Source organism: Mustelus asterias, chromosome 1, assembly GCF_964213995.1.
Source record: "Mustelus asterias chromosome 1, sMusAst1.hap1.1, whole genome shotgun sequence".
NCBI classification, from domain to species: domain Eukaryota; kingdom Metazoa; phylum Chordata; class Chondrichthyes; order Carcharhiniformes; family Triakidae; genus Mustelus; species Mustelus asterias.
The window spans coordinates 109,091,801-109,163,889 of NC_135801.1; positions in this window are offsets into that span (position 1 = coordinate 109,091,801).

Consider the following 72,089-nt stretch of genomic DNA (forward strand, 5'->3'; position numbering starts at 1 on the left):
TCGTGTCATCGGCAAACTTACCAACACATCCCTCCACTTCCTCATCCAGGTCATTTATGAAAATGACAAACAGCAAGGGTCCCAGAACAGATCCCTGGGGCACACCACTGGTGACCGACCTCCAATTAGAAAAAGACCCATCCATACACACTCTCTGCCTCCTTTGGGCAAGCCAGTTCTGGATGCACAGGGCAGCAGCCCCTTGGATCCCATGCCCTCTCACTTTTTCTAGAAGCCTTGCATGGGGGACCTTATCGGACGCCTTGCTAAAATCCATATAAACCACATCTACCGCTTTCCCTTCGTCAATGTGTTTAGTCACATTTTCGAAGAACTCCACAGGCTCGTAAGGCACGATCTGCCTTTGACAAAGCCATGCTGAGTATTCTTGAGCATACTAAACCTCTCTAAATGCTCATAAATCTTGTCCCTCAGGATCTTCTCCATCAGCTTACCAACCACTGAGGTTAGACTCACCGGTCGGTAATTTCCTGGGCTATCCCTATTCCCCTTCTTGAAAATAGGAACCACATCCACAATCCTCCAATCCTCCGGCACCTCTCCCGTCTCCATCGACGATGCAAAGATCATTGCCAGAGGCTCTGCAATCTCTTCCCTTGCCTCCCACAGTAACCTGGGGTACATCCCATCCGGACCCGGCGACTTTTGATTCGCTTTAGCTCAAAACACATTCTCAAAATGGTGGAAGTTACCAAAATATTTTTGAAGATGGAAAAGAAAGTGTCATAGCAATTTAATTGCCCATCGTGTCCGTAATATCTCAGAAAAACACTAGCAAATTAACTGAGCTTAGCAACTGAAAATTTGGGCATGCAGAACCCATTTTTCAGGCACAAAGTTACTTAGTGAGCTCTCACTATGGCGAGCACAAAGATTACTTTGTGAATACATATTCCGGTCTGTGCAAATGATCAAAATCCAACCTTCCAGACCATTAGTGTGCAGCAGGGATCTCTGTGAAGCTGACCGGGAGGAATATAACTACAGTTACTCCAGTCGTAGTCTTATTCCTTGTCTGAAATACTTTCATCCAAACCTGCAGCATGAAGATACCTCGGCTGGGATTCTCCCCAAAAGATTTTAAGTCACCAACCCACGTAAAAATGGGAGTAACTCCTGCCAATTTTTTGAGTGATTTTCAGAATGAATCTCCAACACTCTGTGCATCACAGAGTGCCTCAGTGGGATTCCCTCTGAAAATCAGGGGGCTGGTTCTATTCCTGCTGGGTGGGCTACTGCGCTGAGATCGACACATGCGCCATACCCCGCATTGCAGACCTCCCGATTGCTGGCCAGCCCTGCAACCCCCCATCAATGGCCTCGCTGATCCCCCCATCCCCAATTGCTGGCCTCCCAGACAGCCCCGGCCAGCCCTTATGTTCCCCTCCCTCCCCTTCAGCCAGCCCCGATCTCCCCGACCTCCCCAACCGGCAGCCCCAACCCCCCACCTGACAGCCTTGATCCTCCCCACGGCAGCCCCAACCCCCCACCATCCAGATGGCCAACCCCAATTACCCTCTTCCCTCCCTCTGCCTGTGATCCCAAATGCAGAGTGGCAGCAGGACCCTCCCACTCCCACCTATCATCCCCCCAATAGGCCCTACGCCCTCTGGCACCACCCTCTTGGCATTGCCCAATGCCCAGTGGACAGTATGAAGGTGCCCCTTGGGCGTTGCCAGTTTGCCCCTTCGGCAGTCCCAGGATGCCAGGTTGGCCTGCCCAAGGGGCACACCCCTTACCCCTGACTTCCTGGGGGGGCCACAATGGCCTCTTTCCTCCAGCGGGTTTGGCTGCCTGATCCCCATTCATGTGGAGCAGTTGTAAATCTTGCTGGAGTGAACCACTCCTGGCAGTGGGGCGGGGGGGGGGGGGGGGGGGGGGGGAAGAGTGGGGAAGACTGGGGAGAGACACTAGCGGGCCCGGAGACTTCAGTCCCAGGCCTGCTAATGATATGAAAATGAAATAAGATGATTTCCAACGCGGAGCTGATGACGCTGGAAATCTTCTGCTGGGTGACGCGTGGAGGCCCAGGCGCCTAGCGGGAAGCCTGCAAAATGGACTCCGCAGATGTCTCTCATCCCGCTGAGCTACTTGAGCAGCGCACCGGACTGGAAGAATCCACCCCCCCCCCCCCCCCCGACACCCTCCACCCCCCCTCCCCCTCTTCTTTAAGAGCTGTAGGCTGTCTTTAAGAAGTGCAGGACTGTTGTAAATTGTTCCAGCTAATACACCTCTGAGCCCCCTGCCAAGCATTGAGCCATTCTGCAGCATTCTCAATGCTAGGCTGCATGTTGCAATAGTGAGTAGGCAATAGAAAGTTAGCACACTGTCTGGCTCAATGGGATTGGACACGGGATAATTGCACATCACACCACCTCCATATCCATAATTTTCAAATAAGGCAATTTTAGCTTTCTCATACAGTATTAATTATTAGTTCTGACCTGCCACTTGTTCTATGATGTACCCTTTTGTTAAGTGGGGTTTTTTTGCATTGAAACATAAGAGGACCAGGCATTGCCAGTGTGCTTTGTCCTGGAGATAGACCAGTGACCCTCCAGCAGATGGTTGAGGAGGTTTCTGCGATTAATCAAGGCCTCAAGGAGAGTTTGGAGCAAGTATTGAGGCTCAATTACAAACACCAGGATCAATCTCTCACCACCTCCATGCAGTGTATTATATGTGTTTATACCACTGCAACCCTTATGTTACATGTCACAGCCGTCTTGGTGCTGATGAATCATAAGATTAACTATTTTTCTTGCTTTATGTTGCAGCACATGGACCACAGCAGCGTTGTGTGGAGGAGATATTGCAGCCTAGGACCATGCCATTCATAGTGACAACCCCAGACAAATTGTGTTTCTCCTGCATTGATTTTCAGTCAGGTAGGCAAGCAGATGTATGGAGGCACTTTACACTGCAATGGATGGGAAGACAATGACTCCCTCAATGCTCCAGATGAAATCTTTGTTGTTCACACAGTAAGCACATTGTAAAGTGGTGACAGGTGGTGATATACACCATCTGCATTTGTGCAGCATCGATATATATTTATATATCTTTATTTGTAGATCTTGCATGCAGGCTACGGATATGTTCCTTCTTTGTCCCCTACAGGTTCAATTGCAGAGTGGCTTGGTGATCACAAAGCAGCAATGGGCAAACGTCACAGGTCAATTTGTTCAAGCCCCTGCGTGCTGCTGAATACAGTAAACAAGGGTTTGAACATCAGCTGTCTGTTGATGTGCTCAGAGACAGTCCATATATAGAATCATAGAATCCCTACTGTGCAGGAGGAGGCCATTCGGCCCATCGAGTCTGCACCAACAACAAGTCTCCGTAACTCCACGTATTTATCCTGTTAGTCCCCCTGACGCTAAGGGCAATTCAGCATGGCCAATCAATCTAACCCACACATGTTTGGGCTGTGGGAGGAAACTGGAATACCCGGAGGAAATCCATGCTGACATGGGGGAAATGTGCAGACTCCACACAGACAGTCACCCAGGCCGGAATTGAACCTAGGTCCAAGGAACTGTGAGGCAGCAGTGCTAACCACTGTGCCACAATATAATCCTTGCTCTCACCTGGAAAGGTGAACACTTCCAAAGGTAGACTTTCAAAAGCCCTGTTTTAACTTAGATTGCATTCACTGTCGATATCCAACTGTTTTAGTGTCTCATTTCTCCCTCTGATGGATGTCTCTATCACAATTGTGATCTCATTCGTCAAGTTAACCATTTCAATGAGTCGATGCTCATGTTTTTCCTCTTTCCTCCCCATCCGCAACATGTTTCACTCATCAATTGAAGACAAAGGGGTTGAGTGAGTAAGAAGAGCTCGACAGCTAGGCAGACAGTTACACCAGAGAAGATGAGACATTTTAATAAAAAATCAAAATCAGCCTGAAATCAATTAGCAGTGTAGTGTAGTGATAATCGGCAGTTATTTGTGTTTCATAGAATCCCTACAGTGCAGAGGAGACCATTCAGCCCATTGAGCCTGCACCCACAACAACCCCACCCAGGCCCCAGCCCCGTAACCCCATGTATTTACCATGCCAATCCCCCTGATACTAAGGGGTAATTTAGCATAACCAACCTAACCTGCACACCTTTGGACTGTGGGAGGAAACCAGAGCATCCAGAGGAAACCCACGGAGACACAGGAAGAATGTGCAAACTTCACACAGTTTGTTCCTTTTTTCCCAGCAATAAAATTGGTACAGCTTTTACTGAAACTTTTATTCTGAGTTTCATTTCTCTGGCAGTCAATTCTGTAGAGTTGCCATTTTGTCACAATAAAATTTGCACAGATTTTATGCAAACTTTATCCCGAATATTAGGGCATTATCTCCAAATCTGAAAAATCAGACTTATTAATCTTGAACATCTTTTCCCACACAAATACATATTGGAGGCGTTCTGTGCAGTTCCTTTTCTTTAAACACGGGACTGGGAGCATTCTGGCCAAGTTTGCCGATGATACAAAGATAGGTGGAGGGGCAGGTAGTATTGAGGAGGTGGGGAGGCTGCAGAAAGATTTAGACAGTTTAGGAGAGTGGTCCAAGAAGTGGCTGATGAAATTCAACGTGGGCAAGTGCGAGGTCGTACACTTTGGAAAAAAGAATAGAGGCATGGACTATTTTCTAAACGGTGACAAAATTCATAATGCTAAAGTGCAAAGGGACTTGGGAGTCCTAGTCCAGGATTCTCTAAAGGTAAACTTGCAGGTTGAGTCCGTAATTAAGAAAGCAAATGTAATGCTGTCATTTATCTCAAGAGGCTTGGAATACAAAAGCAGGGATGTACTTCTGAGGCTTTATAAAGCACTGGTTCGGCCCCATTTGGAGTACTGTGAGCAATTTTGGGCCCCACACCTCAGGAAGGACATACTGGCACTGGAGCGGGTCCAGCGGAGATTCACACGGATGATCCCAGGAATGGTAGGCCTGACATACGATGAACGTCTGAGGATCGTGGGATTATATTCATTGGAGTTTAGGAGGTTGAGGGGAGATCTGATAGAAACTTACAAGATAATGAACGGCTTAGATAGGATGGACGTAGGGAAGTTGTTTCCATTAACAGGGGAGACTAGGACGCGGGGGCACAGCCTTAGAATAAAAGGGAGTCACTTTAGAACAGAGATGAGGAGAAATTTCTTCAGCCAGAGAGTGGTGGGTCTGTGGAATTCATTGCCACAGAGGGCTGTGGAGGCCGAGACGTTGAGCGTCTTCAAGACAGAAATTGATAAATTCTTGATTTCTCGAGGAATTAAGGGCTATGGGGAGAGAGCGGGTAAATGGAGTTGAAATCAACCATGATTGAATGGTGGAGTGGACTCGATGGGCCGAATGGCCTTACTTCCGCTCCTATGTCTTATGGTCTTATGGTCTTAACATGTTCGAAGTGCACCAGCAATAAAGACACTGGGTATACTGGAAAAATAACCAGTTTGACCAGTACTAGTAACATCACCAGTATTACTGGCAGTGCCTACTGGAACACCAGTTCTGAATTGTTCTTATTTCCCTGGTCAGAACTGAATCTAGCTGGTGCCAGCATCACATGTAATGCATAATGTAATGTGACTTCAGAAATCCTTTGTTCACAGTCAGTTCACTGGCCTTGAAGTTCATCAGCATTTGCACACAGAAAGATAGATCACCTGAATACAAACCAATTCCATGCTTTAAAGATTAAATGAGGAATTTTGGGGATAAGTGAGTCATGCGCATAGCTACAGAATTATTTAACAACTTCAATTAAACTCTCCATCTGAGAATGCCTCTGCCTGCTGACCAGGACAAGTGCAAGTATTCTGGGGATCTCTTAACACAGACCAAATTTTGAGGCACAGCAGACAAGGAAGTTACTTTCTTTCAATTTATTTGCTTTGTATTTTGTTTCTTTGAGAGGATTTTGTCAAATTAAAAAGCAAAAAGTTTTAAAAACATGGTACGCCCTTGTATGTATAAATGTGTTGAAATCCAGATGTACAGACTTAGAAGAAACATGTGGTTTGGGATAACTGTTTTTCTTGAGCTCTGTCTATGTACACTGATCTATACTTACTTTAAGTTTGGGCATAGTCAAATGTGTTTGGGAGAATCTTTTAGTGTGACTTGACATTGACAAATTGGACACAATATTGAGCACATTTTTGGTTTAACTTCTGGATTGTCCCAGGGAAGGAAACTCCAAGCCACTATATTTTACCTATACCTTGAACAACTGCATTTTTTGCTATTGCATCCTGTGCTGCTGTGTTACATTCACGTCTTAACTTGGTATTGATTTTTAAATCATATAACTTTTCCCGGCAATGTCAGAATCTTCCGAATAGTTGAGAAAGACATCAGGCTTTCAGTATGTAATGGAACCTACGAGGGAGAAAGCTATCCTAGATCTGGTCCTGTGTAATGAGACAGGAATAATTAATAATCTTACAGTTAGGGACCCTCTCGGAAGCAGCAATCACAGTATGTTTGAATTTAAAATACAAATGGAGCGCGAGAAGGTAAAATCCACGACCAGCGCCTTGTGCTTAAGCAAAGGAGACTACAATGGAATGAGAGCGGAGTTGGCTAAGGTAGACTGGGAGCAAAATCCTTATGGTGGGACAATTGGGGAACAGTGGAGGACTTTCAAAGCGATTTTTCACAGTGCTCAGCAAAAGTATATACCAGTGATAAGGAAAGACCGTAGAAAAATAGATAATCAGATATGGGTATCTAAGGAAATAAAGGGTATCAAATTGAAAGAAAATGCATACAAATTGGCAAAGATTAGTGGGAAACTAGAGGATTGGGAAATCTTTAAAAGTCAACAGAAAGCTACGAAAAAAGCTATAAAGAAAAGTAAGATAGATTATGAGAGTAAACTAGCTCAGAATATAAAAACAGATAGCAAAAGTTTCTACAAATATATAAAACAAAAAAACTAAAGTAAACATTGGTCCTTCAGAGAATGAGAAGGGGGATGTAATAACTGGAAATGAGGAAATGGTTGAGGCATTGAACAGGTATTTTGTGTCGGTTTTCACAGCAGAAAACACAAATAAAATGACAAAAATTGATGACAAGAAGGCAATGGCAGGTAAGGACCTAGAAACTATCATTATCATGAAAGAGGTAGTGTTGGGCAAGTTAATGGGGCTAAAAGTAGACAAGTCTCCTGGCCCTGATGAAATGCATCCCAGGGTACTAAAAGAGATGGCGGGGGAAATAGCAAATGCACTAGTGGTAATTTACCAAAATTTGCTGGACTCTGGGGTGGTTTCCGCAGATTGGAAAACAGCAAATGTGACGCCACTGTTCAAAAAAGGAGGTAGACAAAAGGTGGGTAACTATAGGCCGGTTAGCTTAACTTCTGTAGTAGGGAAAATGCTTGAATCTATCATCAAGGAAGAAATAGCGAGACATCTGGGTATAAATTGTCCCATTGGTAAGACACAGCATGGGTCCATGAAGGGCAGGTCATGTTTGACTAATTTGGTGGATGGAGCACAATGTTGGTAAATGTGAAGTCATCCATTTTGGTAGGAATAACAGCAAAATGGACTATTATTTAAATGTTGAAAAATTGCAACATGCTGCTGTGCAGAGGGACCTGGGTGTCCCTGTGCATGAATCGCAAAAAGTTGGTTTGCAGGTGCAGCAGGTAATTAAGAAGGCAAATGGAATTTTGTCCTTCATTGCTAGAGGGATGGAGTTTAAAAACAGTGAGGTTATTTTGCAGCTGTATAAGGTGCCGGTGAGGCCACACCTGGGTACAGTTTTGGTCTCCTAACTTGAGAAAGGATATACAGGCACTGGAGGGGGTACAGAGGAGATTCACTAAGTTGATTCTAGAGTTGAGAGGGTTGGCTTATGAGGAGAGACTGAGTAGGCTGGGGCTATACTCATTGGAATTCAGAAAAATGAAGGGAATTCTTATAGAAACAAGATTATGAAGGGAATAGATAAGATAGAAGCAGGGATGTTGCTACCACTGGCAGGTGAAACTAGAACTCGGGGGCATGGCCTCAAAATAAGGGGGAGCAGATTTAGGACTGAGTTGAGGAGGAACTTCTTCACCCAAAGGGTTGTGAATCTATTGAATTCCCTGCCCAGTGAAGCAGTTGAGGCTACCTCATTGAATGTTTTTAAGGCAAGGGTAGATAAATTTTGAACAGTAAAGGAATTAAGGGTTATAGTGAGCGGGCAGGAGCTGAGTCCACGAAAAGATCAGCCATGATCTTATTGAATGGCAGAGTAGGCTCGAAGGGCCAGATGGCCTACTCCTGCTCCTAGTTCTCATTTTCTACATACGTCTAGATGGTTGATGCCTCCCTTTCATATGTGGGAGATCTCCTCTTCCACCAAAGTTAGCTTGATGTTGCACTATGACAGTGGTAACATTTGGAAGGCCTAGTTAAACTGGATTTTCTCACATACTCAATTATTTTCACTAAAAAAGACACTCCATCAGATGAACACAATTGTTAACCAGCACACAGAGCTTTGGAAGCATTAAAGGATTATTATTATAATTATGGCGCATTATGGTTGGCCCTTAGTTCTGCCCTGCCACTGAGGAAATCGCAGCATGTTCAAAGCTGCACATTTCAACATTACCCATTACTACATTTATTCCTTTAGTAATTCATCATACGGTCTGTTTTAAATGCTTTAATGGCAGCTGGTGGAATTTCAACTCAACCAATGACTCGAGAATTCAAAGCTAATCTCAGAAATGGTGACTGAGACTATCAGACTGTTGTAAAAATCCATCTGCTTCACCAATGCTCTTTAGAAAAGGATATTTGCCACCCTTACCTGATCTGGCCTACATGTGACTGCAGACAATTATGTGGTTGGCTCTTAAGTGCCCTTTGAAATGGCTTCACAATCCACTCAATTATACCAAACCATCACAGAAAAGTCAAAAAGGAATAATATTGGACAGACAACCCAGCATTGGCCTAAGCACCAAAAACAACAATGACACCCTGTGCCCTTGTAAAGTTCTCCTTACTAACATCAGGAGAGCCTGTAATAAAATTGCAAGAGCTGTCCCATAGGTAGTCAAGTTATAGCCAGATGTTTTCTGTCAAATATGATTCAGTGAGAATGATTATGTCCTGGACACCACCACTGCCACCTCTGGATATATCTTGACCCACTGGCAGGTTAGACCCACCAGAAGTGATGGCAGTGATAGACACACAGGAGGAAGCTGCCTTTGGAGTTCTCAACATTGAGTCCAGATTTATTGAAATCTCATGACATCAGGTCATCGGCACGGAAACCTACTGATTACAAAATAACTTAACGTAAGAACTTAAGAACTAGAAACAGGAGCAGACAATTCAATCCCTCAAATCTGCTCCACCATTCAATATGATCACGGCTGATCTCATCTCGGTCTCATCTCCACCTTTCTGGTCGCTCCCCATAGCCTGTCATCCTGCTACTAAAAACCTATCCATCTCTCCTTTAAAATCATTCATTTTTCTGGCATCCACTGCACTTTGGGACAGAGAATTCCACAGATTAATGACCTTTTGTGTGAAGTAATTCCTCTTCATTTCTGCTTTAAATCTGATGTTAAAATAACTGGTCTGTGATTTCCTACTTTCTGCCTTTTTAAACAGGAGTGTTACACTAGCCTTTTCCAATCCACTGGAACCTTTCCAGAATCCAGGGAATTTTGGAATATTATAACCAATGCCTCCACTATTTCTGCTACCACTTCCTTTAAGACCCTGGGATGTGGATCATCAGGTGTTGGGGACTTGTCTGCCTTTAATCACAATAGCTTGCTCAGTACTTTTTTTCTAGTGATGGTAATTGTTTTAAATTCCTCCTTTTCAACAAACTCTGCGTTACCTGTTACTATGTGTACTATATGGAGGGTTTAGTGAAAATCAAGGTAAAATATTGATTTAGTGTCCTGCCATTTCCATGTTCCCCATTATTAACTTGCTACTCTCATCCTCTAGGGGACCAACATTGACTTTCGCTACCCTCTTCCTTTTTATATACTTATAGATATCTGTTTTTACATTTTGCCTTAGTTTTGTTTCATAACTTACCTTTGTTCTTTTTATTACTTTTCTAGTAACCCTCTGTTGGTCTTTAAAGATCTCCCAATCCTCTAGCCTGCCACTGACCTCTGCAATATGGTATGTCTTAGTTTTTGCCTTATGTTTTCTTTAACATTTTGCTTAGCCACTGATGCATTTCCCCCATCTTACAATCTTTCTTCCTCTCTGGAATATATTTTAATTGGGAGGAGTTGAATATTTCCTTAAATATCTGCCACTGCTCATCAACTGTTTTACCTTTCAATCTTTCTACTCAGTGCACTAAGGCTAAATCTGTTCCCATGCCTATGTAATTACAATAACACAAAAACACTAGCATGGGACTCACGTTTATTGCCCTCGAACTGAATATGAAATTCATGCATGTAATGATCACTCTTCCCTCGAAAATCCTTTACTACAAGATCATTAATTAATCTCATCACATAATACTAAATCTAAAACAGCCTGCTCCCTAGTTGGTTCGACAACATATTGTTCCAAGGAACAATCAAGAATACACTCTATGAACTATCCCTCAAGGCTACTCTTGCCAATTTGACCAATCCAGTCTAAATGCATATTAAAATCACCCATGATTTTTATCAGACTTTTCTTAAAAGCCTCCTGTATTTCTTGATTTATACTTTGTACTACTGTGGAACAAATATTAGGGGGACCTATACATCACTCCTACCAGGGATTTATTTCTCTTGCTACTTAAGAAGGCAAGAGATTAAGATTTATTCTCTTAAAGTCTCATACTTCCTCAACTTCCAAGCTCCACTCTCTGCAACTGGTACTTTGAGCTGATTAGCACTCTGGGCCTTGTTTTATACTTCTACCTCTCCTGTCTCTGGAACCAGTCTATTTAACCGACTGCCCCAATTAACTCCACTGGCTTCTCCCACTAGGAGAATTTGTTTGTTGATACTCTCCCTGGGCCTAAAAGATACTTAAATGTCTACCCTTCAATTACCAGCAATTCGTGCTATATTTTAAGAAGGCAAGAGATTAAGACTTATTTTCTTAAACTCCCATGCTTACCTCAATCCCAAGCTCCATTCTGTGCAGCTAATACCACCACCTACCAGTCTTCTTCAGCTGGTGAATCAGTATCCTTCATGTCAACACCACTTGGAAGAAGCACCAAGGGTGGAAAAGGTGCACAATGGATGATGTGTGGGAGACTCCAATGTCCATAAGAGTGACTCAGTATCACCACTACTGATTGAGCTGCCCAATTCCTGAAGGACATAATTGCTAGACTGGGTCTGCAGCAGGTGGTGAGAGGACAAACAAGAGGGTAAAATCTACTTGACCTCATCCTCATCAATCTACCTGTCGTAGATGAAACTGTCCATGACAATATTAGTAGGAATGATAACTTCACTGTCCTTGTGGAGACAAAGTCCCATTTTCACAATGAGGATTTCACCCATTGTGTTGTATAGTGGTGGTGCCACACTAAATGGAATAGATTCAGAACAGTTCTAGCAACTTAAAACTGGGCACCCATGGAGCGCCATGGGCCATCAGCAGCAATAGAATTGTATTCAAACACATCATAAGGTTAGAAGTCGGGACGTTCACTGATGATTGCACAATGTTCAGCACCATTTGTAACTCCACAGATACCATATGTAGCAAGACCTGGACAGCATTCATCCTTGGGTTATTAATAGGCAGGTAACATTCACAGAACGCAAGTGCCAGGCAATGACCATCTCCAAGAAGGCAGAATCTAATCACCATCATTGAATCCCCTGCTATCATCACCCTGAGGGTTACCATTCATCAGAAACTGAACTAGTCCAGCCATATTATGTTTACAAGAGTAGGTCAGAAGATAGGAATTCGATGGCAAGTAAATCACCTCCTGACTCCCCAAAACCTGCCCCCATTTACTAGGTGCAAGTCAGGGGTGTGATGGAATACTCCCCACTTCATCAAGCTCAACACTATTGACTGCAGGCAGTCCACTTGATTTGCATCCCATCCACCACCTTCAACATTCAATTCCGCCACACTGATGCACAGTGGCAGCATATAGAACAAAGAAAATTACAGCACAGGAACAGGCCCTTCGGCCCTCCAAGCCTGCACCGACCATGCTGCCCGACTTAACTAAAACCCCCTACCCTTCCGGGGACCATATCCCTCTATTCCCATCCTATTCATGTATTTGTCAAAATGCCTCTTAAAAGTCACTACCGTATCCGCATCCACTACCTCCCCCGGCAACGGGTTCCAGGCACCCACCACCCTCTGTGTAAAAACTTTGCCTCGTACATCTCCTTTAAACCTTGCCCCTCGCACCTAAAACCTGTGCCCCCTAGTAATTGACTCTTCCACCCTGGGAAAAAGCTTCTGACTATCCACTCTGTCCATGCCTCTCATAATCTTGTAGACTACTAACATGTCGCCCCTCAACCTCCATCATTCGAGTGAGAACAAACCAAGTTTCTCCAAACTCTCCTCACAGTTAATGCCCTCCATACCAGGCAACATCCTGATAAATCTTTTCTGTACCCTCTCCAAAGCCTCCTCATCCTTCTGGTAATGTGGCGACCAGAATTGAACACTATATTCCAAGTGCGGTCTAACTAAGGTTCTATAAAGCTGCAACATGACTTGCCAATTTTTAAACTCAATACCCCGGCCAATGAAGTCAAGCATGCCGTATGGCTTCTTGACTATCTTCTCCACCTGCATTGCCACTTTCAGTGACCTGTATACCCGTACACCCTTTGCCTAAAATTCTCTTAAGGGTTCTGCCATTTACTGTATATCTCCTATCTGTATTAGACCTTCCAAAATGCATTACCTCACATTTGTCCAGATTAAACTCCATCTGCCATCTCTCCGCCCAAGTCTCCAACTGATCTATATCCTGCTGTATCCTCTGATGGTCCTCATCGCTATCCGCAAATCCACCAACCATTGTGTCATCCGCAAACTTACAAATCAAACCAGTTACATTTCCTTCCAAATCATTTATATATATTACAAACAGCAAAGGTCCCAGCACTGATCCCTGAGGAACGCCACCTGTCACAGCCCTCCATTCAGAAACACACCCTTCCACTGCTACCCTCTGTCTTCTTTGACCGAGCCAGTTTTGTATCCACCTTGCCAGCTCACCTCTGATCCCATGCGACTTCACCTTCTGCACCAGTCTGCCATGAGGGACCTTGTCAAAGGCCTTACTGAAGTCCATGTAGACAACATCCACTGCCCTATCCTCATCATTCATCTTCGTCTCTTCCGCAAAAAACTAGATCAAGTTCGTGAGACACGACCTCCCCTTCACAAAACCTCTCACTAATACGTCCACTTATTTCCAAATGGGAATAAATCCTGTCTCGAAGAATCCTCTCCAATACTTTCTCTACCACTGATGTAAGGCTCACTGACCTGTAATTATCTGGATTATTCTTGCTACCCTTCTTAAACAAAGGAACAACATTGGTTATTGTCCAATCCTCTGGGACCTCCCCTGGAGCCAGAGAGGATACAAAGATTTCTCTCAAGGCCCCAGCAATTTCCTCCTTTCCTCTCTCAGTATTCTGAGGTATATCCCATCAGGCCCTGGGGACTTGTCTACTTTAATGTTTCTCAAGAACCCCAATACTTCCTCCTTTTTGATCTCAACATGACTCAAACTATCTACACACCCTTTCCCAGATTCATCATCCACCAAGTCCTTCTCTTTGGTGAATACTGATGCAAAGTACTCATTTAATACCTCGCCCATTTCCTCTGGCTCCACGCATAGATTCCCTCCCTTGTCCTTGAGTGGGCCAACCCTCTCCCTGGCTACCCTCTTGCTCTTTATATATGTACAAAAAGCCTTGGGATTTTCCTTAATCCTGCTGGCCAATGCTTTTTCGTGACCCCATTTAGCTCGCCTTACTCCTTGCTTAAGTTTCTTTCTACTTTCCTTGTATTCCACACTTGCTTCATGTGTTCCCAGCCTCCTTGCTTTGACAAATGCTTCCTTTTTCTCTTTGACTCGGCTCACAATATCTCTCGTTATCCAAGGTTCCCAAAACTTGCCATACTTATCCTTCATCCTTACAGGAATGTGCCGGTCCCAAATCCCTATCAACGTACACTTGAAAGCCTCTCACATGCCAGAAGTTGATTTGCCCTCAAATATCTGCCCCCAATCTACATTCTTCAGTTCCTGCCTAATATTGTTGTAATTAGCCTTCCCCCAATTTAACACCTTAACTTGAGGACTACACTGATCTTTATCGATCAGTACCTTAAAGCTTATTGAATTGTATGCATATCCAAGATACACTGCAGCGATTCACCAAGAGTCCTTTGACAGCACCCTCCAAACCTGTGACCACTATTGCCTCAAAGGCCAAGGGCTGCAGGTGCATGGAAACATTGCCAACTGCAAAGTTTCCCTCCAAACAACACACCCAACCTAACTTGGAACTGCATCTACAGCACATGGACTGCAGCGCACCGCCATCTTCCCAAGGACAATTAAAAATGAGCAATAAATTCTGTCCTTGCCAGCGATGCTCACATCCCATGAATGAATATAAAAAGCACAGAAGGAGAATTTATATATCTTTTAAGTCTGACAGTATAAACAGACTATCTGCAGAACTGAGTCATCAAAGTCACAAATCATTCTATCTTCCAAACACTAATTAGATACAGTTGATTACACCAACATATTACTGTACGATGCTTAATGTTCATTTGTGTCCACTAATTGATGTGTTGCCCTATTCATCATTACATAATCTGAATTGCAGAAACAACATCCCTGTAGGAGGAGATTTTTGTGAGACAGCATGTTAAGGTAAATTTGAAACTGCTGTTCTCCCTGTGAGGATTCTGAGTGGATCACACGGGAGAAATGGGTAAAACTCTAACCACAATTCTTTAATCCTACTATCTTGCCCGCAGGCATTAGAGAGGCATATAAAATGAAATACAGCATTGTATGGTACAGAAATAGCACTAAAGTTCGACGAAGGAAAAAGCATATAATTGCATAAGGATGCAAGGCAGGCCAGAAGATTTGACAGAAAATAAAAACAGCAAAGAATGACTAAAACATTAATAAGGTGGAAAACAAATCACACAACAAGAGAAAACTAGCTAGAAATATAAAGACAGATAGTAAGAGTTTCTATCGATACATTAAAAAGGAGAGAGTTAACAAGATAGAACCATAGAACCATAGAAAATTACAGCTCAGAAACAGGCCTTTTGGCCCTTCTTGTCTGTGCCGAACCATTTTTTGCCTAGTCCCACTGACCTGCACTTGGACCATATCCTTCCACACCCCTCTCATCCATGAACCTGTCTAAGTTTTCCTTAAATGTTAAAAGTGACCCCGCATTTACCACTTTATCCGGCAGCTCATTCCACACTCCCACCACTCTCTGCGTGAAGAAGCCCCCCCTAATATTCCTTTTAAACTTTTCTCCTTTCACCCTTAACCCATGCCCTCTGGTTTTTTTCTCCCCGAGCCTCAGCGGAAAAAGCCTGCTTGCATTCACTCTATCTATACCCATCAAAATCTTATACACCTCTATCAAATCTTCCCTCAATCTTCTATGCTCCAGGGAATAAAGTCCCAACCTATTCAATCTCTCTCTGTAACTCAGCTTCTCAAGTCCTGGCAACATCCTTGGGAACCTTCTCTGCACTCTTTCAACCTTATTTACATCTTTCCTGTAACTAGGTGACCAAAACTGTACACAATACTCCAAATTCGGCCTCACCAATGCCTTATATAACCTTACCATAACACTCCAACTTTTATACTCGATACTCCGATTTATAAAGGCCAATGTACCAAAGGCACTCTTTACGACCCTATCCACCTGTGACGTCACTTTTAGGGAATTCTGTACCTGTATTCCCAGATCCCTCTGTTCAACTGCACTCTTCAGAGTCCTACCATTTACCCTGTGCGTTCTACAGATGACTGTTGATCCGACAGAAAGTGTGCCTGGAAAAATAAAGGAGAATAAGGAGATGGCAGATGAACTGAACTGATATTTCGCATCAGTCTTCACTATAGAAGATACAAGTAACATCCCAGAAACAGCGTAAATCAGGAAATGGGATGGCTGGATGAACTCAAGAAAATTACAATCATCAGGAAAATAAGTGGCGTTGAGCAAACAGCTGAAGCTGCAGGCTGACAAGTCCTCGAGTCCTGATGGACTTCATCCTAAAATCCTAGCGTCTTGAAGGCAGTGGCGACTGTAAGATTTTGATAATTCTATTAATTTTTAGGTTCTGCACCATTCATGAATTTTATTCCATAGCCACTTTAAATGGTCAGTTGGAATTTTTGCTAGTTGGAATTATTTACAGGTAGGCTATTGTTTGTGAGAAACAAAACATTTTATTGTTTTAAGATTTAAGTTTCCTGGAGTTAACTCTGTTTGAAGAAATTGTTAAGAAATAGTTTGAACTTAGAATGACACTTTAGGATCAACAATTTAATTGATAAGTTGCATTTGTATTAGAAAGAAACCTTTATTTTCTGATATTATGGAATGAAAGGTTGTTAACAAGATGATGTGATTTTGTTTGTGACTGTTCTATATCTAAAGAAAATGTGTTACTTGTTTGCAACGGAATTTAAACTCGGAGGGGCCCAAGGGAATAAGGGATGAACATTTCAGGGTGATTTTCCCAGCTTGCTGAGCTACTTTTTAGCGCAGTGGGCCGGGAGAATCGCGCATCGGCCGATTTGCAGGATTCCCGCGAGTGTTCACACTGCGCTTGCGTCTCTCAGGCCCAGATTTCCGGCGGCATCTGCATGGCTAGCATGTAATAGTATTTAACTGAATTCTCCAGGCCCACGAGCATCTCCCACCCTGCCAGAGTGTTTCACTCCAGTAGGGATTACAATGGCACCCCATTTCCGGGGATCTATCGGGGAACAACCCCACTGGAGTGAAAGGGGTGGCCAACGGGCCCCCCTCCCCCCAGGGGATGGGTGGTGATGCCCCTGGGCATGGGCACCCTGGAAGTACCAGCCTGTGCCCCCGGCACTGCCCAAGGGGCAAAGTGCCCATGCCCAGGGGGCACCTTGGCACTGCCGACCGGGTATTGGGCAGTGCCAAGGGAGCAGTGCCTATTGGGGACGGGCATATGGGGGCAATCGGTGGGGGTGGGGGGCCCGCTGCCAATCTGCATTGGGATCTGGTCAGGGCTGGAGGGAGGCCAGCGATCGGGGTGGGCTGGGAGAGGGTGGTCTGCCCGGGGGTGGGGGGGGGGGGGTGGGGGGGAGTCTGAGGGGGCAATTGGTGGGGATGGAGGGTATCGTCACTGCTGGGTGGCAGCTGGAGATCGGGGTGGGCGTTCGGGGCTGGCCCATGAATGGACGGGGACCGCAATCAGGCTGCTGGAGGGGCGGGGGGCTGCAGGCTGACTGTGTGGGGCCACTGCGCATGCGCAGAAGCCCGCTGATCTCTGCCTCTCCAGGTCCTGAATAGGTCCTGCCCCCTGAAATTTAATGATATTCACGCTCGTGGCCTCTGCAGTGTACAGAGTGTGGGAGATTCTTCTCTGAACTCCCACTGAAAAATGACAACGTGATTTACTCCAGTTTTCACCCGAATTCGACACTTAGAATTTTTTTTGGGAGAATCACCCCTTTGTCTATATCTGTATGGCACTAGTTACAAAGATGGGGTGACGTGTGATGACTTGTAGCCTAAGCCAATGGCTGAAGTGAATTTGGACTATTCTGAAATAGGAGAGGAGAAATAATGAGAAACTGAAGGATAAAAGTCGGAAAATCATAATTCTTGATAGCACAGTGTTGCCATAGCTCTTGGGGTATGACTGTTCAACATCACTTCAAATATAGGCACAGTAAGAAGTCTCACAACACCAAGTTAAAGTCCAACAGGTTTATTTGGTAGCACAAGCTTTCGGAGTGCTGCTCCTTCATCAGGTGACGGGGCAGCACTCCGAAAGCTCGTGCTACCAAATAAACCTGTTGGACTTTAACTTGGTGTTGTGAGACTTCTTACTGCGCCCACCCCAGTCCAATACCGGCATCTCCACATCAAGGCTTCAAAGACAGAGAAGAGAAAGACATCGCCTATGCTGGCAGCACTTACGACCTCCGAGGATCTTGAGAAATGAGAAACTTTTATGTTGTTTCTGTACATGTAAAACCTTACTTAATAAATTCTACTTGATTCATAAACACGAATTATTCATACCCTGTAAGTGAAGCACAACCAAGAATACTAGTGTTATGAATTCTGACTTTTATATTTTTACTTAGAAGAGTTTTATATCTCAAAACCCTGAAATCTTACACTTGTGAGATAGATGATGTGTTGATTTAATTTTCCAAAATTCAGTAGATTCAGATAAGGTTCCATTAGATTGGAAAATAGGGAATATAGCTCCTTTATTCAAAAAGGGAAGGAGACAGAAAGTAGGAAATTACAGACCAGTTCACTTAGCATCTGCTACAGGGAAATGTTAGAAGCAATTATCACAGGGCACTTAGTCTGAGATGGCATGATGGAACAGTGCAAATCACATAGCAACTTGTGGTGATTTGCAATTCACAGGGGATTTCTTCCTCACCACAAGTTGCTAGGTGATTTGTGTATTACTGTGTATTTGTCCAGACACTATGGCAAGAATTTTACCACCCCGCCTGCCAGTGAATCAGAGCGGGCAAGGGGTGGACAATGGAAAGGCCCATTGACCTCGAGCAGGATTTTACGGTTTTGGGACAAGCGAGGTGGTAAAATCCTGTATTGTGAGTTTTTCAGCATTTCCAGCGCACAGTGTTTAACGGCTAAATGTGTCCGATGCTCAATAGTGTCTGCATGTGCGCTAAACTAAATTGGTTCTAGTATCAATAATATTTTTGCAGCAAATTAAAAGCCATAGAAACTTGTTGTGTTTGTCTCAGTCTATTCTGGGGGGAGCATCCACCTCTTTATGCTAAAATATAATGTAAATAGAAGAAATGATAAAGTAATTCAGTGTGGAATTTAACCTTCTTGGATCCTTCTCATGACTGGGGTAAAATCGACATTGAATCATTAAATGTACAGTGCCTGTTCGTAGAACACATTTAATTTTGGCGAGAATACAAATTAACAAAAACAAAATGAATGATCTTTGTAGCCAACGCAATCAGTTTTATGGTGACTAATTTCAGATTTAACCCTCATGCAATTGGTTGAATCTATCTTATCTATTGGGTAAGAATCCTGAATCCAAATAGTTTTGCATTAACACATTTGGTTATCATAGAAGATCATAGAAACCCTATTAGATTTATAAATCATATAAACTAAACTTGTATTCTTGTGGAACTAGTTTCTCTACATTTCAAAAGGAAGCAACTCTGATGCCATCTATAAATGTCAGTTTGTCTCACATCCTCAGTTTTTAAAACATTTTGGTTAGCTTAAAAGACATTTTTGCACCACTTATTTATGTGAGTCTTCTCCAAAGTTCTAACTTGACACTAAAGTGAAATATAGCTTTGAAGTCTGTTTGTTTATTGGTTCCAACCTATTTTATGACTTGTGAGCCTTAAAGTGTTTTTAACCAGTGACTCTGTTTATCTATAATGAAAAAAAAAAGCAGCCTGCAACTAATAACAGATTACATTAGTTTGAAAAGTCCTTTTGGCCTTCGCAATGCATGCTGATCAGATTCTTACAGTTTTCTCTACACCTGCATACAGCCGATAGCATTCTGTATTTCATTTAAACTATCCATGCTCCTGGGTTGGACTGTCTCCACAAATTTCAACCACAAATTTGACTTAAAAGTACGATTAAGTCAGTCAAAAATATCATAACTTCTTACAGCTGCTTTCCTGCAGCTTGTGGCTAGTTTAAGAGTTAACTGAACAGAAATCTAAAGGGAACTCACTGAACTCCCTTCAGTGGGACGTCTTATGTAGTTCGAGCACATGTTGGATAATAGATGGCCATTTTTTCTGGCATCAAGATTGTTCACCCTCTAAAATGAATAATTGCACACATCACCCTTCGAACTGCACTGTGGTTACAGAACTTATCTGTTGCCATCTCCCATAACATTAAGTAACTGAGTGCAGAATTCCTACCTTCATTCTGACAAGGTGAAGGCAGCAGATCTATTACATCAGCTGCCCGAATCCACCTGGGAGACACCCTACAAATGCTGGCCTTACCTTTAGGCTCGCAGCTGCAGAAACTTGTACACATTCACCATGAAAGGCAGAGGACTGGAGGGGACTCTCTGAATATTGGTGAGTTCATCAAGACCATGAAGCTGCTTGGAGACTTGTGCCTTACTTGTGGGAGATGGTGAAAACAGTGTTAACAGCAGGTTAATGGGTATACAATGTCAGACAGGCATGTCTATGTAGCACCACACACCTCACTCATTCTTAGTTTCCGTCCTTCTTTCCTGTAGATCCATCAGAGCAACAAGGAGTAAAACAGCTTTTCCAGCTTTTCATGCTTCATCTTACCTGCAATCCCCTCAGTCCACTCCCTGCTCTCTTGTGTCTTGCATTCTTTTTATTCCCTTCAGGGAGCGCAGAGAAGGTTCACCAGGTTGATACCAGAGATGAGGGGCGTAGATTATGAGGAGAGACTGAGCAGATTGGGTTTGTACTCGTTGGAATTTAGACGGCTGAGGGGGGATCTTATAGAGACCTATAAGATAATGAAGGGGCTGGATAGGGTAGAGGCGGAGAGATTCTTTCCACTTAGAAAGGAAACTAGAACTAGAGGGCACAGCCTCAAAATAAAGGGGGGTCAGTTTAGGATAGAGTTGAGGAGGAACTTCTTCTCTCAGAGGGTGGTGAATCTGGAATTCTCTGCCCACTGAAGTGGTGAAGGCTACCTCGTTGAATATGTTTAAATCACGGATAGATGGATTCCTGATTGGTAAGGGAATTAGGGGTTATAGGGATCAGGCGGGTAAGTGGAACTGATCCACTTCAGATCAGCCATGATCTTATTGAATGGCGGGGCAGGCTCGAGGGGCTAGATGGCCTACTCCTGCTCCTATTTCTTATGTTCTTATGTTCACTATGCCTCCTACATTATCACTTCAGCCATTTAATTAGCTCCTGGCTTTCATTTAAAAACTTTATACATCATTCTATTTTTTCTCACATACCTATGTGTACATTTGGTTTTTTTTGTGTGTGTACATACTGTTGATCCAGTGCAAACAATAAAACTATAACAAAACTTACTCCAACTTATAAATCAAAGCAAAGGTTTAATTAAGAAACTTCATTACTTCAAACTTGAGACCTCAGCCTGGGCCATTCCCAGTTCCCCATAATTCCCAACATGTTCTCATTTCTTAGAATCTTAGAATCTTAGAAACCCTACAGCACAGAGAGAGGCCATTCGGCCCATCGAGTCTGCACCGACCACAATCCCACCCAGGCCCTATCCCTATATCCCTACATATTTTACCCATTAATCCCTCTAACCTACACATCCCAGGACACTAAGGGCAATTTTAGCATGGCCAATCAACCTAACCCACACATCTTTGGACTGTGGGAGGAAACCGGAGCACCCGGAGGAAACCCACGCAGACACGAAGAGAATGTGCAAACTCCACACAGACAGTGACCCAAGCCGGGAATCGAACCCAGGTCCCTGGAGCTGTGAAGCAGCAGTGCTAACCACTGTGCTACCGTATTGCATCAGCTGGTCAGCTGATCAACACATCATTCTGTCATTGGTTACATGGTTTACTCGGTCAGCTGACCTTTAGACCCTTACAGCTTGTTTCCATTACAACACATTACAACAGATCCAATGTTATCACCAGTTACATTCTAACACACACAGTGTTGTGTGTGCCTATGAGTATCCTCCCCTTTTTAGTTCTGCTTCCTTTTGGATGCTGTTCATTTCTAACTTGATCAGGTTCTGGCAGAAGAGTCACACCTTTTTAAAAATGTAATTACACGATGTGGGCATCATTGGCTAGGCCAGCATTTATTGTTCATCCCTAGTTGCCCTTGAGAAGGCGATGGTGAGCTGCCTTCTTGAACCACTGTAGTTCACAGTGCTGTTAGGGAGAGAGTTCTAGGATTTTGACCCAGTGACAGTGAAGGAACAGGGATATATTTCCATGCCATGATGGTGAGTAACTTGGAAGAGCACTTCCAGATGGTGGTGTTCCCATGTGCCTGTTGCCTTTGTCCTTCTAGATGGTAGTGGTCGTGGGTTTGGAAGGTGAAGCAGCAACTTGTCTGTTTCTCACTCTACAAATGCTGACTGATCTGCTGGGTGTTTCCACCATTTTCTGTTTTTTTTTTCTCACCAATTATTTTGAGCTGATGACTTTAAAAATGAGAGTTTTAAACATGGAGATGAAATAAAAATTATGAATTTCTCTGCAAAATATAGAAGTCACATAATATATGCTTTGAACATGATCATGAAAATATATTCACACGTATAATTTGAATAACGATAGCAAACTGTTTCTAAAACATCAAAAAACAAAAACAGCAATAATATATTTCAAGTTAGATGGGCAACAAATGCTGGACTTGCCAGTGATGTCCACATTCCATGAGGAAATTCCAAAAAATGAAATGGGAAATGTTTTTGCTTCCAATTATTGCTACTTTCTGATGCTGGACTAACCTTTCTTTTATACTACACAAACTACTGTTATTTTGCACATACTCCTAATTCTGTATGGCACATCTCATTGGCGAACCAAGATTATATGTAGATAAATGTGCTTGAACTCAGGAATACTGCTCCGTAACTAGCTACTAACAGGTGCACATAAGCACCTCCGATTGATCGCCCAGCAATTTACTCCCGCTTCCAGTACATTAGACTACCGAGCAACCCATAATTGCCTTCTAATATAGGCTTAATAGCTTGTGTTGCTATGGCCACTAAAAGCTAAAAGTTATGAAGAAACTTGTGATGGTCATTTACTAAATCAATCTATCGTTTCTGGGAGTATTTTCAATATATATTAAGGAAACATGTTATATTAAAAAAACAGCAATGCCAGCAGATTTTCATTTCAGTATTCATTTGTCACCTGCTTGGCATAGTCAATAATGAGAATTTGGTATTATCCTGTTTATTTACCTTCCCAGTATATTTTTCACCATCTTGTGTAGCATGAAGACACATTTATTACCTGAAAAGAAGCCGCTGATCAACATGTATTGACAAATGCAACATAATATGATACTGAAAAGCAAACAAATGCAGAAGATTTTGGGGTTGATTTTCTTGACCCTTTCCCCCCCCCCCCAAGAGATTGCCCATTTAGGTTGTATTAGATTTAGAACCATTTCTCTACAACACAGAGTGGGAGGGGATTTCGCTTAGCTAGTCACTTTTTTTGCTAATGCTACAGTTGTGGAACAAGGGGCACCCAGAAAGCTAATAGTGGAGGTGTGATTGGATAATCCTTTCATATCTGGTGGGTGAGTGGGTGGGGCTGATAGCAAACTAATGAGATCCCCAACTGTAAGTAGAAAATATTTTAATACTCACTCACCCAGTTTGTCATCTGACCTTGGGGGCTTTCCTTTGGGTGGCACGGTGAGCACTGCTGCCGCACAGTGCCAGAAACCCAGGTTGGATTCCCAGCTTGGGTCACTGCCTATGCGGAGCCTATATGTTCACCCTGTATCTGCGTGGGATTCCTCCGCGTGCTCCGATTTACTCCCACAGTCCAAAAGATGTGCTGGTTAGGTGTAATGGCCATGCTAAGTTCTACCTTAGTGTACTTGGGCGGGGATCCTGGATTCAGGATTCAATCCTGGACCGGGGAGCGGCGCGGGCTTGGAGGGCCGAAGGGCCTGTTCCTGTGCTGTATTGTTCTTTGTTCTTTGTTCTCTTTGAACAGACGCGGGTGTGTGGCGACTCGGGGATTTTCACAGTAACTTCATTGCAGTGTTAATGTAAGCCGTCTTGTGACACAAATAAATAAACTTTAAACTCCAGCAGCAGCCAATGTACCATGTTCACTGGCAAAGAACACTATCATTTCAGGCCTGCAGCTCCTCCTGCTTGACAAGGCCTTGTTAAGACCATTACACCATAGGATATAGGAGCAGAATTAGACTATTTGGCCCTTCGAGTTTGCTCCGCCATTTGATATTGGCTGATATGTTTCTCAACCCCGTTCTCCCATCTTTCCTCTCTAACCTTTGATCCTCTTACCAATCAAGAACCTTCATAGAATAATAGAATCATAGAAACCGTACAGTGCAAAAGGAGGCCATTTGGCCCATTGAGTCTGCACCGACAACAATCCTACCCAGTCCCTATCCCCGTAATCCCACATATGTATCCCGCTAATCCCTCTAACCTACGCATCCTGGGACACTAAGGGGCAATTTAGCATGGCCAATGCACCTAATCCGCACCTGTTGGATCAAAGGCCTATGACAGACATACGTGGAGGCCTTATTAAAGGTTCTGGTCCAGAAGTCTCAGAGCTTGTTTTTCACAGCTTTAGTGCAGCACAGGAGAAGATCAAAAGATGGGTACGTCAACCCCTATTTTGTTTACTATGGCTTGAACAAATTCCATCTTGTACATCAAATCATCGTGATCTCTGTCAGCTTTGTGACAGATAAATTTTACCTCGCAAATCCTAATGGTGACATGTTATAATCCACTCACCTATGAAGCTGGAGTTTGTTGACTCTAATTACTCAAGAGACAGACATCTCCTGATTAAGCAATATTTTAAAATTAATTGTGCCAATGGGAATTTATATTATTTTCACCAACCACATGTAAGTTTGTCATTGATTTATGGCATGTTGTATTCTGAAACATAGCGTGACAGGTATATCATTAACTTTAAAAGTTTCATCGTGAATGTCATTATCAAGAAATAAATTGAGACATGTTTTCATTAAAAAGAGGAATCCAAGCTAAAAACAGGCTGGCAAATGTTGCTGAGAGATATGGATGCACAGATCAATTAAAAGAGGAATAAAAATGAAACCGGGGATTTATATGAAGACCCACGAGTTCAAAGAAAACACCAGGGAGCTTGATATTTTCTTGTGGTCTTCTGATGTAACTTCAGCAGAAGTTTGGAGATAACTCTCAAGGCAATGGCTGAGGTCCACAGTAACTCAGCTATGTTGGACCACCGCCATTTCCGTCACAGTTTTGCTGATCTCTCACATCAGAATAACTGTTGGATTTCCTGTGGGATCTTGGGGCCAATTCAACTGGAAGCTGGATTCTGGATAAAGGGTACTTTGAAGGTGCAATGTTAATTATCCGGATTAGTATAGCAGAAAATATTAAACATTGATTTCATGGTCATAGTAGATTCTCAGTAGGACTAAATGTTCTTCTATGAGCGGAGCAGTAAAAGAGAAGTGGCAGTGCGAGTTAGAATTCTAAAAATGAAGAGTAACTGGCTATTCAACAGTGGAGGGCATCACGTCAACCACCTTTTAGTGAAAGTAACGGGATAGCTGTCAGTATTGGGAGTGCTTGCCTATTTCCCAATTTCCTGGACTTAGGATACTGCAACTAACTGTTGAACTGTAAATGCTGTCTAGCTGGGATCAGTTAACTCAGCATGGCTCAGAAATTGAATCTACAGTCTTCTATCTGTATGGTTTATTGCTACACTGAGTGGTGACTTTACTCCTGAACTGTGGGGGAACTATTGCAAAATTTCTAAATGATGATTTGAATCTGGCAGTTTTATTGAACCCTTTCAGTATTGAATGTAAGAATAGGGTGAAAATTCAATTTGTTGTACATCATATTTTCAGTATCTCTTTTTCAGACTAAAGGATGGAAGAATTGAAGTATTGGGCTGCTCCACGATTTGCTGATGGATGACACATGTAATGGGCAGGAAACCTTGCCGATTTTTCTTTTCCTGTCATGAGATATAACAATAAACTATAACTGCAGGCGAAAGTGCCAAATATGCTAACGATGAATCATTGGATGTCAGTGGTGGTGGCATCCCTCCACTGTTGAAAGATGATGTTCACAAAGCAAACAATACATTTCAGATGAGCTGTCTTCATGTGGTGGCGCATCTTCGCTGATTGCTGATTCAGATTCTGCCACAAGTGCCACACATGAAGCCAGCAGATGTTGTTGCGGTTTGTTGTTTTCAGGATTGACATTTGTCGCCAAGCCATTGTAGCCACTGGTCATGATGATCATGCAGGCCTGCCACAGGAGGTGGCGCCATTTTCCTGTGTCATCAGCCAGTGACAACCTGGTCTGATCAATGTCTAGGGGCTCCATGTCATTCTTGCAAGCATCCTTAAAGCGGATCTTTGGGCATCCTATTGATCATCTGGCTCCGTCAACTTCAACACACATGAAAATCCTTGGGTATGTGGATATGCCCTATTGTACTGTAAGGTTTAGGATGATGACAGAAAAGGAAACTAGGCAATCCAGAGTAAAAATTATTAATTGGGGGAACGCTGACTTCACTGGGGCAAGAACCTAGCTGGGCTGGTTAAAATGGAATGAAAGCTTAGTGGAAAAAACTGTAGCTGAATAATTGGCTACATTCAAAACAGAAATGGTCCAGACACAGTCAAGGTATGTTCCACTTGAAAGGGAAAGGTGGGGTGAACAAATCGCAAGCTCCCAGGTTGAAAAAGGTGATGGAAATTAAGATAAGGAAGAAAAATTGTACTTATGACAAGGTGTCAGTTTGAGAAGCAAGAGGAATACTGAAGATTCCGAGGGGAGGTGAAAAAGCACCTTAACGAAGCAAAGAGGAGTTATGAGAAAAGATTGGCAGCCACCATAAAGGGGAATCCCAAAGTCTTCCAGAGGCGTATAAATGGTAAAAGGGGTGTAGGGTTAGGATAAGGGACCTAAAAGGGAATTTACACACGGAGGCGGGGACATGGCTGAAGTATTAAATGAATACTTTGCATTCATCTTTACAAAGAAGGTAGATGTTACCCTATGCATGGTGCCAGATGCAAAAATCCTGTCCTTAGAAGGGTTTAAGATTGATAAGAAGGAAAAAACTGTCAATACTCCAAAGTTGACACGGCACCAGGACCAGATGAGTTACATCCAAGGATATTGAAGGACATCAAAATGGAAACCACAGGGGCATTGGCCATAAATTTCCAGTCTTCTCTACACACAGGGAATTTCCAGAGGAATGGAGAATTGCAAATGTTAGACCCTTGTTCAAAAATGGTTGAAAGGTTAGGCCCAGAAATTACAGACCAGTCAGTTTAACATCAATGATGGGCAAGCTTCCAAGAAACAATTATCCAGGATAGAATTAACAATCACCTGGAAAATTGTGGGTTGATTTGATTTGTATTGGTGTTCCCCAGGGGTCGGCATTGGCATTCTTCCTTTTCCTGTTATATATTAATTACCCCAGTCCAACGCCGGCATCTCCACATCATATATTAATGATCCAGATCTTGGTGTGGAGGGGACAATTTCAAAGTTTGTGTATAACACAAGGCATCAAAATATTGTAAATTATGAAGAGGACAGTGCAGAATTTCAAAATAACATAGGCAAGTTGATGGATTTGCTGATACATAGCAGATAAAATTCAATGTGCAGAAATGTGAGGTGATACATTTTGTTAGAAAGAACATAGGTGGACAATATATAATAAGGGGTACAATTCTTAAAGGGATGCAGGAGCAGAGGGATCTGGGTGTGTATGTGCAGAGATCATTAAGGTAGCAGGACAAGTGGAGAGAGCAGTTAATAAAGCATACAGCATCCTGGGATTTATTAATAGGGGCATAGAGTACATGAGCAAGGAGATTTAGCTGAACTTGTGCAAGAGATTACTTAGACTGCAGTTGGAGTATTGTGGACAGTTCTGGGTGTCAAACAACAGCAAGGATGTGAACTCATTGGACGGAGTGCAGAACAAGTTTAAAGAATGGTTCCAGGGATGAGAAACTTCAGTCATGAGGACAGATTGGAGAAGTTGTGGCTGTTCTCCTTGGAGTAAAGAAAGCTATGAGGAGATTTGATAGCGATGTTGAAAATCATGAGGGGACCGGACAGAGTAAATTGGGCAAAACTGCACCTGCTCATGAAAGGATCAAGAGCAAGAGGGCAAAGATGAAAAGTGATTTGCAAATGTGAGAAAAAACTTGCACACAGCAAGTGGTTCAGGGCTGGAATGCACTGCCGGGAAGTGTGGTGGAGGCAGGCTCAACCGAGTCATTTAAAACGGCATTAGATTATTATTTCAATAGATATAATGTGTAGGGGTATGGGGAAAATGCTGGGGAATGGCACTAAAATCTTAATGCTTGTTTCGAGAGCTGGTGCAGACATGATGGGCCAAATGGCCTCCTTCTGCGCCATAACAATTCTGTGATTCTGTGAGTTTCTGAATGGGCAACTTGTTCAGCATCATCAGTGTAGAGGAGTTCCCTCGTCAGGATTTTGTCTTCGCTTTCAGTCTGGATAGATGGTAGAGTTCGCTGGCTGCCCTCGCTCCTTCCATATATGCAGCAAAGGCGAAGGTGAGAAACTTGGAGAAGAAGACACAAAACAGAGTGGGGGATGTGAGAATGGGGATTAGGTACGAGAATGCTGTCATCTCCAATAATTTCAGCCCCACCACTGGGCACAGCCACAGCAATAGGTGCCCCAATAATGGCCAGCGCCGTCTGCTTCATGAGGAATAGGACTTGCTGGCACACCTGCCCCAGTCAAGTTAACTCCTGTCTCCCGGGTTGTGCACCAACTTGTACTTTAAGAAAGAGGGAGGTGTGTCAATAATCTCTTCACCCGACCTGGGAGACTTGCAGAGGACGTGGTGCCCAACGGAAGCTTGCTAAACGGCCTCCGTTGATGAGAATCGCCCCCATAGTGTTTGCAAATGTGAGAAAAAACTTGCACACAGCGAGTGGTTCAGGGCTGGAATGCACTGCCGGGAAGTGTGGTGGAGGCAGGCTCAACCGAGTCATTTAAAACGGCATTAGATTATTATTTCAATAGATATAATGTGTAGGGGTATGGGGAAAATGCTGGGGAATGGCACTAAAATCTTAATGCTTGTTTCGAGAGCTGGTGCAGACATGATGGGCCAAATGGCCTCCTTCTGCGCCATAACAATTCTGTGATTCTGTGAGTTTCTGAATGGGCAACTTGTTCAGCATCATCAGTGTAGAGGAGTTCCCTCGTCAGGATTTTGTCTTCGCTTTCAGTCTGGATAGATGGTAGAGTTCGCTGGCTGCCCTCGCTCCTTCCATATATGCAGCAAAGGCGAAGGTGAGAACACTATGGGGGCGATTCTCATCAACGGAGGCCGTTTAGCAAGCTTCCGTTGGGCACCACGTCCTCTGCAAGTCTCCCAGGCAAAGATTTGTAGCATCATCAGCTTTGGGCCGAAAACCAGCTGATTTCAACATTTAAATTCGGATTTGAATGTCATTAGTGGGCCGGGGCCTGCTAGCATCTCACCCTCCTCCCACCCATCCCACCGCACCAGGAGTGGTTCACTTTAGCAGGGTTTACTCCTGCCACCCTCCCCCCCCACAAACGGGGAACAGGTGGCCGACCCTACTGGAGGGAAGACAGGCCATTGATGCCTCTCCAGGAGGTCTAGGGTAAGGGGGGTGCCCATTGGGCGGTGCCAGCCTGGCACCCTGGCACTGCTGAAGGGGCAAACTGGCACTGCCCACTCAGCACCTTGGCACTGCCCACCGGGCATCAGGCAGTGCCAAGGGGGTGGGGCTTATTGGGGGGCAGGGCCTGTTGGAGGGCAATCGGTGGGGGCGAGGGGTCCCACTGCCACTCTGTATAGGTATCAATGGCAGAGGGAGGGAGTACGGCGGTTGGGCTGGCCATCCGGGTGGTGTGGGGGGAGGAGGGGGGAGGCGGTTCTGGGCTGCTGGAGAGGAAGTGGGTCAGGACTGCCAGGGGGTGGAGGGGGACAGGGATGGGGGGCGTGGGTAGGAAGGAGAGGGTGATGGTCGGGGAGATTGGGGTGGATCGGTGGGGAAGGACATTGGTGCTGGCCCGGAGAGATCCAAGAGATCAGCGATCAAGGGGTTGAGGGGTCAGAGGGGCAGCAATGCAGGGTTGGGGGACAGGCCAGTGATCGAGCTGGCCAGCGATTGGGCATTTGGCAGTGCAGGGCTACTGTGCATGCATCGATCTTGACACTAACTGATCGGTGCATGCGCAGTGTCCACTCAGCGCTATGCTGCCGGCCTCTCCAGCGGGAATACGCCCCGCCCTCGGATTTTCAGCGTGAATCTCTCTGAGGCACTCTGCAGTGCACTGAGTGTGGGAAATTCATTTTGAAAATCCCGCTAAAAAAAACCCAGCAGGATTTACTCCAGTTTTTACACAAATTCAGCACTTAGAATCTTTTTGGGAGAATCGCCCCCTATATTTTGCACCCTATCCTTTCCTTTTTTCCTATGTACTTTATGAATGGTATGTTTTGCCTGTTTAGCACGCAAGAAGAAATACTTTTACTGTATCCTAATGCATGTGACAATAATAAATCAAATCAAAAAGCTTTGTACAATCTGTTTCCTGCACGACTTCCAACACCTGCTCATGTTGCAATGTACTTCATTTTTAAGAAGTGCAGTCCAGCTTTAAGCCATGTTGGCTAACTTTAAGTAGTGCTGGAAGGATTGGGTACCCTGCTGATATATGTAGTAAATGAACAGTGTAGTTCGCGTGGCTGCATCCAGAAATCATTATAATGAGCAGGCAGCATCAAGTTGGCATGCTTCCTACATTTCAATAATGGATACAGGACATTTGTGCATTATAATCCCCACACCTGTTTTCAAGGTCCATCCAATTTAACCCACTAAGTATTTTTCCACAGCTGATAAACTAACTTGCCTATAGTTATCCCATGCATATTAGCTCCTTTCTTGAACACAGATGCTATGTCAGTGACTCTCTAGTTCCAAACACCAAATTGAATATTTCTGCTGCAAAATTGTCAGCGGAACCTGTTATCTCCTCCCTGGCTTCTCACAGCAGGCTAGCAGGCATGTCAGCATTGTTCGGTGAGCTTTCAAAATCAATTCTTTTCTTACAATAAATTCTGCCACTTAATGCACATCTCCCTCTGCGTTTATGCTCTTATCATCATATGGAAAGACGTACTGGAGGTATTTATTTAACCTCTCTGCTACATGTTCATCCTTTAGCATTTAGCTGCTGCAACACCCCCTCCCCCATCCCGTTCCTTCGCCAACCTCACCCAATGCATCACTGAATTGTCCTACCTGCTCATTAAGTACCCCTAAACATTGTGTATGGTACATCTAAAGCCATACTATTTCCTTCAATATAATCGGTTTGCTTTCTATACTCAGTTATCTCCAATTCACCTTCCTACTCTACCCTAATACCCCATGAATTGATTTAGCATTGATAACCATAGCTTTATTATATATATAGCCATAGCTTTATCATATATACCTCCATTCTAAGTTGGTTTTAATCTATTTATCCTCTGAATTCTTCACTTTAGTGCATTCATTTTTGCCTTGCAAGAATATATTTAATTTGGTTATATCTGTGTTACATTGGAAGATTTCCCAGTGCTGCTTTGTTTGCCTGTTCTCTCACTTTTCCATGCAGTCAATGTGGTCCAGATGCCTGCTCACTGATTTTTGTTTTCCTTTTTGCAGCCCAGCATTGGTCCCCTTGATTCTTCATTATCCTATTCTATTCTATTCTTATATTGCGCCAAACTATTTGGTGGTCATTTATTCTTCTATTTCCACATCAGTTTTTTTTGTCCCACTTCATGTCCCAAAACTAAAATCAAGCAATTATTTCTCCTGTTGGACCAGAAATATATTTATCTTATCAGAAACAGTCCTGATTTAATTCTAAAAATCATTTTCTGCTTTTACCTTCATTCCAGTCTGCACAGGGGAGGTTCATAAATTTATAAGATATAGGAGCAGAATTAGGCCATTCGACCCATCGAGTCCGCTCTGCCATTCGGTCATGACTGATATGCTCCTCATACCCATTTTCCTGCCTTCTCCCCATAACCCTTCAACTCATTACCAATTAAAAATCTGTCTAATTCCTCCTTAAATTTACTCTCTGTCCCAGCATCCACCCCACTTCGGGGTAGTGAATTCTGCAGATTCACAACCCTTTGGGAGAATTAGATTCTCTTCAACTCTGTTTTAAATTTGCTACCCCTTACTCTAAGACTATGACCTCTTGTCCTAGAATGCCCCACAATGGGCAGCAATCCTGCCTCTCAGCCAGCAACTCTGGGTTTGAGTCCCACTCGAGGACGTGATGGCCATGTACAATGCGTTCATAACAAGGCCAAACAGGTTATCCACCTGCAAACCCTTCCACTATGCCAATGGCAGGAGACTGGGAGAGTCTCCTGGTCAGCCATATTTGATGCAAAGTGGAAACCCTCAATCTATAGTCTCTGGAGACAGGCTGGTGACCTATTCCAGGAAAATGTAGGTATGGACAGAGACATAGGCATGTACTTTGACTACCTCATGTGTTATTAGATACAGGAATTTCCTAAGGCCGGAATTCACTGGCTGTTCAGACCGGCGGCATTCTCTGGTCCACCCAGCTGTGCACCCCTGCTGTGGATTTCTTGTCGGTGGAGGGGATGGCTTCAATGGGAATTCCCATTGACAGCGGCAGGACCAGAGGATCCCGTAGCCAGCGAACAGCGCGCGGCCTCCCACCGCCGAGAAAAACGCTGAGGGGAGGTCAGAGAATCTCAGCCTAAGTTCATGTCTGCATTAGGATTATTATATAATGAGCTGGTGTGATTCTCCTGTTGTATTTCTCTAACTCTTCAGATCTTACAGTTTGATCTGTAATGCACACCAATACTCATATCACTTTCCTTCTTGTTTTATAACACCATCTATTTGGATTCTATCTAAACACCATTCTTACATTGCAGAGCAGTGACAAAATCCTTTGCAAACACTGCCACCGCACCACCTTTCCCATCCTTCCACTCATTATCTTACAATTGCTACCAATAGACTTCAATCTTCACATATCTTCTCACTTTTTTTGAATTGAAGTCCCAGTCACAAGAAAGCAGAGTTTTTTTTATATCACACTTAGTGGGCCTCGCTCATCCCAAAACCATAAAATCTCGCCCAAGGTCAATGGACATTTCCATTGTCTGCCCCTTGCCCGCTCCGATTCTGTGGCGGGCGGGGTGGTAAAATTCCAGCTATTGACTCTAAGCTGTTGTAAGTTTTTGCATTGCTGAGTTTTGCTGCAAAATCTTTCTGAAATCTAACTCAAGTGTACACAAGAACTGAATGCCACTGTACAGAAATAATGAACACTTTCAATTTCTTGAGAAAGGACACGTGTTGTTCCAAATATAATGGAGCTAAATAACAAACAAGATATCCTGTCTTCAGTTCTTTAACAAAGAAGAAAAGACAGCTTCCTGCATTTGTTTTCACATGACTGATTTTAGACAGCAATCCAAATTTACTTAGTCTACAATTACTGGAATATTTTTGGATAAAGACTGAGCAATTAGTAGTAATACCCACTAGCAATTAAAGCAATTTGGAACATTTGATGGATCATTCATTGCTTTACAATAATTCATGGGGATAGACATATTGGATTTTTGTGGTGCTAAATCTGAGGTTGTCATCTAAGCAGCCAATATTCCCTGCTTACAGAAACTAACTTTATTATATTTGACTACATCTTTTTCCCAATTTGCTCTGTTTTTCATTGCTTCTCCTGACAAGTTCTCCTTGAGATTGTTGGAGTTATTGCAATCTTGCCCAAAACACTGACCTCTAAACGGTTCTGGTATTAGTGTTCAACCATTCTCTATCAATCCTACTTGTGCAGTCACTGGTATTGAGTTGCTTTCAACTTTCTTCCTGGCTGCACTTGTCCATGAGATACAAATGGCCAACTCTTATAAAGGTAGCATCTGCTGACTAAATGAAACCATGGAGTCTCATACTGAGAAATATAGAACAGAGACGTTGCACATTTCATCGTTGTCCTGTGCCAATTTGACTGATTTGAGTTTGATCAGTGGGGGGGGGGGGGCATTTTACAATTGGCCTCAGTCTCGAGGGAAAAAATTGGGTTTATCATGATTCCCCAACTGATGCCTGTTGATTGAACTTGGATACAAATAATGATCAATTGTGTGAAGTTTTGGAAAAAAAACAACTGCCCATCGAATTTTACCACGCCAACGTAAATTACCTCCTCAGGATAGGAGAGGAAAGAAGGGGAGAAATTGTTTTTAAAAAAATGTACTGGAAATTAAGTTTGAGTAAGCTGGAAAACAGACTTCATCTCTCTGAGGTTCGTGTTCGCATTTACTCTGGACAGATTCCTTTTTCCTTTCGCTTGCGCTAGAGTCGGAGTATTCGCAAATGAACAAATGTTTGCAGGAGCTTTCTAATCTGCCTATTTCAGATGTTGCTAAGAAAAAATCCTTTGAATCCATCAAATGACTTTTGATTATTGATCAAAATCAACCGGTAATGGTGGAGCGACGTAAGGGTGAGATGTATAGGAGTCAGAAGATCGGGAGGCAAGGGAATAAAAGGATTTTAAACTCTATTCACTTGGAAATAGGGAGTCATTGTAAGATACAGCTAATGGATCAGTGGGAGTCAGTACGGGACAGGCTATGGGTGGTGAAGCTTTGAATGAATTGATGTTTATGGAGGGTGAAGAAGGACTTTGAAGAGATCAAGAAAGCTTGATGGGAAGAGGATTGATTTGTGTTGGGGATCAGAAATGCTGCTGACGGGCAAGTTAGCAATATTGGGAATGGATATAATATGGAGTTGAAATTCAACTTTATGTCAACTAGGTGTTTGGAGCTGGACAATTTCAAAGTAAAATCAGGCCACCTTTTTATATAAATGCAATGGAAATCTGGAACACTTTCCACTGGAGTTTAGAACAGTGAGGGGTGACCTGATTGCAGTATAAAAGATCCCGAATGTTCTTGACAAGGTGAATGCGGAAAGGATGTTTCCTCTTGCAGGTCAGTCCAGAAAGATTAGGGGTTGCCCTTTTAGACAGATGAGGAGAATTCTTTTTTTTCTCTGAGGGTTGTGCGACTTTGGAACTCTCTGCCTCAAAAGGTGGTGGAAGTGGGGTAATTGACTATCTTTAAGGCAGAGATAGATAGATTCTTTTTTGGCAAGGGAATCAAAGATTATCAGGGGTAGATGGGAAAGTAGAAGTTGAAACACAAACAAATCAGCCATGATGCTAATAAATCATAGAATCCCTACAGTGCAGAAGGATGCCATTTGGCCCATCGAGTCTACCCCGACTCTCTGACAGAGCATTCCAGCCAGGCCTTATCCCCACAACCCCACATATTTACTCTGCTAATCCTCCTATCCTGCACATCGTGGGATAGTAATGGGAATACAGCATGGCCAATCCACCTAACCTGTATATTTTTGGATTCTGGGAGGAAACCAGAACACCTGGAGGAAACTCATACAGACACGGGGAGAATGTACAAACTCCATACAGACAATGACAGAGCTGTCTCGAGGGGCCGAATGACCTACTTTTGCTCCTGTTTCATATATTTGTATGTTCATAAAGACAGTAGATGCCAGGTCAATTAAAATGATCCAGACTGAAGTCAAAAGATTCTTGTTGGGTAAGGTTATAAAAATGTTCATTTATATAGTGCAAAGCTAGAGCCCATGGAGCAAAAAGGGCTATAGCAGCATGGATACAAAATTGGCTATGTGACTGGAAACAGAGAGTAATGGTGAACAATTGTTTTCCAGACTGGAGGAAGGTGGGGTCCCACAAGGATAAGTGTTAGGACTCCTGTGTTTCTTTATATGCATTTATGAGCTAGACTTTGGTGTGCAGGGTATAATTTCAAAATTTGCAGATAGGATAAAACTTTTAAGTTTTGTGAACTGTGTGGAGGTTAGTGATGAACTTCAAAAGGAAATAGACAGATTGATGGAATGGTTGGAAATATGGTAGATGAAATTTAATTGAAGTGTGAAGTGATTTATTTTGGTAGGAAGAAAGGGGAGAGACAATGTAAGAAAAGGGCACCATTCTCAAGAGGAATTAGAATTCTGCAAGAGCGGAGGTATTGGGGCTGTATGTGCATGAATCATTGTAGGTCCAGGAGGGCTGAGAGATCAGTTAATAAAGCATACAGGATTCTGGGATTAATCAATCAGGACATAGAATACTAAAGCAGAGAAGCTATTATAAACCTGTGTAAAATACCGGTTCAGCTCAGCTGGAACATTTGTCCAGTTGTGGGCACTACACTTTAAGAGGGATGTGAAAGCATTAGAAAGGATGTAGAAAAGATTTACAAGAATGATTTCAGAGATGAAGAATGTCAGTTCTGCAGATAGGAGCTGTGGCTGTTTTCCTTAGAGAAAAGAAGATTAAGAGGCGATTTCATGGGGGTGTTCAAAATCATGAGTGGTCTGGACAGAGTGGATAGAGAGAACCTGTTCCTTTTGGCAGAAGGATCAAGAAACACTGATTTAAGCTGATTGGCAAAAGAAGCAATAGCAACATGAGGGAAATCATTTGTACCCAATGAGTGGTTAGGATCTGGAATGACCCATGGAGCAAAAGGGACTATGGCAGCATGGATACAAAATTAGCTCTGTGACAGGAAACAGATAGTCCAACCTTATGTCCAACCATTCCATCAATCTGTCTATTTCCTTTTGAAGTTCATCACTATCCTCCACACAGTTCACAAAACTTAAAAGTTTTATCCTATCTGCAAATTTTGAAATTATACCCTGCACACCAAAGTCGAGGTCATTAATGCTTATGAAGAAACACAGGAGTCCTAACACTTGCTCTTGTGAAACCCCACCTTCCTCCAGTCTGGAAAACAATTGTTCACCATTACTCTCTGTTTCCTGGTGGAGACCTCAGTTCTTGGATCTCATCCAAAAGGCAGCAGCTCCGACAGTGTGCAGCACTCTCTCTGTGCAGCATTGGAGTGTCAGCTGAGATTTCAGTGCTCAAGCCGCCAGAGCAATACTTGAAACCACAACCGTCTGATTCTGGTAAAGGAGCTACCAATTGAAACAAAGCTACAAGGGGTATGGAGCATTATAGGGGAGGTGGGGGGCGGGGGGGGGGGGGGGCAGGGTGGTGGCGGGTACAGATCTACTATGATCTAATTGAATGACAGGGCAGGCTTGAGGGACTCGAAGGTCTCCACTACTTACTATGTCCCTACATTGAGAACTTACATTGCTTGATCTGCTGAGTGAATCCATCCTCCTGTTCAGCTAATGTCAAGAGGACAGAACTTATACTTAAGACCAAAACAATGGCTTTACCTTGTGGCATTTAATTGAGGAAATTTTAGCTGATCCATTGCTTAATGTTAAGTAATGTTGCTGGCAACTCAAAGATGGTCTTGGGGCTGTGAGAAGTGATTGGGAGGTATACTGAATGTTGGCAGTATAAGCATTAAAGGTGACAATTTATCTATAGATGATCTGACAAAGGGCAATATATAGACAAAGGAAAGAGAGGGCACTGTAGCTGTGCTAATGAGGCCATTATGAATACTTTTCCTGGCATATATTTCTTTAAAAATGTCCATTAAATAGCTTGTTTTAATATAGCAAGCAGCTTTGAAACTTCAGAGGGTATAATAAAGAATTGAATCGCCACCAATCAGATTAACCTTGGAACTATCAATTTACTTTTAAAGCAAAAGATTTTCTCTCTAAAAGACCCAATTCCCAGATGAGTTCAATATTATTTAAAGCAGCAATGATAATTTTGAACAGTTGTATCAGGCTCAATTTAGAGATTTAGAATGAAAGATCTGCAGATGATTGACAACAGTAAATCAGAATTGCCTCTTATTGGTTTGCCCATCAATAATCTTTCTTGAAATTGGTTCATGATAAGCACTGTTCCACTTTCAACATGAGGCTAAATTGGGAGGACAGAAAGATCACAAAATGCAGAAAAATCATCTGGAAGCGGTCACAAGAAAGAGTTGGCCTGCATTAGAAGAAAGAAGTAAATAAATAGACAAGGATTACATTTCTCATTTAGTTATCCAAAAGCAACTGAAAAAAGATGTTGGGTAGGCTTTTTACGAATGTTTGCACATACATTATGCAATTAGAAAATCTGCATCAGTATCTCAACAGAAATATAGGAATGTTAAAAGCGATATTGTCCTGGAAAAAAGGCAGTGAGAAATCTTCCTGCAGCAACAGATGTTTCACAAACATTCCCATCCGTTAAAAGAAACAATTTAAATGACAGACTTTTCACAGCAGCCTGCTTCAGGAATGGAGTTTGCCTAATAGTGTTGCGAAGAAACAACAGAGCCTGTTTCATATTTTTTCAATTTCTTCTTATTTCTTTCTGAGTTACACATGTCCAATCTTCAGACAACAAGTAGCTATCGGACCATCTAAAAATTATGGTGCAGGAAGAGGCCATCCAGCCTATCATGTATATGCCAGTCAAGAAAAGAGAAAAAAAGATATTTTAACCACTAATTTTAATCCCATTTTTCAGCACCTTGTACGCAGTCTTGCAGGTTATAGCACTTCAGATGCAGATCCAGGTACCTTTTAAATGAGTTGAGCATTTCAGGCTCAGCCACCAATTTGGGTAGTGAGTTCCAGATGACTGTCACTCAATGGGTGAAAACATCCTTCTAATCCTTCTATCCTCTACCTTATATCTATACCCCCTGATAACTGGCCCATCAACTCGGGGAACTCTTCTTTCCCAACCAAATAAACAAAATCAGATTAACTTAGGGATAACTCAAAAGGGGCAGCTCCCTAAAAGGAGAGGACAAAGTGGAAAGGAAACGTAAAACATCAAATTAAAATGTGCCTGCTGTACCCAACGGGCACGGAAGGCATCAACTGTGCCCTCGAAGACTGCATGCTCCCTTTCCAGGGACACCCAGCCACGAATATAGCCGCGGTGGAGGGGCAGACAGTCAGGTCGGACGTCCCCCTCGATCGCCCGCTACCTGGACCTTTAGATGACACGCCTTGCCAGACCCAGGAGCAGGTTCAAGAGGAGGTCATCCTCCTTCTCCGCCTCCCCTCCACACCAGGTGTCCGTAGATCAGGAGCGTGGGACTGAAGTGCAAATAAAACATCAATAAAAGGTTTTTGAGAAAACTGAAAAGGTTGTGCAGCCTATAACATGAAACATGGACATGGTCCATGGACTCCACAAGGTTGCAAAAACGGCACGCTTGGGAGCCCGTGAACCAGTGCAATCTACAATTGGATGGTACTGCTGCATGCAACACCCTCCACCACAGGTCCCCGAGATAGTGGGGGGAGATCCCTCTGCAGAGACCTCCACTGGGGACCTCCATCGCCCAGTGGCAACAAGGCCTGCCAAGGTGTATCTGGACGACAGGTGAGGACGCGGTAGTAGAAGGTGTGCAGCAGCAGCCCGTACAGGAAACGTCTCTGTGTGGAGGGCATTTCCACGAGGCTGTAGGGCACCTGACCTGGGAGAGGGGGGGGCAGGGGGTCTAAGCTTGGGGCCAATGTGAAATTCCATCTGAGCAGGAGCACGCTCGGGCGGGATCCCACTGCACTGTTGCGCCTCCTCAAGACCACGTGTATCCTCGGGTCCGAGCACGACCGTCCTAAGGTCTTGGATGGCTTTGGCCGTGTGCCGGACGGCCACCCCCACGCGCTCAGCCAGCTCGTGGGGGTTACCCATCAACTAGGGGAAACAAGCATTTCCTGTCTACCCTACCTAGGCCCCTCATAATTTTGTACACCTCAAATAGGTCACCCCTCAGCCTGCTCTGCTCTAAGGAAAACAACCCTAACCTATCCAATTTCTCCTCATAGCTGGAAATTTCAAGTCCTGGCAACTTTCTTGTAAATTTCTTCTGCACTCTCTCCAGAGCAAATAGGTCCTTGCTATAATGTAGTGACCAGAACTGTACACAAAATTCAAGCTGTGTTCTAAGTAGCCTTCTATACAGTTTCAGCATTATGTTTCTGCTTTTATACTCAATACCTCACCCAATAAATTAAAGCATTCCACATGCTTTCTTGACCACTTTATCTACCCATTCTGCCACCTTCAAGGACCTGTGGACATGCACTCCAATGTCTTTCACTTCCTCAACCCCTCTCAATGTCTTCCCATTTTGTTTGTCCTCCCCAGATGCATTGTCTCATACTTTTCCAGATTGAATTCTCATTTCTCTGCCCACTGAACTGAATCGTTGATATCATTCTGGAGATGACAGCTATTCCCTGCACTATAAACTACATGATCTATGTTTGTGTCATCTGCAAATTTCGCAATCATGCCTCGCACATTTGAGTCTATGTTATTAATATGTACAACAATCAGCCGGGACCCCAATACTAAGCCCTGTGGGACACGACTGGAAACCATTTACCACTCGCAAAAACGTCCATCCATCACTGAGTCAATTTTGGCTTAAACCTTCCAGCTCCTGGATTAGCAGCATAAATGCATGGGGTTACAGGGATGGGTGGTGGGCCTGGGAAAGATGCTCTGTCGGAGAATCAGTGCAGACTTGATGGGCTGAATGGCTTCCTTCTGCGCTATAGAGATGCTATGATTCTCTGACATGCTCCCACCATGAGATCTCACTTTTCTGTCCAGTCTGCCATGTGGGACCTTGTCAAATGTCTTGCTGAAATCCATGTGGACAACATCCACTGCAATACCCTCATCAATTCTCCTTCTTACTTCCTCAAAAAATTCAAAAAGTAAGAAGGCATGGTGGGCACAGTGGTGGGCACTGCTGCCTCACAGCACCAGGGACCCGGGTTCAATCTTGGCTTTGGGTGACTATGTAGAGTTTACACATTCTGCCCATGTCTGTGTGGGTTTTCTCTGAGTGCTCTGGTTACCTCCCACAGTCCAAAGATGTGCAGATTAATTGGATTGTCCATGGTAGATTGTCCCTTAGTGTCCAAAGATTTGTAGGTTAGATTATCTGCCCCCCAAGACTGTTGTCTACATGAAACTACAACTATTCTAGAATAAATAAGTGGACGTATTAGTGAGAGGCAACATGGTTTTGTGAAGGGGAGGTCGTGTCTCACGAACTTGATCGGGTTTTTTGAGGAAGTGACGAAAATGATTGATGAGAATAGGGCAGTGGATGTTGTCTGCATGGACTTCAGTAAGGCCTTTGACAAGGTCCCTCATGGCAGACTGGTGCAGAAGGTGAAGTTGCATGGGATCAGAGGTGAGCTGGCAAGGCGGATACAAAACTGGCTCGGTCAAAGACCTGTTTATATGCCCTGATTGTGAACAGAACTCCCACTTACCTGACGAAGGGGCAGCGCTCTGAAAGCGAGTGGCTTTTGCTACCAAATAAACCTGTTGGACTTTAACCTGGTGTTGTGAGACTTCTTACTCGGTCAAAGAAGACAGAGGGTAGCAGTGGAAGGGTGTGTTTCTGAATGGAGGGCTGTGACAAGTGGTGTTCCTCAGGGATCAGTGCTGGGACCTTTGCTGTTTGTAATATATATAAATGATTTGGAGGAAAATGTAACTGGATTGATGAGTAAGTTTGCGGACGACACAAAGGCTGGTGGATTTGTGGATAGCGATGAGGACCATCAGAGGATATAGCAGGATATAGATCAGTTGGAGACTTGGGCAGAGAGATGGCAGAATGGGTTTAATCTGGACAAATGTGAGGTAATGCATTTTGGAAGGTCTAATACAGATAGGAAATATATAGTAAATGGCAGAACCCTTAGGAGTATTGATAGGCAAAGGGATCTGAGTGTACAAGTACACAGGTCACTGGAAATGGCAACGCAGGTGGAGAAGGTAGTCAAGAAAGCATATGGCATGCTTGCCTTCATCGGCCGGGGTTTTGAGTTTAACAATTGGCAAGTCATGTTGCAGCTTTATGGAACCTTAGTTAGGCCGCACTTGGAATATAGTGTTCAATTCTGGTCGCCACATTACCAGAAGGATGAGGAGGCTTTGGAGAGGGTACAGAAAAGATTTACCAGGATGTTGCCTGGTATGGAGGGCATTAGCTATGAGGAGAGTTTGGAGAAACTTGGTTTGTTCTCACTGGAGCGACGGAGGTTGAGGGGAGACCTGTTAGAAGCCTACAAGATTATGAGATGCATGGACAGAGTGGATAGTCAGAAGCTTTTTCCCAGGGTGGAAGAGTCAATTACTAGGGGGCACAGGTTTAAGGTGCGAGGGGCAAGGTTTAAAAGAAACGTACGAGGCAGAATTTTTACACAGAGAGTGGTGGGTGCCTGGAACTCGCTGCCGGGGGAAGTAGTGGAAGCGGATACGGTAGTGACTTTTAAGGGGCGTCTTGACAAGTACATGAATGAGATGAGAATAGAGGGATATCGTCCCCGGAAGCGTAGTTAAGTCGGGCAGCTTGGTCGGTGCAGGCTTGGAGGGCCGAAGGGCTTGTTCCTGTGCTGTAATTTTCTTTCTTCTTTGTTCTTTGAATTTGTTCCCAGACAACGTGCATGCTAGCCCACACTTTATGGCCACTGTCTCAAACTGTCTACTGGAAAAGATTTCTGCATTAGATCTTTTATCAGATCCTAAAATATGTTTTCAAGAGTCTTTCCTCTGTCCACCTTTTAAACAGTCTTCTTGGTTGTAGCTACTGCCACTCATCAGTTCAGTTAAAGGATTAAGTGGTAGATGAACTTTGCATAAGCTTTCAGTTGGCACAATGACCTTTCATCCAGTAAAACGGTACCCTTCTCCATCCAGATGATCAACTCTGGATTGTCACAGACCAACCTGTTAAAAAACATGCCATTGCATCCACCCTGTATGTGACCTGCGGCAACAGTCTCAAACTTGCTGTTTTATTTCAGTGCTAAACTGCATGGTCATTGTTGCCTTATGAAATTGAAGCTCTGTCCTTTGCAGCTTCTATCAAACACTTCAGCCCATATATTGCGCAGTCCACGCATCATCTTTGAGTCCTCACGGACAGCACCCCTTGTGTACAGGCCTCTGAGAAACCTGTGCAGGGGAGAATTTTCTGCAATCCCATGTCACTACCTTTCTTTGCATAGTCAGTCACTGCCATGGTTCTGTCAGACACCCAGCTGGATCTGTGGATATCTCTTTGGATTTAGCAAACTGCAGTGTACCTGATCGTGAGGACTCGACGTGCAAATCTGTTCCTTCATTTACCCTCCGATTCTGCCGTTCACTGACACGAGGCAGGATTTTACAGCCTCACTCATCCCGAAACCTTAAAATCCCGCCAGAGGTCAACGGACTTTCCCATGGTCCGCCCCTCACCCGCTCCAATTCCCGTCACGTGTAGGGCGGTAAAATTCAGCCATTGTGTGAGGCTCGACAAGCAGGCCAGCATGGCTAGTGACCCAATCTGAATGTCTCATCCTCCGTCATGCGTTTGCCCACTTGCTGCAAGGCAGCCGGCCTTCAAAAAAGCTTACCAACGCAGGCAACGGTATTACCTCAGGTAACTACCATAGTCAGAGATGGTTTGCTCATTGTTCAGTGTGATGAGCCCCTTGCCCCCTCCAGGGAATGTATTATCATTCCAATTCATATTCTGGAAGGCCTTATCATCATCCTCTACCTACATCTTGGGCACCCGCCATGTCCTCAGCTCAAATTAGTCACCCACCGATATTTCTACGTGTTTGACATGGATGCTTCCATTGAATGGGTTACAGCTAGCTGCAATACTTGCCCTACCCTCCAAACTATCACACACACTGTCATCCTCTCAGTCTTCAAGTCACCCTCCAAGGCGGTTTGCATCTCATTTGCTGCTGATGTTATCAAACATGAGCAACAACACTAGATTGTGTCATTTCTTACACAGCTGTTGACATCATTGCCAATGAACAACACAACACCTCAAGGGATTCTTTCCTCCAGTTGTGCATTGGTCTTCATTCAGTAGATCTCCCCCAGGCTATTATATGGGCTGATACTGCTGCTGGATTTTCCGCACTATGCTTCAGGAGTACTGCATTGTGATTGAGCTGAGGAATCGAAGAACCCCAACAGAAACCTGATAGTAGAGAAGGCAATACAAGAATAGAGGATGAGCTTGTCTGCCATGAACCACATGGAAGACCTTTCACACCGTTAGCCTTGTCTATTGCGACTGCATGAATCCACTCACACCTTCACTCGCAAGATCTTTCTGCTGGAGAATCATGGACAGAGAGAGATCAGTTCACCAATGTAAAGAACCTCCTGTCTGATGGCAGGATTATTGAATCTCAGCATTAGCTCCATTAAGTCAATCACCTCTACAGTCAGAAATCCAAGCTCCCCCTAGAGGTACAGGCTGCCAACATTAGCCTCAGTTGACGTTGTGATGCAGCTTACCTTCATGCTGATCAAAACAAGTCACAAGCCTGCCAACACTACTTGGTTACCTCTGCCATTGACTTCTGGTGCAATATCTATAAATTTGTCAGTTCACAGCTCCATTGCACAATGCCTCAAGTCAAGAGATCTAATACAACAGACTGCCTTCCTTCAGCACCGGCTCTGCGATCTGCTCCAATTCTGGCTGTGATCAATGAATGCTCTCTGGCCCATCCTGCCTGTTACTGAAAAGCCTGATATCCTGGCTGAGATACTTAAACCATCCAGCTCCAGTGGTGACAGAGGTGTCAACTATGGGATCAACCATCCAAACCCCTACAATAGAGATCATGGTCCTGTCTCAATCACTGACTTTGGAGCAGGTTCCTGAGCTTCCCTCCGTTATCTGGGGATGCTGAAAGCTAATCCAGGGCTACAGTCTTTATCAGCTACCCCAGTCCTACAAACCCCCGACTCAAGCTCTTGATCCTATTAGCATACCTAGTCGGCCGTACACACATGTCCCACTAGTCCTGTTCTCTCAATGCCTGCTTAAAAATGGCCCCAGTCCATCTAGCAGATTTCATGCTTCTTTAAAGCCATTCTTTATTTTTAACCATAACCGTAGGGCAAAATTCCATTCTAAAATTTCATCAAAAAATTCAAGTCATGCTTGACTCGGTCATATTTTGTATAAAATTCTAGATTCACACCTCGGTTAAAATATATAAAAAACATTATTTGCTTTGGAGCAGCTGCTCATCAGCTGAGACAGGCTGTCACTCACAACAGAAACGCAGCCCTCATTTCAGACAAGCTTAATAGCTTAATATCAAAGACTCTGACAGTGAAATGTTGACTTTTCGATAAGCTGTTCTGTTCAGTTTAAATGCAGTCAACCTTGGTTGGGAAAAAAAAATTGTTGGTTAACTCATTGCTTGTTATTCATGAAGTGTTTAAATAAGATAATTCAAATTGCATTTGGTATTTTTGAATTCAAAGAATACCAATACATAATATTTTATAGAGTACACAAAATTAATTAGTAACTCTATGCTAGCAGTCTAATTCATTTGCATTTTGTCATCCTTGAGGATCAGGTAATTCATCCTAAATATTTGTACTGGTGCGATTTTTCTCCTTTATTGCATGACAGCTTTGATGTCGTTTGTGTTACTTACTAACACTTGCTGATGTGAACTTTGATTCACTGGCGCCCTGCAGCTTCTGAGAAACTGCACAACAAATTAAAGGTAGGCATCGCCACTTAAATAGTTTTGAGTATAAATCTGACTCTTTATTGAGCGTCCATCGAGAGCTTAAAATAACAACTGCCTGTTGACACCCAGTTGGCACTCAGCCAATTTTCCATTCACAGCAGTGGGGCTGGAGAATCCCAGTCGTGGGCAAGGTTGGAGAATTTATGCTATAATTTCCTGATATCTCTTTTCCCATCAGCCAGCCTCTTAATTCCTGAAGCCAACAATACTGCCTGGACTTCTTGACAAGAAATATCTGGTTCGCTTAATGGTCTGCAATAATCACCTGACTGAGTGAAATGTATATCCATATTCTTTTCTGAATACAAGCACTTGTCATTTTGCAAGTCAAATTTTACCTGCATTTTTTCCATTGAGAACAATATAAAGTTCAACAATAATTTATCTCACTGGGGGCCACATCAGAGCTAATGAAAATACTTATTCCAGCTATTTTGCATAGGATGGGGACTCTTTTTTTAAGCTAATGAAAATACTTATTCCAGCTATTTTGCATAGGATGGGGACTCTTTTTTTAAGCTTTTAGTGTATTGTCATCCCCAAAGTTAAAACAAGTGGAGCTTTACTACTCTTTAACCTTATGCCAATCTTCCTTGTCCAGAGATTCTGAATAGCAATTGAGCCAATATACTACACACAACTGTAGAAGTGCAACTACTATCTAACACCCTGCAGTTAAATGAATTAGTGACCAAAATACTCATCAGCAGACTCAGGCTTTCATCACATAATACAATCCTGGTCATTTATCCTCATCGTTCTCAGCATCAGAACTGTCTGCATCACTAAGACTCAATTTTTGTGCTTTAGACAATTTTCTGCATAAGGATTTTCAGAATAACAACAAAAATGTTGGTTAATCATTCTGCATGCAATTCTAGGGTTCATATGCCTATGGTTGCCATCACAGCTCCACACGCCAGCTAAAGGTGCGATCATCATCAGATCACTTATCAACAACTTAATCTTTGTACTGACAACTGCATCAAATGTCCAGGCGGTATCAAAATTCAGCATCCATGGAGTCTTCCATTCTTTGTATCACTACAGAGCTGCCCATTTGTGACCTGATGGCAGCTGGAAACAGTTGTTTTCCCAAATGTTTTTGGAGCAACAGCCATTTGGTCTAAAAGAGAATCCAATCCATGAAATTAAAGACCTGTCAGGACCAGAATTCCACCTTTATGTGAAATCTGCGCATGATCCAGTAACTTGAGTGCAAGCACAAACTCAAGAATCGCCAGGTCAAACTTTGTCAATTTCTCATACGACCAAAGTTCATAAATGAATGGTTTGTTCATCTTCTTAAATTTATCAAAAGTTTCCCATTCTTCATAGTCTTTCAAAAGATCATTTCTGTTGTAAATCCTATCAATAAATTGTATTAGAAGAGTTTATCCCACTTCAGTATCCAAATCACCTACAATCCAGTTCTGAAAATACTTTAGGTGGCATTTTCCTTTTCTTTGCAGAGTGTGTCAGGGGATGGGAAAAGGGGATTGTTTGCTCTGCCTTATTGCTTGGGAGTTAGTCAAAAAAAGTCCAAGGGCTGGCTCCCAAGATGTCAGGCTCTGATTGAACCTGTCCCATCAACAACTTGGTTTTATAAAGATCAGGGCACCATGTTTAAAGGCCGTCCTGATACTCAAAAGTAGAAATAGGACAACCGCACCCCCCCCACCCCCTCCTCGCCCACCTGCCCCCCCCGCGCCCCCCCCCCCCCCCCCCCCCCCCCCCCCACACACACATACACACACTGATAACACCCCACCCAGCACTTCTCTGGGCTTTACATCAGGATCTTTATTTGCATCAATACAAGTATAATTATCAGGATTTTACACCTGATGGCACCCCCCACATTAAACTGTCCATTCACCTTGGTGTGCAGACATGCCAACGTGAATCATGGCACATCCCCATGATGCGCATCTGGCGTACAGAATCTGCTGGAGGCACACAGGTGAGTAAAGCCCCTAGTGGGGAGAGGGTGTAGAAGTGCAGTGTAGCACCCCCTGGGGCAATGGGAGTTCTGTGGTGGGGGCGGGTGGGTGGTGGGGTTGGGAGAGTTCTGCGGTAAGGAGGGTATAACGGAACTCTGTTGTTAGAACAAAGAACAAAGAACAGTACAGCACAGGAAACAGGCCCTTCGGCCCTCCAAGCCTGTGCCGCTCCTTGGTCCAACTAGACCAATCGTTTGTATCCCTCCATTCCCAGGCTGCTCATGTGACTATCCAGGTAAGTCTTAAACGATGTCAGCGTGCCTGCCTCCACCACCCTACTTGGCAGCGCATTCCAGGCCCCCACCACCCTCTGTGTAAAAAACGTCCCTCTGATATCCGAGTTATACTTCGCCCCTCTCAGCTTGAGCCCGTGACCCCTCATGATCGTCACCTCCGACCTGGGAAAAAGCTTCCCACTGTTCACCCTATCTATACCCTTCATAATATTGTACACCTCTATTAGATCTCCCCTCATTCTCCGTCTTTCCAAGGAGAACAACCCCAGTCTACCCAATCTCTCCTCATAGCTAAGACCCTCCATAACAGGCAACATCCTGGTAAACCTTCTCTGCACTCTCTCTAACGCCTCCACGTCCTTCTGGTAGTGCGGCGACCAGAACTGGACGCAGTACTCCAAATGTGGCCTAACCAGCGTTCTATACAGCTGCATCATCAGACTCCAGCTTTTATACTCTATACCCCGTCCTATAAAGGCAAGCATACCATATGCCTTCTTCACCACCTTCTCCACCTGTGTTGCCACCTTCAAGGATTTGTGGACTTGCACACCTCAGTCCCTCTGTGTTTCTATACTCCTGATGACTCTGCCATTTATTGTATAACTCCTCCCTACATTATTTCTTCCAAAATGCATCACTTCGCATTTATCCAGATTAAACTCCATCTGCCACCTCTCCGCCCAATTTTCCAGCCTATCTATATCCTGTTGCAGGCAGGACGGTCGTGGGACGTTCTGTGGTAGTTCCATGTTGGGGACCTGTTCTATTTTGATTTTGTTTTAATTGCGTTGCCCTGCCAGCGTGATGTCATGGGACCTGCCCCTTACTTTTCTTCTCTCTGTTTAAAAATATAGCTTTTCCAGCCCGCGATGAGACTTTGCCAAAATATTTCTGCCCTTCATTGCTAATCTTGCTTACTTTTTCTTGGTAACGGAAAGGCTGAGGCCATATCTTCTTTCCTCTTGCATGATGAGGTCACCCCAGTCCTCATTTCCACCTCATTTTTTCACTTCTCATACAGTTCAGTCTCTGAAAGCCTGGTGGCTAATCAAAGTTTGGGAATTTGCATTGAGCCTCAGCCATTTCACACCAGATGCTGTGCAGAGCATTACTGTTGTCAGAAAAGAGACCAAATTCCCTTATTCAGCCTCCAACCTCCACAGATCGATGTTAATTCTCTGCCACCATGTTAATTCGGTGAACATCCATCTAGCAAAAGAAGATGCTGGAGCCAGTCTGTCTTCAACATATGTTATACTGAGTTTTGTGAGTAAACATAAGTGCAGACGACTTTCCCCTCCCACACAGTTCACCCATACAGATGGAAACTGGTTCTTACAAATGTTTCACCATTGTTAGTAAGTGACATTCCTTGAGGCAACAAATAGACAATGGACAAATAATTGAATGATCAGCTTTTTATGTGCCCTGACGTTTCCCCTGTTAGTGTTAGCTGCTCTTATTTACAACTGGAGCATGCACTCATTTGCCATAGCATTTGCAATATTAACATACAGTTATGTCTAGCTGGATAATGGAGAAGTGTTGCAGGAGGATGGTGTGGTTCCCAATGGGTGTGCTGTGGCAAATTGGTGTGCCGGGAAGACCCCGCCAATGGTGCCAAAAAAGATTCAAAATGATTAAAAATCCATGTAATTAAACAAAAACAAACCTTCTTCAGCTCGGTGGTCAGCATTTCCAAAACCCGATGAACTTCAGGCCTCGGGAGAACTCGGGCTGAATATCATCCCAAAAAAGTATTATGCTAGAGGGCAGCTCAGAGGAAATAGGAGATGTGTCTCAAAACTTTTTATGGTATAGAGGTATGCTGTGATATATAAAAGGTTGGGAACCACTGGTGTGGTTAACTGTATCAAAGAGTGCATTCAGGTCATGGAGGATGAGAAGTGAAAGTTTACCCTTGTTACAGTCACACAGCATTCCATTTGCAACTTTGACAAGTGCTATTTTTACAGTGGTAAGGACAGATATCTGATCGGATATACTAAAACATGGAGTTCGGGAAATGGAAGCACAGGTTTAGTTGATCTCACATTCAAGACTTTGTTCACACTTTTGGTCAGTGAACCTTGTTCCCTGGTTGCTCTCAAGGTATGTTTCATGGTTTGGACAAAATGTTCTGCTGGTCCATTAAGAGAAGGGTGATACAGTGCGGCCCTAATATGTTAGATACCATTTTCTTGTAAGAAACTTTCAAATTCTTATGAGACAAACTGAGGTCCGTTGTCACTTAGCAGTTGTTCAGGGAATCCAAAATGACAAATACTTCTCATAGCTTCTTGATAGTCTTCTCGATGAAACAGATTTTGTCACAGCGACCTTTGGCCACTGAGTGTGAGAATCAAACGTTAGCAAGAACATGTGTCCTTCGAAAGATCCTTCAACATTAACATATATTCAAACCAAGCCTCTTCAGGCCATTCCCATGGTGGCAGTGCTAAGGGTGGCAGGTTTCTTGCCTATGCACAGAAAGGAGATGTTCTAACTTGCTCTTCAATTTCCACATTCGATCCAGACCACCAAAAATAACTTCTTGCTATTTCCTTCATGCATACGATTCCGCAATGGCCTGTGGGCAACGTCTTTAACACCTGCTTTTTTAATGGTGATAGAACATTCAATCTAAGTCCCCTTAGAAGACATCCTGACTGTACTGATAGGTCTAATCTCCTGGAGTAGTCCAGTTTTAGGTTAGGTGCTAATTCTTCCCTTGTAATACCATATCCATCACATCTGAGAGTATCAGATCACTCCGAGTATGCTTCTTCATTTGTCCTGAAGTGGTAGATGTATTGTCTACTTTTTCAAAGCATACCAATTGGCAAGAAAAAGCAATAGGCCTGAGGATTGGCAGCAGTTTAAAATTCAGCAAAGGAAGACAAAGAGATTGATTAAGAAGGGAAAATAGGGTGTGGACGTAAACTAGCGGGGAACATAAAAACTGACTGTAAAAGTTTCTATAAATATGTAAAGAGAAAAAGATTGACAAAAACGAATGCAAGTCCCTTACGGTCAGAAACAGGAGAATTCATAATGGGGAATAAAGAAATGGCTGAAGAATTAAATTTGTACCTTGCTTCAGTCTTCATAAAGGAAGACATGAATAATGTACCAGAAGTTCTGAGAGAAACAACTTTTAGTGAGGAGCTGAAAGAAATCAACATTAGTGGAGAAATAGTTTTGGGGAAATTGATGGGATTGAAGGTGGATAAATCTCCAGAGTCTGATAATCTTCATCCCAGAGTACTTAAGGAAGTGGCCCTGGAGATAGTAGATCCATTGGTGGTTATTTTCCAAAATTCTTTGGACTCTGGACTGGTTCCTACAGATTGGAGAGTAGCTAATTCAAAAAGGGAGGTAGAGAGAAAACGGGGAACTATAGACCTGTGAGCCTAACGTCGATATTGGAGAAGTTGCTGGAGTCCATGATCAAGAATTTCATAACTCAGCATTTGGAAGGCAGTGGTATAATCAGACAAAGTCAGCATGAATTTACAAAGGGGAAATCATGCTTGATGGATCTGTTGGAATTTTTTGAGGATGTGACTGGTAGAGTTAGTTTACGCGGGTACTGCAGGGATCTGTGCTAGGACCCCAACTGTTCACTTAAATATTAATGATTATATATTCGTATATAATAATTATATATTAATGATTTGGAAGAGGGAACTAGATGTATTATCTTCAAATTTGCAGATGGTACAAAGTTGGATGGGAGAGTGAGCTGTGAGGAGGATGCAGAGAGACTTCAGTGTGATTTGGACAGGCTATGTATGTGGGTATATGCATGGCAGATGCAGTTTAACGTGGATAAATATGAGCTTATCCACTTTGGTAGCAATAATAAGAAGACAGATTATTACTTGAATGGGTGTAAATTGAGAGATGTGGATACTCAGCAAGACCTTGGTGTCCTTGTGCATCAGTCACTGAAAGTAAGCACGCAGGTACAGCAGGCAGTAAAGAAAGCAAATAGTATGTTGACCTTCATAGCGAGAGCATTTAAGTATCGGAATAGGGATGTTTTACTGCAATTGTATAGGGCATTGGTGAGGCCACACCTGGAGTATTGTGTGCAATTTTGGTGTCCTTATCTGAGGAAGGATGTCCCTGCTATCGAAGGGGTACAGCAAAGGTTTACCAGGCTGATTTCTGGGATGGCAGGACTGTCATATGAGGAGAGAGTAAGTCAGTTAGGATTATATTCACTGGAGTTCAGAAGAGTGAGAGGGGATCTCATAGAAACTTATAAAATTTTAATAGGGTTAGACAGGGTAGATTCAGAAAGAATGTTCTCAATGGTGGTGGAGTCCAGAACTAGGGGATCATAGTTTGAGAATGAGGGATCAGCCTTTTAGAACTGAGGTGAGGAGAAATTTCTTCACCCAGCGAGTGGTGCATGTGTGAAATTCACTACCTCAGAAAGCAGTTGAGGCCAAAATATTGTGTGATTTTAAGAAGAAATTAGATATAGCTCTTGGGACTAAAGGATCAAGGGATATGGGGGAAAGGGGATCAGATATTGAATTCGATGGTCAGCCATGATCATAGAGAATGGCAGAGTCGGCTCAAAAGGCTGAATGGCCTACTCCTACCTCTGGTTTCTGTGTTTCTTTGTAAAGCAGAAGATATTCCCACCTGAGTAGTCTGACAGTGGAAATATTGAAAGTCCATCCGCATTATTACGTAGATTTAATTGTCGATACTTAATGGTATAAGTATGTGCAGACTAAGTAATGCCGATCTTTGCATTCTACTGGCTACAAGTAACAAAATCCCTGTGTGTGGTCCAAAAATGATAGCTAGTGGGTGCTGGCCTGTCAACAATGTGAATTCTTTCTGTACAGGAACTGATGGAATTTTTTTACTCCAAAGATCGAATCAGAGGGCGGCAGGGAAACATAATTGAGAGGAATTCTGGAAGACATCAGCGCAGTCACCAAAACTAGACAGCAGATCTCGGCAGGACACCCTCCATGGTCAATGTAAGGAAAAACATTGATTCAGAGGGCAGCAGGCAGACATCACTGAGAGGAATTTTGGGAGACATCAGCGCAGTCACCATAACTGGACAGCAGATCTCGGCAGGATTGTTGCCAAGTTTGGACTAAATCCTCTGTAACAGTTCAACAATCCTAGGAAGGAATGCAACTGGTTTCATATTCTAAGCTGCATAAACCCCTGTAGTAGTAGCCTTAATCTTCAAAGGAGATTTGTGAAGGCCAGTAGCACTAATCACATGTCCCAAATACTCAGTAGAGGATTGGAAGAACTCATACATGACCTTGTGGGCTCTCAGTACACAGTCTTCCAATCTGTGGAGAGTGGCATCTAAATTCTGAAGGTGTTCCTCTTCATCTCTTCCAGTGAGTAGGATGTCATCCAGATAACACCGGACTGTGCTCAGTCCATCAGGATCTGATCCAATGCTCTTTGAATGCAGGGGCTGAGCTGATAATGAATGGCAATCTTCAACACCAGAACTAGTCTTTATGTGTCACGATTGTCAGATTTTCCTGTGACTTCTTGTCCACATTCATCTGGAAGTAGTTCTGGTTCAAGTCAATTTTGTTGAAATGTTGGCCTCCTGCCAATCCCGCAAGCAAATCTTCAATGCGATTTAACGGTTATTGTTCTGCATGTAACACTGGGTTATTAGTGACCTTGAAGTCTTCGCAAATCCTTACAGATCCATCTTTCTTGATGACTGAGAATATTGGTGTATTCCAATTGCTGAAGCTGACCGGTGCCAAGACTCCCAATTTCACAAATCGTTCCAAGTCACCTTTCACCTTTGTCCTAATGGCATATGATACAGACCATGCTATCAAGCAATTTTCTTGACTTCCTTCTTTTATTTTCAGTTCAAATGTAATATTTTACGTGCTTCCTAATTCTCCATCAATAACAACAGTATGCCTCTTTAAAATTTTTGTGGGGCCTGATTCTTCATTGGTCGTCATGCTGATTTTAGCCCCTTTTAATCGAATATTCTCCAGCCACATACAACCCATCAATGCTGGATCGTTGCCCTTTACTATGTGTAGAGATAAATCTACAAGTCTACAAGATTATGAGAGGCATGGACAGAGTGGATAGTCAGAAGCTTTTTCCCAGGGTGGAAGAATCAATTACTAGGGGACATAGGTTTAAGGTGCGAGGGGCAAGGTTTAAAGGAGATGTATGAGGCGAGTTTTTACACAGAGTGGTGGGTGCCTGGAACTCGTTGCGGGGGGAGGTAGTGGAAGCGGATACGGTAGTGACTTTTAAGGGGCGTCTTGACAAGTACATGAATAGGATGGGAATAAAGGGATGTGGTCCCCGGAAGGGTAGGGGGTTTTAGTTCAGTCGGGCAGCATGGTCGGTGCAGGCTTGGAGGGCCGAAGGGCCTGTTCCTGTGCTGTAATTTTCTTTGTTCTTTGTTCTTTGCTGATTGCCCATTAACTTGCACAGCTACCTCAATGCGGCGCCGCAGTGGAACTATTTTTCCCGTGTACATCTTCAGCACTAACCTTGATGGTTTCAAGGGAAGGTGTTTAAGTTTCTCTTTGTTAACAGTCTCTGACATCAGTGAGACTGCTGCCCCAGTGTGAACTTTGATCCTTTCTGGCTGTCCACACAGCAGTGGAGTGACCCAGTATCAGTGAGTAGCACCAGCAATGGCCAGCACATTCAGTGATAATTCCCCCTCAGATTGAGAGTTGCTACATTATTTTTAACCCTTTTGTATGGCTGGAACATTTCGCCTTTTGTTCTGTTTAAATGCTGTCTTGGTTTGTTCTAGTTTCTTATTTAGAGCTTGCTTTTTTCTTCCAGTAGACATGGTCTATGTGTCATTTTTCCCATAACTTCAATATGTGTCTTTAGGTGAAAATGTGCTTGTCAAATATCTATGATCTGTTTATACGTTTTAATGCCTGGCTTCTCAGGTTGCACTAAACTACGGAGGAGATGAAACATTTTTCCCCCCATCATGCTCAGGAAAGTGGGCACCTTAATATCTCCAGCTATTTTGTTTGCCTACACAAAATAGTCAAATCACTCAGTATAGGGGCTCCATTGCTCCACATTTTCATCAAAGGTCCCACAACGCCGTTTCCTACTAATTTCTTACTAATGGAGGTTTCCTGCATGTGAAACACATGCAACACATTTCCAGCAGCTACCTTGATTTGTCTTTCATACAAGGCAACAACCTGAGCTTCAGCCTTTTAATTAACACTACCAGCTCTATAAGTGCTATAGAGTATCGTTACTCACATCCACATAGCCCCTCTGATCCAGAGTACATGCAAACAGCTCCTTCAGTTTGTGAGTGGAAAATCATGTCTCACAAATTTGATTGAGTTTTTTTGAAGGGGTAAACAAGAAGGTAGTTGAGAGCAGTGCAGCTGATGTTGTCTACATGGACTTTAACAAGGCCTTTGACAAGGTACCGCATGGTAGATTGTTGCATGAGGTTAAATCTCACGGGATCTAGGGTGAGGTAGCCAAATGGATACAAAACTGGCTTGATGACAGAAGACAGAGGGTGTTCATAGAGGGTTGTGGAGGCCTGTGACCAGTGGTTTGCCTCAGGGATTGGTGCAGGGTCCACTGTTATTTGTCATTTATGTGAATGATTTGGATGAGAATATAGAAGGCATGGTTAGTAAGTTTGCAGATGACACCAGGACTTACTCAGTTAATGGAAGGGTGTTCGGGAGAGTTACAGAACAAAGCGATCTAGAGGTACATGTTCATAGCTCCTTGAAAATGGAGTCACAGGTGGACAGAGTAGTGAAGAGGGCATTCAGAATGCTGGTTTCATTGGTCAGAACATTGAATACAGGAGTTGGGACGTCTTGTTAAAGTTGTATAGGACATTGGTAAGGCCACACTTGGAATACTGTGTACAGTTCTGGTCACCCTATTATAGAAAGGATATTATTAAACTAGAAAGAGTGCAGAAGAGATTTACTAGGATGCTACCGGGACTTGATGGTTTGAGTTATAAGGGGAGGCTGGATAGAATGGAACTTTTTTCTCTGGAGCATAGGAGGCTGAGGGGTGATCTTATAGAGGTCTATAAAATAATGAGGGGCATAGATCAGCTAGATAGTCAATATTTTTTCCCAAAGGTAGGGGGCATAGAGGGCATAGATTTAAGGTGAGTTGGGAGAGATACAAAAGGATACAGAGGGGCAATGTTTTCACACAGAGAGTGGTGAGTGTCAGGAATAAGCTGCCAGAGGTAGTAGTAGAGGCGGGTACAATTTTGTCTTTTAAAAAGCGTTTAGACAATTACATGGGTAAGATGCTGTTGAGGGATATGGGCCAAATGCGGGCAATTAGGACTAGCTTAGTGGTTAAAAACAAAGGGGCGGCATGGACAAGTTGGGCTGAAGGGCCTGTTTCCATGCTGTAAACCTCTATGACTCTATGACTAACATTTTTTTCCTGACTATTTCCTCGGTAAGCTTTTATGTTGTATATTCGAGAATGATGCTAGGGAGCATGGAGAGCCTGCTTCCCATGGTAGGGACTTATGACATCTCTTCTGGTGAATACCTGAACACAGCAGATCTCTGTAAGCCAATAAGAATTAATACAAATACATAACAATAGTATTCCCAAGAATCTGCTGCCCTTGTCATTCCAGATGGTAGAGGTCTTGGGTTTGGAAGCTGCTGTGTAAGGAGCCTTGGTGAGTTCCTGCAGTGCATCTTGTAGATAGTATACATTGCTGCCACTGTTCGGCAATGGTAGAGGGAGTGAATGCTTGTGAATGGGGTGCCACTCAAGCGTGTTGCTTTGTCCTGGATGGTGTCAAGCTTCTTAAGTGTTAGAGTTGCACTCATCCAGGCAAGTGGAGAGTATTCCATCACACTCCTAACTTGAGCCTTGTGGATGGTGGACTGGTTTTGGAGATCAGGAGGTGAGGTACTCGCTGTACGATTCCTAGTCTCTGACTTATTCTGGTAGCCACAGTATTTATATGGTTAGACCAGTTCAATTCCTGATCAATGGTAACCGCCAGAATGCTGATAGTGGGGGATTCAGCAATGGTAATGCCATTGAATGTCAAGGGGCGATGGTTAGATTCTCTCTTGTTAGAGATGGTCATTGCCTGGCACTTGGTGACTCAAATGTTACTTCCCACTTGTCAGCCCAAGCCTGGATATTGGCAGAATGTAATTAGTAGTGTCCTGTAAGCATCTGTGATGAGGCCTTAACTATTCATTGTATTCATTATTGATTTAGATATTCAGATAGAAAGCCACAGATACAAATTTACCAATGATGCATAAACAGGCAGCATTGTAAGCAGTGCAGATGGAAAACAAACATTAGAAATAGATGATAAGTTAAGTGAATGAGTAAAACTGTGGTAAATGTACTACAATGTAGGCAAACAGGAGGTCATCCACTTTGGATCCGAAAAAGATAGAACAGGGTTTTTCTCAATGGTGAATAGCTAGAGGCAATAGAGCTTGAAAGAGATCTAGGGGTTCTGCTGCCACATCTGGAGGAATAGAATTCAAGGAGATAGAAGCTATGCCTCACTTATGCAAAACATGTGTAGACCACAGGAAATATTTTGAGCAGTTCTGGGAACTACATCTTAGGAAAAATATAAAGAGCTTAAAATGAGTTCAGGGTAGATTTACCAGAATGATACCTAAGCCTGGATTTTCATTTTGAGTGAAATGCTGAGTTCTGAAACCAAAGCCCATCTCCAAACTCTATTCCCACCATATTTTTATCTCTGAGATACATGGGCAGGGAGAGGTTGGGTTTTGTGAGCCATGAGCCAGTGCGGGAGAATGCAGGAGAGGTGTGGGTGTAGAGGTTGTCTGGTTAGAAGGTCTGCTTCTGTTCCTGGAGGCAGCAGCTGAGATCCCAGCATTGCTTTTATGTTCCTAAACCTCACCACTCACACCCTCAGCCCCACACCCATTCCCCCATGCTCCCTCCATGTTGTCTTATGCTGAAATGCTCCTTCCATTCACCCCCTCATTACCACCATGTTTTCTGATATCTCCATGCTACCCACATCCCCTCCATGTCCCCTCATACACATGACCCGTCCATTTCCCCTCGTACTCCCCACATCCTCCACTTCATGTCCACATTTATTCTCCATATCTATTTACTAACCCAATATCCATCATGGGCAGACCTCAGGCGCCATGGCTTTGAAATGGACCTGAAAGAAAAAAATTCTGTCATTCAAACACACTTCAAGCTGGAAAATAAATCATTCAATAAAGAAGTAAAAAAAAAAATTCTCAACAATTGTTTTCAAAATCTTTCAAAACAAAGCTTAACAAATCAAGGGCGAAGGATCACTTTTAACTTTATAAAATGTCTTCTGAAAGTCAATTTAAATAGCATTCAAAGACATTCCTCTTCAAAAAAGTAAATGAACATTCTTCAGGCATGACCTATCCATACACAATCCACCCTGGCTCGCTCTGATCAGCTAAAAGCTTTCAAGCTGTTCCGCCACTGTCCCCTTAATTCTAGATTCTAGTAATTTCCCAACAGCAGATGTCAGACTAACTGGTCTATAAATTCCTTGTATCCCCCTGCCACCTTTCTGAAATAAAAGTGTTGCACGCATGGTTTTCCAATCTCAAGGCACAGTTCCTAAATCGGGAGAAGATTGAAGATTAGATTTAGGGAATCTGCATTGTTCTCATGAATTTCCTTTAAATCCTTGGGATGAAAACCATTTTGCCTGGGAAATTTGTCATGATTATTTTCTTCATGACTCTTATTTTGCTGAGGTTAAATTTGGTGGGTCTTGTACCTGATTTGCTATTAGCTTCCTTGGGATGTCTTGCATGCAAATCCCTCCCTCTACTGTAAATTCGAGGTGAGGTAAATATTCAGCATGTCAGCATTACTCCTTATTTTCATTAAAAATATCAAGGAATCCAATTTGCTCCTGACCACTTGTTTTTTCCGAAAGTGACTTTAATTCTTATTATACTGATTTTGAAATCGCTTCAAAATGTTGTGGAGTATCTAAAAGACAGTCAACATGGAGTCAACTGTACGTAGAGCCAAGCAGCAGTACAAGTGTGCAAACTGAGGAAGTGTCCTTCCAGAATGCTCAAAAAGGCAATTCAAAGTTACACAGCTTCTGTCGCTTATATATACCATCATTGGGATCACTCATCATTAACATAGAATATTCTTATCTTGTAAGTCTAATTTGTTACATCCATATTTACAAATGAGTTTACAAACATAAACACAAAATGGCCTGTTCATCACCTCCGCAGTTACGAATGAATTTGTAAAACAACTACTGAATGAGCTGACTTTTAGCACAATGTCCACTGTTCATCCCAAAACATAAACTTTGCTTATCTGCCCTGATATTTGGCTGCTGTACCCTATCATCTACATATCTTAGCTTACTCTGAGGTCATGTAATCAGTTTATTACAATATAACTCACTGATCATTCATTAGTTTATTTCATCCTGACACAAATGTCATGCTGGTTTAGCTTCGTCATTGACTGACCCATAGGCATAGCCTCCTGGCCTGGCCAAAAGGTCATATTCATTCATTTATTTTTAATTGCAGACACTTTTCAAACTTAAAACTGTAACTTGGCCAAGTCTGGTGATCCTATAATGCATCCAGATCTGCCAGTTCAAAAGATTCTTTACATGTTTTTTTTTGCAGACATTACTTTCTGCTTTGTCACCCTTTGTGGTTCTTTGTATTTTCCGCATTTGACAAAATTTTGCCATTTGTTGCATTTTTCAATGCTTTATCTTTTCACTTTATGTTGTCTTTTACCTCTTTTGTTACCCCGGCTCCTTTTTCTGCTTTTGTCCCTTAGGCGTATAAACTGGTTCTGCATCATATTAAGTTTTTTTTTAATACCTCCCACTGATCTTCTGTTGTTTTACTCATTATGTGGAGATGCCGGCGTTGGACTGGGGTGAACACAGTAAGAGTTTTAACAACACCAGGTTAAAGTCCAACAGGTTTATTTGGTAGCAAATACCATTAGCTTTCGGAACGCTGCTCCTTCATCAGATGGAGTGCAAATGTGCTCTCAAACAGGGCACAGAGACATTGTCCTTACAGACATTGTCTGTATCTTTAAGATCTGGCTGGTTGTAGGGATTCGCATTCTAATCAGTATTCTGTAACTTGATTTTTGTGTCTCTGCCCTGTTTGAGAGCACATTTCCACTCCATCTGACGAAGGAGCAGCGCTCCGAAAGCTAATGGTATTTGCTACCAAATAAACCTGTTGGACTTTAACCTGGTGTTGTTAAAACTCTTACTGTGTTTTACTCATTCACAGATTTGCCAAGTTTACTGTATTCAGTCTTATGTAAATTTAGAATGCTGGTATCTTTCTATGTCTCGCCTTTTCAAACATTACACTGACCCTGATCATATTATCATCGTTTTTACTTAATTTTTTTCTGCACTCTCAGGCTTTTAGCTAAATCTGGCTCATTACACAGTATAAATCTAATATGTCACGTTCCCATGTTGGTCCTAAGGCATATTGTTACAGAATACTGTCCCAGACACAGTCAAGAGAGGCACTTATTTTCAATCATTTGCTAGTCTGCTTATTTCAACCAATGTGAAAGTTAAAATCCCCATTAAAACCACTGTATCTTTGCTACACACTTGTCTCGTTCCTGCATTTTTACAATCGATCACTTCGCAGCTCTGACCTGCAGACTGATACAAAATTCCCATTAATCCTCTTCTATCTCTTCCTACTACCCACAAACTCTCCACTACCTGTTTGCGTGCCATTGTGTCCTCTCTTATCATTGAAATAATTTCACTCTTAATCACTCAGGTTACTTCACCCCCTCGACCAATTTCCCTGCCTTCCCTGTCGAAGACCTTCCAGTTCCCAGTTGTGACTGTCTTGCAGCCATGGCTCTGTACTAGCTACCATGTCATATCCTCTAAGTTGAATTTGCACCTTAAATTTATAATTATAATGAGGTGTGTAGGTTCTGTTATTAAAACATTTCAGTATGTTAAGACCCCTGTTAAAACAGCAAAGGAATTTCAATCAACATATTCAAAAGCTAATATTGCTAATTGTGATTTCACCTCACCAAAACAAGAGGCAAATGGCTTAGCTATTAATGTACCATGATTTATGGTACTAATTCAAACAAGCCAGATATCATTGGTTTAGTCTTTGGTTTGGACTATAAATTGATTGCAGGCAGCCTTGTGCATGCTGCAATTATCCTCAGTGTCCATGAGCTGGGGCGCAAAAAAAATTATCCATGTTTTTTATCCCTGATTGTTATTCTGCAGCTTCTTTAACAGAAATATATATGTGTGTTTTTTTAATGTCAGGCAAGGATAGGATCAGCATGTTTTTAAAAATTCATTCACAGGCTGGGCCAGGATTTATTGCCATTCCTAACTGTCCCCTATTTCAGAAAGCTGGATCAGCCTGGTGCTGTTCACCACACTCAACAGCTCAACAACAATCATAGCCCAGGACAGGGCATTACTAATTGCCACTAGTGTAAGATATTGAGCTGTTGCTGGTTCAAATAAAACTATAGCTCACGACAAATTTCCCTCAACAGAGCAATAATAATGCAGAAAACAAATGGATGTATACTTGGGAAGGAATAAAACAGCTTTCAAACAATAACTAAATTGGATATAATCTGCATCAACTCTCCAGTATGCTTACACTGTGCGATTGCACTGACATGGTGGACCCATCAATATTCTATAACTAGATGTAATGGGGCAGTTTTTTTTTACTGGAGTTACATTGTAAAGTAGACTGACTGATAGGTATGGGCTGAAGTTTGCTTTTGAGTGTAATTAACATTGCTCTCCTGGAATTTCTCACTCAAAATGATGGAGTGCGTACAATACATTCACCCATATATTTGAAAAAAATGCCAGTGACTTCAACTTGCTAATTCAGCATTTATTCCATCATTTGTGCTTAAGTATTGTTGGACAATAGTGAGGTCTATTTGTCCTTGATGTTGAATAATTTATGCAATGGGCAATGGAGGGGTTACTGTAAATTTAAATGCCCCAAAGGCAAATGTAATCACTGCATGAAAATTGATCGGATTACAATCTGTACTACATTTTTAACTGGAAACAGAGGCTGATGGCTTATCAACATATCAGCTGGCCTGTTTCAAACAATTTCCACCTCACTCCAAGTGGGTTATTCAACACTGGCCAAGGAGCTGAACAGGTAAGAATATCTTCAGGATCAGGGATGCATCTGTGTGGCTGTTAAAGATCATGTTGTTCTGAAGACGTAGCCCAATTCTGCTGAAGTGGACAATCTAGGTGTATTTGGTTTGGGTGAGGGTGAGGGTGGAACTCTCATTTATTGCCCATTCCCAATTACGCCAGGAAGATACAAATAACCCTTCATCTTTATTCATTGCAGTCCTTTGGTATAACTGTGTATGGAATGGACACTGGGCCTTAATGATAGACAGGACTCAAGATAGATCATACAAACATTCTGACCATAAACTTTCATATACCCTTAATTAAGGAAGTTTTGCCAGAGGACTAGAGTATAACGTCTCTGTCAAGAAGAATGAAAGAAAAACTGAGTAGATTAGACAATAGAACAATTGAAGCAGGTAAGCTTCCAATGGCCAAGATACAAAGGTAATACTGTGGCAGAACACAGGGGTTTATTGTGGACAGTTAACACTAATTTCTAAGAGGCAAGCCATGTTCCATGATAATAGTGGTTATATATATATTATATATATAACTTTTTATGTTTAAGGAGAATGTTTTAAAGTTCAGTTTCTTTCTGTAGGAAGTTGGTGTGTCTGGAAACCATGCAGCTCAGATGCTGAGAAAGCAGGATAATTACTCATTTTAGCCATGTAGTGCTTATAGAGGAAAGAGCTAATGGATTTTTGTTTATAGGTGGAAAGGTCTCATGAGGTATTTTGATTAAAGGAAAAGAAGCTAGGGTTTTTAATTTGGTATGCAGGATCATGTGATTATCTGGATAATGGGAGGAGCTAGATTTGTAGCAGAGAAACAGTTTTTAGTTTCTGGCTGGGGTGGTTTAAAGACAGAAGTCTGCAAGCTGCTCTGAAAACTAATAATTTGTAGCAAGTATGCCTGCATTTGCTAACTGTATTTAAAGTGGTATTTGAATCTAAGAGGAATGTTATTTATTTAGAATTAAAATAGTGATAAGTTAGAACTTAGAATTGTTTCCTTTCATTTTTTAACTATTGTTCAACTGTTAAAAGTTAAACTGCTTCATTTTGTTGGAGATATTTTTAAACTGTGTTATAAATAAAACTTGTTTTAATTTTTAAAAAATCCCTAATTTGTCAGTAGAATTACTCCTGCAGCAAAGCATCCTGTCCTCACGTTAATGCCAAAATTGAAAAACTGTTGTGGTCTAGCCTGGCATCATAGGTCCAGGTCCAGGACATTAACATATATTTAACAAATCTAATTTGACAAGTATTAGTTTTGAATTTTTGAGACCCAGACCTTCTGATGTAACTTTGGTGGAAATCAGTGAAAACAGGGGAGGCAATGGCCTAGTTGTCTTATCGCTAGATTATAAATCCAGAAACTCAACTAATGTTCTGGGGACCTGGGTTTGAATCCCACTACAGCAGATGGTAGAATTTGAATTGAATAAAAATATCTGGAATTAAGAATCTAATGATAACCATGAAACCATTGTCAATTGTCAGAAAAACTCATCCTGTTCACTAATGTCCTTTGGGAAAGGAAATCTGTCGTCCTTACCTGGTCTGGCCTACATGTGACTCCTGAGCCATAGCAATGTGATTGACTCTCAACTGCCCCCTGAAATGGCCTAGCAACCCACTCAGTTTCAAGGGCAAGTAGAGATGGGCAATAAATGCTGGCCTAGCCAGCGACACCCATGTCCCATGAATGAATAAAAAAAATCAAAAATTGTCTTAAAGACCTGATTATGACCATGTTTGTTGTTCCTCCAGTATTCACACTGAATTGCCACCTGCAACTGCAGAAAATGAGGAGAACCCAACAGAAGTTCAAGACAAATGACTATTGATGAAGAGAACACAATGGATGTTGTGTACATTGATTTTCAATTGGTGATCAAAAAGGAAAAGGAAAAACATAAAAGACTGGTTAATTAAACTAAGGCACACACGGAATAGTTTTCCCCAGGTACTCAAAGTCTCCAATGTAAATTGAGGCCTTGTTCTGCAACACCTGGGTAGCTCACAACTAACACAAAATGCGATCTTCCTATGAACTATGGCTTGGTTGGTGTAATTCTCACATCTGAGTCAGATGTTTGTATATTCATGTCCCATTCCAGAGATTGGACTTAAAAATTCAAGACTAATGCTCCACTGCAGTGCTGAGGAAGTACCGCATTGTCACCGCATCTTCCAGATGAAACGTTTAACTGAAGTCCCGTCTGCTCTCACAAATTGATGTAAAAGATCCAATAACACTATTTTGAAAACAAGCAGTAATGATATCCCTGGTGTCCTGGCCAATATATATCTTTCAATCAACATGAGAAAAACAGATCAACTGGCCACTCTGACATTGCTGATTATGGGAGGTTGCTGTGTGAAAATTGACTGCCGCATCTCTTACATTACAGTTCAAAAGCACTTTGAGTTGTCCCAAGGTCTTGTAAAGTGCCAGCCTTTCTTCTTTCTTTAGTTAAAGAAGTTAGCGTGTATGAGGAAAAGTGATTCCCAGTGAAAGGAAGGTAGGGATCTTTTCTGTTTCAGCAAAGACCAAACAAGACGTAGATTGTCTTTTTAAAGCTTGTTTATTCAGGCCTACGTGAGGGAACACATACCCATTCAAGATGGAGCACAAGTTCCATTCAAAACTACAAAAAAAGGTTTTACACTGATTATACAAATAGCAATACATTAAATTTTCACCAATTATCAAACTACACAGTGGTATCTCTTCCCAATTATGTCTATTCACATATACAAGATGAGATTACTTCATTACATTCCAAGTGAGTACATGTGATGATAATATCCAATTATTACAAAGGCACATACACACATATAGGGGGTGATTCTCCCAGTCAGCTGCGCTGCTCCAGTAGTGCAGCGGCCGGGAGACTCAAGCGGAGGTCGTGCAGCGGGTTTCCCACTGGGCGCCACGGCCTCCGCGCGTCTCCGACCACCGGATTTCAGGTGTCGTCAGAGCTGCATAAATTATTTAAATGAAGACTTTAAATTAGTGGGCACTCCACCAGGAGTGTTTCACTCCAGTGGGGTTTACAACAGTTCCCTGCTAGCGGGGAGCTCGCAACCCGACACTGCTGGAGTGAAGGGGAGCCATGGAGGCCCCCAGGAGGTCAGGTGCAACGGGAGTGTCCCCTGGGCATTTCCAGCTTGGCAGAGCTGGCTTCGCCCCCTGGCACTGCCCAAGGGGCAAAGTGGCACTGCCTACCAGACATCGATCAGTGCCAAGGAGGCACATGTTTGTATATTCATGTCCCAGTCCAGAGATTTGAGCATAAAAATCAAGACTAATGCTCCACCGCAGTACTGAGGAAGTACCGCATTGTCAGAGGTGCCATCTTCCAGATGAAACGTTTAACTGAAGTCCTGTCTGTGAGGCAGCAGTGCTAACAAATGTGCCATATAAGGATGGGCCTCTGGGGGGAGATGGGTGGGGTGGGGTGGGTAGGGTGAGGTGGGGGAGGTCCCGCTGTCATTCCGCACTTGGTGGAAACAGAGGGAGGGAGGCCAATGAGGTTGGGGGGTGGGGGGGGTGGATAGTCGTACGGGATCCCAGCGATCAGGTGGTAAGGGGGTCACGGGGCTGGCCTACAATTGGAAGCTGGCAGTGCGGGGCGACTGCGCATGCGCTGATCTCCATTCTGACAGATTGGCGCATGCGCAGTGGCCCGTTCAGCGCTATGTTGCCGGCTTCTCCAGTGGGAAGATGCCCCGCCCCCTGTATTCTTCACATGATTCATGCTTATGCACTCTGCAGTGCACAGAATGTGGGAGATTCATTTTTAAAATCCCGCTGAAAAAACCAGCAGCATTTACTCCAGTTTTTACATGAATTTGGCACTTACAATTTTATTTGGGAGATTCCCAACCATAACATGTGACTATTTGTGATTTGCCCCTATTGCTTTGTCCTGTTTGCTTTATTTTTTTCTCCTCTTCACTAGAATCATTAAAACTCTGTTGGTCAATTAAAGTGATTTCTGATATTCAGTAAAGCGTCATTATGCCATTTTACTGGCTAGAACCACAATTAATGCTCCCTCCTGTTAGTGATCAGCTCAACAGGAGTAAATAAGTCATTGATGAGGATTGTGAGAGCTACTTAAGCTTTTACTATTCACTTATTGCTGGAGGTTAACTGAAAAGAACATATGATTCACATTAGAAGACGTCCTGAGACACTTTGCAAAACTTCACCATTGCTCGACCAACACTTATTTCACAGTTCCTCTGAGAGAGCTTACCTGAAAAGAATGGATACATTATCAGACACTTGTAGGGGTCACCAGAAGAAAAGAAATACTTGGTCATACTGGACAGCTTGCCAGGCATCCCATATGGTCTGGAGGAGGAATGGGAGGAAGAAATGAGACCAGGTAGAACTGGAGAGGAGAGATACAGGGGCATCAGATAGATAGTGATTTTCTGTATGCTCCACAATCTAGTGATCAGGAGAGACCAACCCCATCCCTGCAACCCTGCATACCCACCATGGCCATCTTGGACTGTGGGAGGAAACTGGAGCAATGTTCAAACTCCACGTAGACAGTCACCCAAGGCAGAATCGAATCCAGGTCCTTGGCACTGTGAGGCAGCAGTGCTAACAAATGTGCCACAATGCCTCCCTAATGCATGAGATCTTTTAGTTCTCTGTCTTTTCATGATCTGACCTGTATTTGATCATTAGAATGGCTGTAGTTTCAGAAATCTTCTTGTTTTTCAAACTATTGCGATTGGAAGTCTTCTTCTTTCAGGTGTTCAATGCCCAGTCACAATGTCTTAGATCATTATTCAATTATACACACCCACATCAGCCTTCAATCCCATCAGTTTCCCTTCAAACCATTTCTCTACGAATTCTGATTTCCTTCAGTTCTTCCCTCTCAACTAAACCAGGTTGTATCCCAACATTTCTGCTTTATTATTCATGTCCTCCTTTGTAAAGACTAACCAAAGTATGTATTTAGTTGGTCAGCCATTTAGTTGGTTCCCCATTATAAATTCCCCTGTTTCTGACTGTAAGGGACCTTCACTTGTTTTCACCAATCTTTTTCTCTTCACATACCTATAGAAACTTTTACAGTCAATCTTATGTTCACCGCAAGCTTACTCTCATACTCTATTTTCTCCTCCTTAATCAATCCCTTGGTCCTCCTTTGCTGAATTCTAAACTGCTCCCAATCCTCAGGTCTGTCGTTTTTTCTGACCAATTTGTATGCCTCTTCCTTTGATCTATTACTATCTCTAACTTCCCTTGTAACCCATAGTTTGGCCGCCTTTCCTATTTTACTTTTGCAGTTCACCCATGCGCTCTTTGAATGTTTGCCATTGCCTATCCACTGTGATCCCATTAAGTAACTTTTTCAAATCCATCTTAGCCAACTTGTGCCTCATACCATTATAGCTTCCTTTATTAAGATTCAGGACCCTGGTCTCAGGATCAATTACATCACTTACAATCTTGATGAAGAATTCTGTCCTTTTGTGGTTGCTCATCCCCAAGGGGTGTCATTCAACCAGATTGCCAATTATTCCTTTCGCATTACACAATATCTGGTCAAGGATGGCCTGTTGTCTATTTGGTTCCTCGATGTATTGGTCCAGAAAACCATCTCATGTACACTCTAGGAATTCCTCCTCTAAGGTATTGTGACTAATTTGATTTGCCCAAGCTATATGCAGATTAAAGTCCCACATAATTATAGATGTTGATTTATCACATGCGCTTTTATATTCCTATTTAATGCAATTCCCAACATCACCACTACAGTTTGGGGGTCTATGTATAACCCCCACTAAATTTTTTGCCTCTTAGTGTTTCTCAGCTCTACCCATACAGATTTCCTATAATCGGAGCTAATATCTTTCCACACTGTTGCGTTAATTTCCTCTTTAACCAGCAGTGCAACTCCACCACCTTTTCCTTTTTGTCTGTCCTTTCCAAATTCGGAATACCCCTGGATGTTCAATTCCCATTCCTGGTCACCCTGCAGCCATGTGTCCGTAATCCCAATTGTATCAGACCCATTTATATCTATTTCATCCACTCTATTGCGAATGCTCTCCATTAAGACACAAAGCTTTAAGGCTTCTATTGTTAACATTACTTGTCCCATTCCCACTATTTTTCACTGTGGCCTGGACCTTGATTTCTTTGCCTATCTTCTTTACTTATTTCCCTTTCTCGCTTTTGTGCTTGTCCTTGATTTCCCCCTCCTCTGACTCCTTGCATAGATTCCCATCTCCTGTCATTTTAGTCTAAATCCTCCCCAACCACTCTGGTAAATATTCCTCCTAGGAGATGGTAGCTGAAGTGTCTTGAAGATGACATGCTGGGGTGTTGTTGGTGTAGTTAATGACTAAAGTGTCTGAGATAGGCTCTTACCCTGACCACTTGTGATTGCATGGCTGCAACACTGGAGCAATGCACTGTTGTGAGTACTCCTGCTGTGTCCTGATAATATAACATATACCTTGTCCTCTGCACCTCTTCCATAGGACCTGCAGTGTTGCATCCTTTGAAGCTTCACTCGTGGTCTCAGAACCATCCAGATACATGCTGTCACCCAGTGCACTTCACAGTTTCATTTAAAGTTTGTGCATGGCTACATATTTTGCTCCATTAAAATTGCTCCCAGTCAGCATCTACATACTCAACATGAAGATGTTCAGTTCATTGCTGCCAATCACATTTACATCATGGCAATCACCAACTGGCTTTAAAATTACAGGCTAAAAGCAGATTTTAAATAGACAAGTCTGATGTACACAGCATCCACTTTCTATCTATTTCCATCCTTTCCCCAAAATAAGCCCCATAGGAAGTCAGCATGGTTTGAAAGTTGGTCAAAGGACAGCGAGTAACAGTTCTTTTTTTATTCATTCGTGGGACACGGACGTCGCTGGCTGGCCAGCATTATTTATCCCTAGTTGTCTGAGGGCAGTTGAGTGTCAACCACATTGCTGTGGGTCTGGAGTCATATGTAGGCCAGATCGGGTAAGGAAGGCAGATTTCCTTCCCTAAAGACGATTAGTGAACCAGATGGGTTTTTCCGACAATCAACAATGGTTTCATGGTCATCAGTAGATTCTTAATCCCAGATATTTTTATTGAGTTCGAATTCCACCAACTGCCATGGCTGGATTTGAACCCGGGACCCCAGAACATTAGCTGAGTTTCCTGGATGGCAAGGCTAGCAATAATACCACTAGGCCATCGCCTTGTCAATGATTTTAGCACATTGGAAGGATGTAGACGGTAGTGTCCCCCGAAGTACAGTGTTGTGATCATTTTCTTTGCAAGATGACTGAAAGTGAGTCAATAATTGGAGGACATAAACTGAAGATCACCAGCACAAGCAAAGGGTAAATTAGCAAATTTCTCTTCTGCAGAGGACTATTGGGACACTGCCAGAAAGTGTTGGAAGTGGAATCTATAATAGCTTTTTAAAAAGGAAGTGGATCAATATTTGAATAAGAAATAAAAAGCTTAATAGTGCATTGGGAAAGGAGCTAATGGGACTCAGCAACTGGCTCTTTTAGACAGCTGGCACAAGCCCAGTGAGGTAAGTGGCTTCCTCCTAAGTTATAAAATTCTGTGATCTTATATTGTAAAGTGGAGCCTCTATTACAACATTAAAATATTTGCAGGCTTTACAAGAATACAAAGTTAACTACTAATGTTTCATCGTTATAAGTTGCAGCCGTCTATCACCCTGATTATTTCTTACTTCATTAACCATAGCTCATACTTAAGTCTCTGTTACATACTGATGCAGCAATAGGTTTGATAGAGTCTCTTGTGGGAAGCTTAATTGCAAATAAATGCATGTATCTTCTAGCACCATACAGCAAACTGCCCATGGATTACTGAAGCTGACTTAAATCTAAAGCTTTGCAAGGATATGCAGATACTATAACATTCAATCTTTGATTGCTAAAACTCAAAGACAGAGATGAAGATTGAGCACATCACCATTTTTTTCAGAACTGACAGTCAGGAAGGTAAAATGCCACCAAATTCAAATGTTCAACGTTTTTACTTGCTTGGAAATTGTTCCTGTGACATTTACTTATGAGCCTTTGGCTAGAAATGGAAATGCAGATTTCTTACATGCAGGCTCAATGCATTTAATATCCTGGAGAAAAAAAATTAAACCTTACTTGTCTGCACGTTAAGTGAATAATTTGCACAATGTAGCTCTGGGATAATGGCAGATGCTGGAGCATCAGTACAAATGTCTTGCTGTCTCCTTCAGATAAGGTTGGGTAAAATTGATTTTTTGCAAACTGAGTGATTACAAACTGCATACAAGGAAAGGTATCTACATCAGGAAGGCCAGAGAGGGCCCAAGGCAAACTGTAATTCTTGAACCTCATTTGAATTAGGCTGCTGAGCTGGAAGTCATCACCATGGAGATCACTGGCTGTACATCACCGTGGGGATCACTGGCGGTACATCACCACGGCAATCGCCGACACTACATCACCATGGTGATCACTGGCTCTACATCACCACGGCGATCACTGGTGGTACATCACTACAGAGATCACCAGCGATACACCACCATGGAGATCACCAGCTGTACATCACCACGGAGATCACCAGTGATACACCACCATGGAGATCACCAGCTGTACATCACCATGATGATCATTTATCGGGAGAATTGAAATTGCAGGTGACTGCAACCCTTGGAAGTGGCCTGCAGTAGATCCGGCTGGGCTGAGGATTGGTGGTTAGGAGATGATCAAGTGGAGAGTGGAGATGATTGGGAGGAGCAAGTTGGTGAATGGGAGGGTGGGGAGAGACAATCTGAAGGGGAGAGCCAGATGGGAAGAGTTGAGAAGAGAGTGAATGTGCCAATTTACCAAGGTCAGCCTTTGGTCCAGCCCACCTCTGCACCCAGTAGCCCCTGACCTCATTCCAGTGTTGTCTGCTTTGGCTCCCATTTCAACCCACTGCCCCCGAGACTGAAAATTCGATCTTCCAAGACACTTTTTTCCAGGCTGGGTATGTGGAGCCGGGCATTGTCCTTGAGATGCCACCCCTCACCTTTGCATTCTTGAGCACTCTTGCATTCTTGAGCGCCCACCACCCTCTGTGAGGCAAGTTTTTACACAGAGGGTGGTGGGTGCCTGGAACATGCTGCCGGGGGAGGTAGTGAAAACAAATACGATAGTGAGTTTTAAGGGGTGTCTTGACAAATACATGAATAGGATGAGAATAGAGAGATATGGTCCCCGGAAGGGTAGAGGGCTTTTGTTCAGTCAGGCAGTATGGTTGGTGCAGACTTGAAGGGCCTGTTCCTATGCTGTAATTTTCTTTGTTTTTTGTTCTTTGTTTTTTGTTCAACGATCCTTTAAATCCCTTGTGGCAGAATCTTCCATCCTCGTTTCTGCCCCCATCACACAGACTTAGGTATAGCAGCTTTAGTCCAATCCAGAAATGTGTTTTATTCATAAATGATTTGATAAGTTAAATAATATTTACCTAATCGTAGTCAACCTGCAAAAATGCATTGATAATTTAGAAGAGCACAGTGTGTTATAGAAGATTATCTAAAAATACTTTTTATATCACTGGAATCATTTGCTGCCATCTGTTATTCTTTATATGAACTTCAATAGGGATTAAATTTAATAGCAATTTTATGTTGTAAGCATCTGGAAAAAATAGACTATAAAACCATAAGAAGTAGAAACAGGAGTAGGCCATTCAGCCCCTGGAGCATGTTCCACCATTCAAACAGATCATAGCTGATCCAACATTTCTCACGTCCACCCTCCTGCCCCTTCCCTGTAACCCTTGATTCCCTGACTGAGCAAAAATCTATC